The sequence below is a fragment of the Salvelinus namaycush genome, chromosome 18 (genome assembly GCF_016432855.1).
Source record: "Salvelinus namaycush isolate Seneca chromosome 18, SaNama_1.0, whole genome shotgun sequence".
NCBI classification, from domain to species: domain Eukaryota; kingdom Metazoa; phylum Chordata; class Actinopteri; order Salmoniformes; family Salmonidae; genus Salvelinus; species Salvelinus namaycush.
In genome coordinates, this window is record NC_052324.1 from 21,839,739 (window position 1) to 21,911,827 (window position 72,089).

At 42.0% G+C, this 72,089-nt stretch overlaps 3 protein-coding genes across 4 annotated transcripts; 1 reads left to right on the top strand and 2 right to left on the bottom strand.

Annotated features, from left to right (window-relative positions):
* Nucleotides 1–2,530: 2,530 nt before the first annotated feature.
* LOC120063238 (glycerol-3-phosphate acyltransferase 4-like) lies at nt 2,531–32,738 on the bottom strand. The gene is made up of 13 exons (XM_039013477.1): nt 32,624–32,738; nt 30,666–31,290; nt 25,004–25,073; nt 24,612–24,912; nt 16,817–16,891; nt 16,612–16,701; nt 9,633–9,726; nt 9,217–9,332; nt 7,637–7,692; nt 7,396–7,481; nt 7,188–7,316; nt 3,448–3,527; nt 2,531–3,281 (listed from the first exon to the last, which is right to left on the bottom strand). Exons 2-13 carry the CDS (start codon nt 30,837–30,839, stop codon nt 3,173–3,175), a joined length of 1,380 nt encoding a protein of 459 aa, XP_038869405.1. The 5' UTR covers nt 30,840–31,290; nt 32,624–32,738; the 3' UTR covers nt 2,531–3,172.
* An 836-nt stretch (nt 32,739–33,574) lies between these two features.
* Nucleotides 33,575–41,713, bottom strand: LOC120063239 (DNA-directed RNA polymerase III subunit RPC4-like). Of its 2 annotated transcripts, none has more exons than XM_039013478.1 (9): nt 41,556–41,713; nt 38,118–38,286; nt 37,972–38,015; nt 37,696–37,853; nt 37,461–37,585; nt 37,191–37,362; nt 36,825–37,075; nt 36,580–36,732; nt 33,575–34,463 (listed from the first exon to the last, which is right to left on the bottom strand). In XM_039013478.1, the coding sequence occupies exons 2-9, from the start codon at nt 38,283–38,285 to the stop codon at nt 34,344–34,346; spliced, it is 1,191 nt and encodes a 396-aa protein (XP_038869406.1). In that variant the 5' UTR covers nt 38,286; nt 41,556–41,713; the 3' UTR covers nt 33,575–34,343. The 2 variants fall into 2 exon arrangements, with proteins under 2 accessions (XP_038869406.1, XP_038869408.1); XM_039013480.1 differs by having other exon boundaries at nt 41,611–41,705.
* An 18,831-nt stretch (nt 41,714–60,544) lies between these two features.
* LOC120062746 (phytanoyl-CoA hydroxylase-interacting protein-like) lies at nt 60,545–67,042 on the top strand. Its single transcript, XM_039012810.1, has 4 exons — nt 60,545–60,712; nt 62,148–62,322; nt 66,282–66,399; nt 66,499–67,042. The coding sequence occupies exons 1-4, from the start codon at nt 60,545–60,547 to the stop codon at nt 67,040–67,042; spliced, it is 1,005 nt and encodes a 334-aa protein (XP_038868738.1).
* Nucleotides 67,043–72,089: the final 5,047 nt, after the last annotated feature.

Below are 72,089 nucleotides of genomic sequence, written 5' to 3' on the forward strand. Positions count from 1 at the left end.
ATAGCTTCCATCCCTCTCCTCGCCGCTACCTGGGCTCGAACCAGGAACACATCGACAACAGCCACCCTCGAAGCAGCGTTACCCATGCAGAGCAAGGGGAACAACTACTCCAAGTCTCAGAGAGAGTGACGTTTGAAACGCTATTAGCGCGCACCCCGCTAACTAGCTAGCCATTTCACATCGGTTACACCAGCCTAATCTCGGGAGTTGATAGGCTTGAAGTCATAAACAGAAGAGCTGCTGGCAAAACACACGAAAGTGCTGTTTGAATGAATGCTTACGAGCCTGCTGGTGCCCACCATCGCTCAGTCAGACTGCTCTATCAAATCATAGACTTAATTATAACAATAACACACAAATACGAGCCTTAGGTCATTAATATGGTTGAATCCGGAAACTATCATCTCGAAAACAAAACGTTTATTCTTTCAGTGAAATACGGAACCGTTCCGTATTTTATCTAACGGGTGGCATCCATAAGTCTAAATATTCCTGTTACATTGCACAACCTTCAATGTTATGTCATAATTACGTAAAATTCTGGCAAATTAGTTTGCAACGAGCCAGGTGGCCCAAACTGCTGCATATACCCTGACTCTGGTGCAAGAGAAGTGACACAATTTTCCTAGTTAAAATAAATTCATGTTAGCAGGCAATATTAACTAAATATGCAGGTCAAAAAATATATACTTGTGTATTGATTTTAAGAAAGGCATTGATGTTTATGGTTAGGTACACACGTTGGAGCAACGACAGTCCTTTTTCGCGAATGCGCACTGCATCGATTATATGCAACGCAGGACACGCTAGATAAACTAGTAATATCATCAACCATATGTAGTTATACCTAGTGATTATGATTGTTTTTTATAAGATAAGTTTAATGCTAGCTAGCAACTTACCTTGGCTTCTTACTGCATTCGCGTAACAGGCGGGCTCCTCGTGAGGCAGGTGGTTAGAGCATTGGACTAGTTAACCGTAAGGTTGCAAGATTGAATCCCTAAGCTGACAAGGTAAAAATCTGTCGTTCTGCCCCTGAACAAGGCAGTTAACCCACCGTTCCTAGGTCGTCATTGAAAATAAGAATGTGTTCTTAACTGACTGGCCTAGTTAAATAAAGGTGTAAAAAAAAATATTTAAAAAAATATTTAAAAAAATTCGGCCAAATCGGTGTCCAAAAATACCGATTGTTATGAAAACTTGAAATCAGCTCTAATTACCATTCCGATTAAATCGGTCGACCTCTACAAGAGAGGGCCGCCCACCAAAACTCAAAGACCAGGCAAGGAGGGCATTAATCAGAGAGTCAACAAAGAGACCAAAGATAACCCTGAAGGAGCTGCAAAGCTCCACAGCGGAGATTGGAGTATCTATCCATAGGACTACTTTAAGCTGTATACTCCACAGAGCTTGGCTTTACGGAAGAGTGGCCAGAAAACAATAAGCAAACATGTTTGGTGTTCGCCAAAAGGCATGTGGGAGACTCCCCAAACATATGGAAGAAGGTACTCTAGTTAGATGAGACAAAAATTTTGCTTTTTGGCCATCAAGGAAAGCACTATGTCTGACGCAAACCCAACACCTCATCACCCCGAGAACCTCGTCCCCGCAGTGAAGCATGGTAGCATCATGCTGTGGGGATGTTTTTCCATTGGCAGGGACTGGGAAACTGGTCAGAATTGAAGGAATGATGGATGGCGCTAAATACAGGGAAATTTTTGAGGGAAACCTGTTCGTCTTCCAGAGATTTGACACTGGGACGGCGGTTCACCTTCCAGCAGGACAATGACCCAAAGCATACTGCTAAAGTAACACTTGAGTGGTTTAAGGGGAAATATTTAAATGTCTTGGAATGTCCTAGTCAAAGCCCAGACCTCAATCCAATTGAGAATCTGTGGTATGACTAAAAGATTGCTGTACACCAGCGGAACTCATCCAACTTGGAGCTGGAGCAGTTTTGTCTTGAAGAATGGGCAAAAATCCCAGTGTCTAGATGTGCCAAGCTTATAGATACATACCCCAAGAGACTTGCAGCTGTAATTGCTGCAAAAGGTGGCTCTACAAAGTATTGACTTTGGGGGGGGTTGAATAGTTATGCATGCTCAAGTTTTCTTGTTTGTTTCACATAAAAAAATATTTTGCGTCTTCAAAGTGGAAGGCATGTTGGGTAAATTAAATCATACACCTTTTTTTTTTAAATTCCAGGTTGTAAGGCAACAAAATAGGAAAAATGCCAAGGGGGTGAATACTTTTGCAAGACACTCTAAGTAAGTAAAAGCACAGAATGCTGCTTAAACCACAGCTATTGTGAGCTGGCAGACAGCTCAGAAATAAGCTTCATGGTCGATTAGGACGGGAGGCAAAGTGAGTGTTTAGATTATGTAGGCTAGTTTAGATGAGACAACGGTGGAGTATCTACTACACTTCAACAACCCTCAGTCACTGAGAATGTATATTCTCCACATCATAATGTGAACAGTCTTCCACATTCCATGAAGACAAGAACAGAAACAAAAAACAAAACCCAAGCTCCACTTTAACATAACTCCTATATTTTACACGTGAATACAATGCTTAAAATAAAAGGTTTTCATTGAAAAAAACTATTTAAAAAAGTATTACAAACATTCACGTGGTACCTTGCCATATCAGTCTGTTGGGAACAACATGGTCACAGATTTCCCCTTCAGTACAAGCTCTCCAATACTTCTCTATGCTGCACTGCTACGTCCCCTGGCAGATCACTTGTAACTTAAAAAACAATTATGATAACTGTCATAATACTATTAACAATAAACAGAGAGACAGGATAAAAACAAAACATATACATTAACTCAATGAAGGTCATAAATATAGTCACTCAAAAGACAGTGTGTTATCTTCCCTGATGGTGAGAGAACTCTTAGTGTGCAGCATCATGACAGGCTGGTGCACTAGAGGCCAGTCCATTGTCAAATCATTAGATACAGAGGACAGTGCCCAGAATGGGCTGTAACAGCAATAAGAACTTAATATGCCAAGCTGAGGCACTGACCGAGGAAGCCAAGTGAAGAATTCCTGACATGAGGGTTGGAGTATTCCAGGTCAAAAAAATCCTTAAGGGTGCAGAAGGAAGTCCATTCTGTTGATCGGAGACCCACTTGTGGACATCTCATACTCTATACGTTTGACTTCAAGAACGACTGCGGTCCTCTTGGGTTCCCACTAGCATTTTGCTGTATAACTTTTGTTGCTCCTCTTTGAATGCATCTTTTACTTTCCCTCGCTTTAAACCGCCATCCCTACAAAGCAACATCATTCACAAATCCATTACACAGTACTCTGTGATGCTCACATAGGGATACAGCTGAGCAAAACTAAGCTGGGTTTAACAATGACACAGACCTGATATTATAAGCCTATAACCCATGTGTACATGTTTACAGATATTTGCTATGGGTTACTCACCATAGCAAGTCCACCAGCCCTCCTTGCCTGGCGATAGCTGCTTTGACCCGACTGGCAAACTGGACTGCATCCTCTCCTTCCTGTTCAGAAAGGAAAACAAAGATGAAGACCAGGTTGTCACACAAAGGGGACTGGGCCACCTGAGCATCAGACATGTGCTGGAAAGGGTCTCAGTGCACATAATGTATGAAGGACCTATCCTATTCAATGGCTACAGCCACTAACGGGCAAAATTGGCATATTGTAGTATAGTATCAAGTAAATTGACAAACTGGGATATCAAATCAAGCACAGTGCACTTTATGGGCCATGCATCAAGAGGACAGAAGAATCTCTAAATATGGAGTGTTCTGATTCTGTGTGACTATGATCTCTAGGTTACAAAGAGACTGGAGAAGATGGCTGCTCCAAATGTCTGCACCAAGTACTAGTTTCCCTTCAAGCAGCAAGTGGAAAATGTATTCAAAGGGCAGGACACCTCTGAGGACCAGTTGGATCCCAGCCCAAGTTCCTTCAACTCTGACATTTAAAGAAAAATGTCCCAATCTTCCCTCCCTCTGCTTTCTACATCAAAATGGGACCATCGTCGGTCAATGGCCAGGGCCACAAAGCTAGCCAACCCCTGCCTCTGAACATGTTGTTTTAGAAGTGGGTGGTAGTACTCGACCCTTTCCTGTTATTCATGAACGAGGTCTGACCAAGTTCACATCCACACCCGGCTCAAAATACAAAAATCATTATACCAAGTCACACACATTGGTCATCCACAATCCTGGTACAAATTGCTTTGTCAAGCTCTGGTTGCGCAATCAGCATTAAATGTACTGTGAAAGACAACCTAACATGAGACAGACGCGCTGCGCTGGCTTATGCACATGTTGGTTTAAAGGAGGCAGCCATATTAGCCTCTCAAAATACTGATTTGAATCATATTTCCTTAAAATCAGGGGTGGAAGCTGAGGCCATCAACCTTAAAATGTTCATGAGATGAATGCTGATTTGAAAATCCACTCAAACCAGGATTTATTTGCATCACCAAATGCCAACTCTGGGTAGCTTGAGCATAACCTAGGTAAATCATGCCAGGCTAATGTCAAAGGAAGGTGTGCATCATATGTATCCATTCAATATGACCTACTGGTGTATTTAAATGATAGATTGTGCAATGGCACTAATATCAGCCACATAAAACAGCCAACTTCAGGGAGTTTAGCTTGACTACACAAATGTTTGTTTATTTATTTATTTCACCCTAATTAAACCAGGTAGGCTAGTTGAGAACAAGTTCTCATTTACAACTGCGACCTGGCCAAGATAACGCAAAGCAGTGCGACAAACAGCACAGAGTTACACATGGAATAAACAAACATAGTCAATAATACAATACAAAAAGTCTATATACAATGTGTGCAAATGAGGTAGGACAAGGGAGGTAAGGCAATAAATAGGCCATAGTGGCGAAATAATTACAATATAGCAATTAAACACTGGAGTGATGGATGTGCAGAAGATGCATGGGCAAGTAGAGATACTGGGGTGCAAAGGAGCAAAATAAATAACAGAATGGGGATGAGGTAGTTGGATGGGCTATTTACAGATGAGCAATGTACAGGTGCAGTGATCTGTGAGCTGCTCTGACAGCTGGTGCTTAAAGCTAGTGAGGGAGGTAAGAGTCTCCAGCTTTAGTGATTTTTGCAATTCGTTCCATTCATTTGCAGCAGTGAACTGGAAGGAAAGGCGTCCGAAGGAGGAATTGGCTTTGGGGGTGACCAGTGAAATATACCTGCTGGAGCGCGTGCTACGGTGGGTGCTGCTATGGTGACCAGTGAGCTGAGATAAGGCGGGGCTTTACCTAGCAAAGACTCAGATGACCTGGAGCCAGTGGGTTTGGCGACGAATATGAAGCGAGGGCCAGCCAACGAGAGCATACAGGTCGCAGTGGTGGGTAGTATATGGGGCTTTGGTGACAAAACAGATGGCACTGTGATAGCAAATTGGATGCAGTCTGAGTAGAGTGTTGGAGGCTATTTTGTAAATGACATCGCCGAAGTCAAGAATCGGTAGGATAGTCAGTTTTACGAGGGTATGTTTGGCAGCATGAGTGAAGGATGCTTTGTTTGCGAAATAGATGCTTAATGAGAGTCTGGACAGAGAGTTTACAGTCTAACCAGACATCTAGGTATTTGTAGTTGTCCACATATTTTAAGTCAGAACCGTCCAGAGCAGTGATGCTGGAGGTGCGGGCAGCGATCAATTGAAGAACATGCATTTAGTTTTACTTACATTTAAGAGCAGTTGGAGGCCACAGAAGGAGAGTTGTATGGCATTGAAGCTCGTCTGGAGGTTAGTTAACACAGTGTCCAACGAAGGGCCAGAGGTATACAGAATGGTGTCGTCTGCGTAGAGGTGGATCAAAGAATCACCAGCAGCAAGAGCGACATCATTGATGTATACAGAGAAAAGAGTCGGCCCAAGGATTGAACCCTGTGGCAACAGGCCCTCCGATTTGACACACTGAACTCTGTCTAAGAAGTAGTTGGTGAACCAGGCGAGGCAGTCATTTGAGAAACCAAGGCTTTTGAGTCTGCCGATAAGAATGTGGTGATTGACAGAGTCGAAAGCCTTGGCCAGGTCGATGAATATAGCTGCACAGTATTGTCTCTTATCGATGGTGGTTATGATATCGTTTAGGACCTTGAGCGTGGCTGAGGTGCACCCATGACCAGCTCGGAAACCAGATTGCATAGCAGAGAAGGTAGGGTGGGATTCGAAATGGTCGATGATCTGTTTGTTAACTTGGCTTTCGAAGACCCTAGAAAGGCAGGGTAGGATAGATATAGGTCTGTAGCAGTTTGGGTCTAGAGTGTCTTCCCCCTTTGAAGAAGGGGATGACCGCAGCAGCTTTCCAATCTTTGGGGATCTCAGACGATACGAAAGAGAGGTTGAACAGGCTAGTAATAGGGGTTGCAACAATTTCGGCAGATCATTTTAGAAAGAGGGTCCAGATTGTCTAGCCCGGCTGATTTGTAGGGGTCCAGATTTTGCAGTTCTTTCAGAACATCAGCTATCTGGATTTGGGTGATGGAGAAATGGGGGAGGCTTGGGCAAGTTGCTGTGGGGGGCACAGGGCTGTTGACCGGGGTAGGGGTAGCCAGGTGGAAAGCATGGCCAGCTGTAGATTTGTTTAAATTTAAATTCTCAATTATCACGGATTTATCGGTGGTGACAGTGTTTCCTAGTGCAGTGGGCAGCTGGGAGGAGGTGCTCTTATTCTCCAAGGACTTTAGTGTCCCATAACTTTTTGGAGTTTGTGCTACAGGATGCAAATTTCTGTTTGAAAAAGCTAGCCTTTGCTTTCCTAACTGCCTGTGTGTATTGGTTCCTAACTTCCCAGAAAAGTTGCATATCGCGGGGGCTATTCGATACTAATGCAGTATGCCACAGGATGTTTTTGTGCTGGTCAAGGGCAGTCAGGTCTGGAGTGAACCAAGGGCTATATCTATTCCTGGTTCTACATTTTTTGAATGGGGCGTGCTTTCCAGTATTAATTTTACTGGGGCTAGTGTGCGCTAATCAAATATCATGTTCCTGCCATCATTAAACAACCCACAATAGCCAGTCAAAAACGCCACTGAGCTTAGGGTCTTGAATCAATGTCAAAGCAAACCTCAAGCCTTTTAGCGATATTTTCAAGAAGATGGATTTTAAAAAGAAGACGGTGAGGTTTTGCCCAGACTAACCTCTCTGGTCATGGGTGGCAGGTACCACACACTGCACACAATGGCCCAGCTGCTCATCATCCTCAGCAGGTAGTTGACCATCCCAAACTGGCTGCTGTTCCAGAAGGCATCTCCAAAGCGGGGGTCGTACTGTTGGGACAGGGACATCTGATTAATACTGGGAGACCGGTGAAAACATCACATGCAAGCGCTCGCGACACACACTCACCTTGATGGCCACAGGGTAGACTGTGGAGCCAATCTCAAAGCTGCCTTTTTTAAACATCATTACTGAAGTGTTGTTGATGCAGGTGCCTATGGGGAAAAATCAGTGTTCACAAATGGGGATAGGAAATTATATTAAAGCTAACTTATAATCACATTTCCAATGTAGAAATGCAGTAATCAACACTACTGTAACTTATGTTCAAAACAGTAACTAAAGAAAAACAAAAACAAAAACGACTTACCTTCGGGGAAAATGAGAATAGGAAGTTTAGTTGTGTCTTCTACATGATCACTCAATCTGCAACACAAGAGGTGTTGTAAGTGTACAGTAGAACTGGGCTATATGGACAAATCTATATCCCGATAAATTAACTGAATTCTCACGATAAATAAATAGAACAATAAGTCTAACAATGTGCACCAGTTACTTTTGTATACTTGTAATTGCTACTACTACTTTGAATGTTGTAGTTAGCAATTGCCCAAATTAAAGACTTATTTCAAACTTCACATTTCTCTAGTATAGGCTATCAGTAAAATGTCTTCGATGAGTGGTCGGTTTGGTTGGTGTCAAATTTTTGATTTATCGCCCCAGCTCTAGTGTACAGTATATTGATTAGATACAGCTTGACTAGTCTTTACCAATACACAAACACTAAACCCAAAATAGTCGTTAAATCAAAACATGGTCACAGTAAACCGTCAATGGATTTGTCAATTATCCATTTATACTTAACAAAAAAATGCAAAATGCAACTGAGTTACAGTTCATAAGGAAATCAGTCAATTTAAATAAATTCATTAGGCCCTAATCTATATATTTCACATGACTGGGAAAGAGCGCAGCCATGGGTGGGCCAGCCAATCGGAATGAGTTTTCCTCCACAAAAGGGCTTTATTACAGACAAATACTCAGTCCGGGTGGCTGGTCTCAGACGAATCCGCTGGGGAAGACGCTAGATGTGGAGTTCCTGGCCTGGTGTGGTTATATGTGATCTGTGGTTGTGAGGCCGGTTGGACGTACTGCCAAATTCTCTAAAATGACTTGAGGTGGCTTATGGTAGAGAAATGAACATTCAATTCTCTGGCAACAGCTCTGGTGGACATTCCTTCAGTCAGCATGCCAATCACATGCTCCCTTAAAACTTGAGACATCTGTAGCATTGTGTTGTATGGCAAAACTGAACATTTTAGAGTGGCCTTTTATTGTACCCAGCACAAGGTGCACTTACCTGTGCAATGATCATGCTGTTTAATCAGATTCTTGATATGCCACACCTGTCAGGTGGATGGATTATCTTGGCAAAGGAGAAATGCTCACAAACAGGGATGTAAACTAATTTGTGCACAAAATTTGAGAGAAATAAGTTTATACATTCTGAAAATTTCTGGGATCATTTATTTCAGCTCATGAAACTAACACTTTACATGTTGCGTTTATTTTTGTTCAGTATAAATTCTTTAAGTCTTTGCTAAGGTACAGCTGAGTTAGCCTGGCTGACACGACTAACGTGGTACACAGCGAGGGAGAGCTGTGCCCCACAGGTCTGCACAGGATTATTTTTTGTGCATATATATTTGCTTAGAAATAGAGCGAGCTTTGATTGGTTCTCTCAAACTTTTTTTTTTTTTACAAGGGAATAGGCTTTTTTTTTGTGGGAAAGACTGAACCAACCAGTAAATGCACAGCCCCCTTTAGAATTGACGCATCGTGCTGACAACATCAAGCAGCTTCCGAAGCTCTAGTCAGGAGGACAGTTTGGTACCTACCACACTCCAGCGGAGTGACTTCCAACCCAAAAGTGCAGATGTGCATTACTACCTTTTGGCCACTAGATGTCGGTCTTTGACTTCAGAGCGTTCAAACCAAATGTGTGGACAGGCTTTCACCATAGACTTCTGGATTACGCCCATCAAACCACCATGGATTTGCCCAACCTGGAACAGACACACACACACAGGTGTGGTTTAACAAACATCTGATGATACAGGTCAACAATCTCACACCTGCCTCTCTAAAATACAATTTTAATTCTACATTTTTTGGTAAATTCTCAGTAAGAAAATGTGAGTGCTTGCTTCTAAAATATTTTGTGTTATGGTAGTAAGTAGCACACCAGTAACTTTCTAAATTTGACACTAACTCAATGATTGACAGCAGTCATTCAGTACTGTGGTAGGTAGCATTGTGTCTGACTGCTGTGCTGTTCATCATGGGCTGTTCATCATGGGCCTTACCATTGCATAGCAGCCATCACTGGCCAAGATGATGACGTCGATGGGTGAGGTGTGGTTGGCCACACAGATCCCTCCATTCTTGGGCTTGTTTTCACTGGGAGGATAGATAGAGAGAGAGAGAGGACAGGATGAGTATCAGGAAACAAGACATTATCAGGAAATGACCATTCCAGTGTAAACTAGATCCTAAGAAACCAGTGGATGATGGAAAATGGGTTTGAGGGAGAAGCCAGGCTCCCTCTCCCCTCCCTAATTAACATGAACGTGAGAGAAGACAAATGATGTTGGCATTCAAAGCCTGACCCCCTGAGCATGTTGGACTGGAATAGGAGGTTACATTCAGGAGATAAATGTTGCTGATCATGTTATATTGTTACCAAAACAGAGCCCCTCTTACACCACTTCAGCATTTTCTGCCCCCAGACTAGGCAGGGGAACATGCTGTAACAGGCCCAGGGCTATATGTAGATTCCCTCAGGGGACATAACCCATACTGAATACACCACATTCTTAGACAGTTTGGCCTATTAGAAACATGTTTATGAGCAGTTATTTTCATACCGATGGATAAGTCTTTGAAAACATTTGCACTTAGGGCCAATTTCATGGACAAAGACAAACCTCCTGGTCTTGGGAATAATGATTTGAATGAGTAGGCCTACGGGTTAAATACAGTCCCTGACTATGGCGGCTCATGCAAAAAATGTTTTTACTGCAAAACAAAGGCTATATTGACACATTCATATGACAAGTTCCCTCTGACCTAGAGTTGGTGATAAGGACTATTTCTTAATCTGATTAAGACAAGTCTTTTGCAACATTTCCCCTCATTTTCTTCTTTAAGATGACTCATTTGAATCAGCATTTGGCTAGTAAGGGCTTTGTCAAATACATGTGACTAATGGTTTTGTAGAGTGTTGCTCTCTAGCATGTATTAAAATCAACACATCAAGCCAAGGCTTTGGGCACTGTCTGGCATTGCCTCACACCACAGAAAATGTGTCAATAAAATCAAATCAGAGGACATTTGAACTGTGCAAACTGCCTGCATCATGTCAAAGGGAATGTCCACTTTGTGCTTTTCAAATTTAGCCTAATCAAACACAAACTGTAGCATAAACTGACTGGGGTAGTGTAGAGTCAGGTAAATATAAATAATCTGATTAACTTCCTGCACTACTTCCTGCTGAGCTGTGCCAGCCAGCCCGAACAGTAGGTCTCACCATGGGTCTCTTGACAAACAGTTCCCCCAGAGCACAGGCTATAACACTGTGGGTGTTAAACCCATAAGAGTCTAAGCCCTGTCTAAGCAGGCGGGGGGGAGTTCTACTAAGTTACATGGAATTGTTTTAAGCAGGTCATACCAAGGATCATTCAGCTATTTGATTTTAATTTAAAGACCCCTTGAAAGTATTTTTTTTAAAGTATGATAAATGAATTTTGGGTCCTACTGCTATTAGCCCATACAAACATTGAATAATATATTCACTACACGGCACCGAAATCTAAAGGAAGTCTGTTCTAAAGTGTCTGTCCTATATCTGAAAGATGTTTAGAAAATATATACATTTTTACATGTATTTTGGCACTAAACAGTCTCCATATTCGGAAAGTACAGTCTTGGCCATAAAGACCATCAAGGACAACAACCACCCGAGCCACTGCCTGTTCACCCCGCTATCATCCAGAAGGCGGTCAGTACAGGTGCATCAAAGCGGGGACCGAGAGACTGAAAAACAGCTTCTATCTCAAGGCCATCAGACTGTTAAACAGCCACCACTAACATTTAGTGGCCGCTGCCAACATACTGACTCAACTCCAGCCACTTTAATGAATGGGAATTGATGGAAATTATGTAAAAATGTATCACTGGCCACTTTAAACAATGCCACTTGAGTAATGTAGGATATGTAAACATTATATTATCTCATATGTATATGTATATACTGTACTCTATATCATCTACTGCATCTTGCCATCTTTATGTAATACATGTATCACTAGCCACTTTAAACTATGCCACTTTATGTTTACATACCCTACATTACTCATCTCATATGTATATGTATAGACTGTACACTATACCATCTACTGCATCTTGCCTATGCCGTTCTGTACCATCACTCATTCATATATCTTTATGTACATATTATTTATCCCTTTACACTTGTGTGTATAAGGTAGTAGTTGTGGAATTGTTAGGTTAGATTACTTGTTGGTTATTACTGCATTGTCGGAACTAGAAGCACAAGCATTTCGCTACACTCGCATTAACATCTGCTAACCATGTGTAAGTGACAATTTTTTTTTTTTTTGATTTGATCTCCAGCCTTGTCCTCGTCAACACTCACACCTGTGTTAACGAGAGAATCACTGACGATGTCAGCTGGTCCTTTTGTGGCAGGGCTGAAATGCAGTGGAAATGTTTTTGGAGGATTCAGTTCATTTGCATGGCAAAGAGGGACTTTGCAATTAATTGCAATTCATTTGATCACTCTTCATAACATTCTGGAGTATATGCAAATTGCTATCATACAAACTGAGGCAGCAGACTTTGTGAAAATTGATGTGTCATTCAAAACTTTTGGCCACGACTATTTCCACATTGTTAAGTTATAGCCTTATTCTAAAATTGATTGAGAAAATATTTAATCTACAAACAATACTCCATAACGACGACGCAAAAACAGGTTTAGAATTTGGCAAATTTGATAAAAAATAACAGAAATACCTTATTTACTTAAGTATTAGTCCCTTTGCTATGAGACTCGAAATTGAGATCAGGCGCATCCTGTTTCCATTGATCATCCTTGAGATGTTTCTACAACTTGATTGGAGTCCCTTGGTGGAGATGGGAGAACCTTCTAGAATGACAACCATCTCTGCAGCACTTCATCAAATCAGGCCTTTATGGTAGTGGCCAGACAGATTGCACTCCTCAGTAAAAGGCACATGACAGCCCACTTGGAGTTTGCAAAAAGGCACCTAAACAAGATTTTCTGGTCTGATGAAACCAAGATTGAACTCTGAGCTAAATGCCAGGTGTCACGTCTGGAGGAAACCTGGCACCATCCCTACAGTGAAGCATGTATCATGCTGTGGGGATGTTTTTCAGCGACAGGGACTGGGAAACTACTCAGGATCAAGGGAAAGATGAACGACGCAAAGAGATCCTTAGCGAAGTCCTGAGCGCTATGGAGCAGACTGGGGCGAAGGTTCTCAGACTGGGGCGAAGGTTCACCTTCCAACAGAACAATGACCCGAAGCACACAGCCAAGACAAAACAGGAGTGGCTTCGAGACAAGTCTATGAATGTCCTCGAGTGGCCCAGCCAGAGCCCGGACTTGAACTCGATCACACATCTCTGGAGAGACCTGAACATAGCTGTGCAGCAACGCTCGCCATCCAACCTGATAGCTTGAGAGGATCTGCAGAGAAGAATGGGAGAAACTCCCCAAATACAGGTGTGTCAAGCTTGCAGGCTGTAATCGCTGCCAAATGTGCTTTAACAAAGTACTAAGTAAAAGGTCTGAATACTTAATTGTTTTATATAAATGAGCAAAAATGTCAACCTGTTCTTGTTTTGTCATTATGAGGTATTGTGTGTAGATGAAATATTCCCCCCCCCCCCACATCAATCAATTTCAGAATAAGGCTCTAACAAAATGTGGGGGGGGAAATCAAGGGGTCTGAATGCTTTCTGAATGCACTGTACTTCAATTATTTGTTTTGACCGTTCGTGAGTCTTTCCATAGAGGGGTCATAATAGTTTATAGGCCAAACTGTTCGGACGTCACAGACAATTTTGTGAGAAGACAGATTGTCGGGATGTCTCGTGGTCTGACAAACACTGCTCTCTGTCACCTTTCACAGCAGATGTGGAAGTGCGACTGATTTTCATGGGGATTTATTTAATTATGCTAAAACAGATTTCCGCCGGGTGCGAACATCGACTCTAGGGTTTTTTAGTGACTGAACAATGATGGATTTGCTGATATTTCTCTGCCGCTAGTGCCTTTAGTGACACCTAGCCTGGTAAAGTCCGTGGCAGCAGTTTGTGCTGGGTTCCTCTCAGGGTAGTCTACCCCAATGTGATCGCCTTGTTTAAACTACCAAACAGGCAAAGCATCAATACAGGCCTATGATCAAATCCTACTACTCCGGCTCTGACGCTTGTTGGATGTGGCAGGGCTTGCAAACTATCACGGATTACAAAAAGGGAAACCCAGCCGCGAGCTGCCCAGTGACTCAAGCCTACCAGAAGAGCTAAATGCCTTCTATGCTCGCTTTGAGGCAAGCAATACTGAACCATGCATGAGAGCACCAGCTGTTCTGGATGACTGTGTGATCACGCTCGCCGTAGCGGATGTGAGTAAGAACTTTAAACAGGTATAATTCACAAGGCTGCAAGGCCAGACGGATTACCAGGACGCCTACTCAGAGCATGCGCTGACCAGCTGGCAAGTGTCTTCACTGACATTTTCTACCGCTCCCTGACCTAGTCTGTAATACCAACATGTTCCAAGCAGACAACCATAGTCCCTGTGCCAAAGAACGCCAAGGTAACCTGTCTAAATGACTATTGCCCTGGAGCACTCACATCTGTAACATCTGAAATTCATTGAAAGGCTGGTCATGGCTCACATCAACACCATCATCCTAGCCACCCTGAACCCACGTCAATATCAACCCAACAGATCCACAGATGACACTCGATTGCACTCCATACTGCTCTTTGCCACCTATGTGAGAATGCCGTTTTTTGACTACAGTTCAGCATTCAACACTATAGTGATGAGCTTGGAGGGCACTAAGCTAAGGACCCTGGGACTGAACACCTCCCTCCACAACTGGACCCTGGACTTCCTGACATGCCACGCTGGACCCTCGGGGGTACGTGCCTAGTCCCATCCTGTACTCCCTGTTCACCCACGATTGTGTGGCCGCGCACGACTTCAACACCATCATTAAATTTGCCAACAACACAGGCCTGATCACCGACGACAACGAGACAGCCTATAGGGAGGAGATCAGAGATCTGGCAGTGTGCTGCCAGAACAATGACCTCTCCCTCAACATCAGCAAGACAAAGGAGATGATCGTGGACTACAGGAAATGGAGGGCTGAGCATGCACCCATTCACATTGACAGTGGTTATAGCGGAGCGGGTCGAGAGCTTCAAGTTCCTCGGTGTCCACATCACTCAGGATCTATCATGGTCCACACACACCAACAGTCGTGAAGAGGGCACAACAATGCCTCTTCCTCCTCAGGAGGCTGAAAAGATTTGGCATGGGCCCTTAGATCCTCAAAGTTCTACAGCTGCACCATTGAGAGCATCTTGACTGGCTGCATCACCGCTTGGTATGGCAACTGCTGCTTGGCATCCAACCACGCTACAGAGTGTAGTGCATACAGCCCAGTAAATCACTAGGGCCGAGCTCCCTGCCACCCAGGACTTCTATATATATCAGGCAGTGTCAGAGGAAGGCCCTAAAAATTGTCAAAGACTCCAGCCACACAAGTCATAGACTTCTCTCTGCTACCGCACAGAAAGTGTTATCGATGCACCAGGTCTGGAACCAATAGGACCCTGAACAGCTGCTACCCCCAAGCCATAAGACGGCTAAATAGTTAGTCCGGTTAACTATTTGCATTTACCCTTTTTGCACAAACTAGGGATGCATGATATATCGGTGAACATATCGGAATCAGCCGATATTAGCTTAAAATGCCAACATCGGTATCGGCCCGATGTGTAGTTTACCGTCGATGTTAAAAACCGATGTCAAAGCTACCGTGCATACCTACATGACGTAATGATGCCACGTAAAATTTTGCACTACACGTGCAACACAGCATTCCTAACCTAGCCCACACAGTGTCTGCTGTGTGGATCAAGCAGTCAACAAGTCGAGCAGTCATTTGAAAGAGTAAGAACATTTCAGCGAGACAACTCAAAAGGCGAAAACATTAAAAACACCAAGATAATGGAATGAATTACCCTTGACAATCAACCGTTCTTTATCGTGGGTGATGTTGGCTTTCGCCGACTGGTCGAGCACCGGTACACACTACCAAGTGCACTATTTTTTAAATGTTGCCCTACCGGAGTTACACAGTAATAGCGTCACTGCTATTAGCTTCACGACATACATACTCTGGAACGCCGTTTGGGTCTTCACGCGTAAAATAAGATACAGTAGCAATGTCAAAGCTGTACAAAAAAGTCTGCAAACACCGGCCACTAACGATGTGTTTACAATACCGCGTTGGTAATAAAGCATCATTTGTTCAACCGCAATTTCTGGGGTAGCTAGCTTTAGCTTGGTACCTAGCTGGCACCAATACAACCAGCCTGATAACAATGACCAGTAGAAACTGAGTCATTTTCATTATTCTTAGCAATGATTTAGGAATCATTGTGTGTAAGTATTAGCTAGGTTGGCACCTGTTGTTCGCCTATTGAAATTGATCTTCAGTTCATAAAAATAAATAGCTAGCCAGCTACTTAACCCTGTTGCCCAAAGCTAACGTTATAAGCAGCCAGCTAGCTTCATCTGTCTAGTGAGGCTTGACCGGACTATGTGTTGTGAAGCTAGCCACCGTAAGGTTTAGGCACAATAGTGGAATAGTGTTATTTGACACGCATCTTTTTTGACACGCCAAGACCCAAACGGCGTTCCATAGAAATCCTGGTTGAGAATGAAACGACTTAACGGAACAGCAAGTAAGTGAAAGAAATAGGTTTTGATTATGTTTTACTGGTAATGGGGACATACGTAAATGCCAACAAAATAACTTTTTGGTCAGTGTGGTGTGTGTGTAACCTTTATTTAACTAGGCAAGTCAGTTCTTATTTACAATGACGGCCCGGACAATGCTGGACCAAATTGTGCGCCGCCCTATGGGACTCCCAATCACGGCCGGATGCATTAACATGCTTTCTATGTGTATGCCTAGTGGTGTTGCTGCTTACCTGTCGTGGTAGGTGATGATGGCAGTGAGCGCTCTGACACAGATACGGTAACACATCAGATGCACCTGCTCACTGAGGAAGTTCTTCATCCTTCAGGAAGAACACAGAAAACAGCTTGGTACCTAGCAACACCAATGTTACTACCGTAATTACTATGTTACGACTCAGGTAAAAGGAAAGTGTTACAATGATGAGAAATCCTTACCTCCCATTTGGAAGAAACCCGATGATGGATGTGAGAACGACGAGAAGACCCACCCCGGTGAAGGCAAGAGTTACTCTGTCAGAGAACACACAGAGCTCCAGTCAAACACAGCTCAGTACAGCCCATTCAGCCAATTCTAATCATAGGACTTCTGTGTTTGAGCTCATCATGTGCATATCACACAACATAAGACATTTTCAAAGTGTCTTTAACAGACAGTTGCGGCAATGCTTTCACTCCCACTAATGCTAGCTGCCAAGTGGACATGGATTACTCTGGATACGAAATGACGTTGCGGTTATCTGACTGAAACTTTCATGAGGTAGTCACTTGGAATGCTTCTCCAACAGTCTTGAAGGAGTTCCCACATATGCACTTGTTGGCTGCTTTTCCTTCACTCCGCGGTCCAACTCAACCCAAACCATCTCAATTGGGTTGAGGCCGGATGATTGTGCAGGCCAGGTCACCTGATGCGGCACTCCATCACTCTCCTTCTTGGTCAAATAGCCCTAACACCGCCTGGAGGTGTGTTTTTGGGTCATTGTCCTGTTGAAAAACAAATGATAATCCCAAACCAGATTAGGATGGCGTATCCCTGCAGAATGCTGTGGTAGCCATGCTGGTTAAGTGTGGCTTGAATTCTAAATAAAATCACTGAGTGTCACCAGCAAAGCACACCCACACCTCCTCAATGCTTCACGGTGTGAACCACACATGCGGAAATCACCTGCATCTCACAAAGACACAGCGGTTAGAACCAAAAATCTCCAATTTGGACTCAGACCAAAGGACGGATCTGCACCAGTCTAAAGTCCATCGCTCTTCTTCTTATTGGTGTCCTTTAGTAGTGGTTTCTTTGCAGCAATTCGACCATGAAGGCCTGATTCACAGTCTCCTCTGAACAGTTGATGTGTCTGTTACTTGAACTCCGTGAAGCATTTATTTGGGATGCAATTTCTGAGGCTAGTAACTCTAATGAACTTATCCTCTGCTGCAGAGTTAACTCTTGGTCTTACTTTCCTGTGGCGGTCCTCCTGAGTAGGGATGGGTACAGAAACCCTGTATTAAATGGGCCTGTGGCTAAATTATGAAAGACTGTAGTATCGATAAGCTCCGACGGTATCGGTTCTGCTTTCGGTACTGGAGAAATAAAGAAAATACATTCCTATATATTATTGCTACATAAACGTTATCTTGCACATTCTCACTAACCGTTTCTAATTTGCAATAAGATTAAGACATTTGTCTATGATGCATTTTCGCTATTCCCAATCCAGACGAGAGATCTCTCGGGCGGAGCCTGTGTCTCTCACACGCTGCAACACACACAAGAAAGACCCTGCTCTCAATTGTAGACGATGGCGGAGAGAACTAAACATTCAAAAGTGTGGTTACACTTCAGAGTCGATGCTGATAATGCTCGTTGCCACAAGTGTAACAAGACTTTTGCTTGTAAGGGTGGAAACACGAGAAATCTGTCCAAACATCTATCGAAAGTGCATCATGTACAGGCAGAGAAATGCAGTTTGACTGCCTGCTCGTAGTTCATCTCTCGTTGTCCAATCTACGTTATGCTAGCAGCCTAGAGCCCACACCTAAATTATGCAAACATGGGTTCATGATCAAAAGTAAACATTAGGTAGCTCATTGTTTAGCTATGAATAAATTAAAATCCCCCATTTAAAGATTGAAACTTTTTGGGTCAAGTTGCAGCTACAATGAACCAACCCTCTAATACCGCTGGTCCAAGCCAAAGACAAGCCCAAAGCCCCTTCACACTGGCAGCTAGTGGGAGGATGACCGAGTAGAGGGTGAATGAGTGCCACCTAGCAGTGACCAAGTTCATAGTGAAAGGCCTACACCCCTTTGCAACAGTGGTGTCCAAGGGCTTTAGGTAACAGTCTGTCAGTATATACTGAGTTGTACAAATTTGTAGGCTATTGTAGTATAAAAGGGTTATGTTAATCCCATCACAATAACACAATTATAATTCAACACAAATTCTTTTTTGTTTTTTTTACACTGTAGGGAGATGAGCAAGGCACTCAACCCCAAATATACCCCTCCCTCCTGGAGTTACCTCAGTGACACATTGATTCCTACCTGGTATGGTGTAGAAAAGGCCAATGTGATCGCTGAGCTGAAGGACGTGCCAAAGCTGGCCATCACATCAGACGGGTGCACCGGCCTCTGTCAGGACCACTCTCTCACGGTTACAGTGCACTACACAAGCCAAGGCAGTGTAAAACAGAAGGTCCTCCACACCAGGGCAGTGTACAAATCGCAAACAGGCGAAGTAGTGGCAGAGGAGATCTCAGACATTCTGGAAGAGTTTGAGATAGAGCCGAGCAAGATTGTAACTGTGAGTGTTGATAATGCTGGCAATATGGATGTTGCCATCAAGAGGCTACACATCCTACAAATAGGATGCTTGGCAAACACATTGAATCTGGCAGCACAGAAAATCTACAGAATGACTTAAACGGGCAGCCCGAATCAGAGCAGTGGTCGTGTGGTTCAAGAGATCCTCGATGTCCAAAACAGTATTGAAGGAAAAGCAGAAGCTCATTGGTAAGAAGCCAGTTCAATCTATTAAAGTATTATTTTGAAATTCCCACATTTAACAATTTAATTCAATATTCAAGTGTGTGGTAATTAAATGTCTGTTGTTGTTTCAGGCCTTCCGCAACACTTAATCATCCTTGATGTCAAGACCAGATGGAACCCGCACTATCTAATGATAGAAGATTCATGGAGCAGTATCCAGCGACCCACGACTGCGAAAAGCAATGACCAAGGACAACCTGGACCATCTGAAGGAGGAGGACTTCCATAAGGCTGAGGAGTTTGTCCAGCTCATGGGAATCCTCTATACATCCACACTGTGTGTCATGTGAAAAGAATGCCACGTGGACAGAACATACCCGTCCTCCAAAAACTGGAAGAGCACTTCACTGTGAACATGAAGACAGGTTTGTGGCAACCATCAAAGAGAAGGTGTGGGAGAACCTCTCCGAGCACTATCAGGATGAGGACATTCAAGCCTTCCTGCATGAGGTCACAGCAATGGACCCCAGATTTAAAGGGAGGCCGGTGAGTGACGCCACCTGGGACAGGCTGAGGAAGGCAACTGTTGAGGCCAATGTGACTAGAGCAACACCAGGGCTGTCAGAGGAGCCGGAGCAGACAGACAGAGCACCAGGAGGAGTCTGAAGGAGGATGAGAGGAAATGGAGGAAACAGTCCCTCCATTGTACAAAACAAGGAGTGCCTTGGAGGAGCTGTTCTCAGAAGAGGACAGGGAGTTGTGAGGTTGACGATCCAACAGGACACCTCGTCCCTCATCGAGCATGTTGACCTAGAGGTCGAGCTCTACAAAGGCCTGCCTCCCATCCCCATGGCTAAAGATCCTGTGATGTGGAGGTGGGAGAAGAGAGCTACTCTGCCCCTCACACACATTGAAACAAGCTACCTCTGTGCTCAAGCCTCCTCCACCCCTAGCGAGAGGGTATTTTCGACTGCAGGGAACACAATAAGCCAGGAGAGGTCCCGACTTCTAGAGAAAGACCAACATATTCGCCTTCTCTGGAAGAAGAACTGCTAGTCCTTTTGCAGCCTACCTGCATGCCCCAACCGTGTTGCTCTACACCACTGTATTTTCTTTTGCAGGAAAATAGTTTATTTCATTTGTTTTACATTTCCATCACCACAACATGAGTCTATAATAGTGATTTGTTCAAAACATTACTGTTTATTTTGCTGTAAATAGTTTATTTAAAATTTCAGAAAATAAGTAATGTTAATTCTGTCCTTAATTTGTTGTTTTTTTCTGTACATTTTTTTTTTAAACGATAAGAATACCGTTAAAGTACCGGATCGATAAGCAGTATCGGTAAGAGTAGGAATACAGTTAAAATCTTAAGGATACCTATCCCTACTCCTGAGAGCCATCATGGCACTTGATGGTTATTACGACTGCATTTGAAGAAATGTTCAAAGTCCTTGAAATGTTCTGCATGTCTTAAAGTAATGGACTGTTGTTTCTCTTTGCTTATTTGAGTTCTTCTTGCTATAATCTGGATTTGGTCTTTTACCAAATAGGACGATCTTCTGTATACCCCCTACCTTGTCACAACACAACTGATTGGCTCAAACACAAGAAGTAAAGAAATTCCACAAATTAACAACGCACCCCTGTTAATTGAAATGCATTCCAGGTGACTGCCTCATGAAGCTAGATGAGAGAATGCCAAGAGTGTGCAAAGCTGTCGTCAAGGCAAAGGGTGGATAACTTTGTAGAATAATATATTTGAGATTCTTCAATGTATAACTTTTGACTGGTACTGTACGTTCCCTCAATTCTCTAGAATGTAGAGAAAGGGGCAATTCCAGAGGATGCTATGAAATGAATCTAAAAACAGTTATTTTCCCTGTCTTTATAAAACAAGAAATTAATCATTGTTCTCTACAATATTGTAACTTAATATACTTGTACTTGACAGTGTTGACGAAATAAGAAATGTAAATTGCTTTGACCGTTGCTAGTTTAGACTTCCGTCGCATCTCTTCCATATTTGGCATTGGGAGGTGCTCTCATGAAGGTCCACTGACCGAAAGCTCAGCAACAATTAAATATTTTTTTTACTGTTTATCCAGCATTTGGAGATGGAACCATTTGGATAAGTTACCAATGGTTGGACCAATCAAAATCAACTTGATACCCTCATTATTTTCATGTCCAGATCCATAGCTTTCATTGGCGATCAATCTACATTGAGAGTGTCTATGGCGATTTAAAGGGAAAGATTCAGAAATACACTATGAAAACAGGAACACTGTCTTCGGAGGGTGGATATTGAAATTTAGTCTGTTAGCTTTGTAAATAAATATATATTTAGTCCTTATTTTGCATTCCGCAGATTTCATTTAGAAAAAGCCCATGTCAATCACAAACCGGCCGCCGCTAGTTAGCTTGACAGTTGATGTTCAAAGTCAGTCCCGTTGTCACGGAGCAGCGCCACAGAGTTGTTAATGCCAAATTCTAAGTAAATAGTCTAACTTTTAAACCATATACAGTAGAGGTTGACCGATTAAATCGGAATGGCCGATTAATTAGTGCCGATTTCACGGTTTCATAACAATCGGAAATTTTGGATGCCGATTTGGCCGTTTTCTGTTTTTTTTTTAACACTTTTATTTAACTAGGCAAGTCAGTTAAGAACACATTCTTATTTTCAATGACGACCTAGGAACGGTGGGTTAACTGCCTTGTTCAGGGGCAGAACGACAGATTTTTACCTTGTCAGCTCAGGGATTCAATCTTGCAACCTTACGGTTAACTAGTCCAATGCTCTAACCACCTGCCTCACGAGGAGCCCGCCTGTTACGCAAATGCAGTAAGAAGCCAAGGTAAGTTGCTAGCTAGCATTAAACTTATCTTATAAAAAACAATCATAATCACTAGTTATAACTACACATGGTTGATGATATTACTAGTTTATCTAGCGTGTCCTTCGTTGCATATAATCGATGCAGTGCGCATTCGCGAAAAAGGACTGTCGTTGCTCCAACGTGTACCTAACCATAAACATCAATGCCTTTCTTAAAATCAATACACAGAAGTATATATTTTAAACCTGCAAATTTAGCTAAAAGAAATCCAGGTTAGCAGGCAATATTAACCAGTTGAAATTGTGTCACTTCTCTTGCGTTCATTGCACGCAGAGTCAGGGTATATGCAACAGTTTGGACCGCCTGGCTCGTTGCGAACTAATTTTCCAGAATTTTACGTAATTATGACATAACATTGAAGGTTGTCCAATGTAACAGGAATATTTAGACTTATGGATGCCACCCATTAGATAAAATTCTGAACGGTTCCGTATTTCACTGAAAGAATAAACGTTTTGTTTTCGAGATGATAGTTTCCGGATTCAACCATATTAATGACCTAAGGCTCGTATTTCTGTGTGTTATTATGTTATAATTAAGTCTATGATTTGATAGAGCAGTCTGACTGAGCGATGGTGGGCACCAGCAGGCTCGTAAGCATTCATTCAAACAGCACTTTCGTGTGTTTTGCCAGCAGCTCTTCTGTTTATGACTTCAAGCCTATCAACTCCCGAGATTAGGCTGGTGTAACCGATGTGAAATGGCTAGCTAGTTAGCGGGGTGCGCGCTAATAGCGTTTCAAACGTCTCTCTGAGACTTGGAGTAGTTGTTCCCCTTGCTCTGCATGGGTAACGCTGCTTCGAGGGTGGCTGTTGTCGATGTGTTCCTGGTTCGAGCTCAGGTAGCGGCGAGGAGAGGGATAGAAGCTATACTGTTACACTGGCAATAGTAAAGTGCCTATAAGAACATCCAATAGTCAAAGGTATATGAAATACAAATCGTAGAGAGAAAAATAGTCCTATAATTCCTATAATAACTACAACCTAAAACTTCTTACCTGGGAATATTGAAGACTCATGTTAAAAGGAACCACCAGCTTTCATATGTTCATGTTCTGAGCAAGGAACTTAAACGTTAGCTTTAAGGTACCCTTTCTTACATGGCACATATTGCACTTTTACTTCTTCAACAGTTTGTTTTTGCATTTTTTAAACCAAATTGAACATGTTTCATTATTTATTTGAGGCTAAATTGATTTTATTGATGTATTATATTAAGTTAAAATAAGTGTTCATTCAGTATTGTTGTAACTGTCATTATTACAAATACATTTATATACACTGCTCAAAAAAATAAAGGGAACACTTAAACAACACAATGTAACTCCAAGTCAATCACACTTCTGTGAAATCAAACTGTCCACTTAGGAAGCAACACTGATTGACAATAAATTTCACATGCTGTTGTGCAAATGGAATAGACAAAAGGTGGAAATTATAGGCAATTAGCAAGACACCCCCAAAAAAGGAGTGATTCTGCAGGTGGTGACCACAGACCACTTCTCAGTTCCTATGCTTCCTGGCTGATGTTTTGGTCACTTTTGAATGCTGGCGGTGCTCTCACTCTAGTGGTAGCATGAGACGGAGTCTACAACCCACACAAGTGGCTCAGGTAGTGCAGTTCATCCAGGATGGCACATCAATGCGAGCTGTGGCAAAAAGGTTTGCTGTGTCTGTCAGCGTAGTGTCCAGAGCATGGAGGCGCTACCAGGAGACAGGCCAGTACATCAGGAGACGTGGAGGCGGCCGTAGGAGGGCAACAACCCAGCAGCAGGACCGCTACCTCCGCCTTTGTGCGAGGTGCACTGCCAGAGCCCTGCAAAATGACCTCCAGCAGGCCACAAAATTTTGCTTTTTATGGGGTATTGTGTGTAGATTGATGGGGGGGGGGGAAACTATTCAATACATTTTAGAATAAGGCTGAAACAACAACAAAAAAGTCAAGCTGTCTGAATACTTTCCGAATGTACTGCATGGTATAGACATGGGGTTTGGAGTATTGTTTTTCTGACGCAATTACCTATTGAATGGACATTTTTATAAACTTTGAAATAATTATTCATTTTATGGGTGAACACAATAGAGGTTACTGTATAGCTCAATTGATTAAAAAAAAAATTCTGGTGTTCTTAAGTTCTATGTTGTGTTCCTTACTTTTATTAGTTAGAGCCCTGCCTATGGCCAAATGTTTGTTTGTTTATATGTTCTCAGGAAGAAACATGGAGAAGTGTTTGATGTTAGCCTGTCAAACACCTTTGTTTCCACATGTCAGAAAACAGAGAGCACTATTATTGAACCAACCAGCACCCCATCTGATCCCTTGAGCTAACCTTGACCCTGTCTTACCTGAGAGGCAGCAGGAAGCCGTAGCGGATCACCACCCCCAGCCCCCACAGGACCGTCAGCCTCAGGCTGATGTGCTGGAAGTTATAGTTGCTACGGGTCAGCAGGTTCCATGACTCCAGCTCCTCAGCAGAAAACCTCTTGGTCACCTCGTCGTCCATGATACTCTCCACTCCTCGCCGGCAGAAGTAGAAGATGTCAGACATCTCAAACGCAGAAGCGGAGTCCAGGTCCCGGTTACTGCCGCGGCGCCGGATCTCATTAATCTCCTCCTCCAGGGAGGTGGGCTCTTTGGCAATGATGGCTGCAATGCCCCAGGGAGACATGGGAAATGGTTAACACCTATAAACCAGACAAACTCATCAACAACACAGAACACACAGCCTATCACTCACCATTCGAGTAGTGCTTGTACAAGAGATGGTTGTTGTCCTTGGCTCCTCTTTCAATTCTATGCGTGGCCCACTACAAGAAAAGTAAAGTAGACAGGTCAGGGATTTGTCTGTCATTGAAATCCTTGGTCGGGCCACCTAAGTGTTTTTTTTGGGTTGCCTAAGTCCAAACTGTAGTTAAAAATATATACACTACCAGTCAAAAGTTTGGACACACTCATTCAAGGGTTTTTCTTTATTTTTACATTGTAGAATAATAGTGAAAACATCAAAACGATGAAATAACACATGGAATCATGCAGTAACCCAAAACGTGTTGAACAAATCAAAATATTTGAGATTCTTAATAGTCGTCATCTTTTGCCTTGACAGCTTTGCACACTCCTCGCATTCTCTCAACCAGCTTAACCTGGAATGCTTTTCCAACAGCCTTGAGGGAGTTCCCACAAATTCTGAGCACTTGTAGGCTGCTTTTCCTTCACTCTGTGGTCCAACTCATCCCAAACCCTCTCAATTGGGTTGAGGTCAGGTGATTGTGGAGGCCAAGTCAACTGATGCAGCACTCTCCTTCTTGGTCAAATAGCCCTTACACAGCCTGGAGGTGTGTTGGGTCATTGTCCTGTTGAAAAATAAATGATATAGTGGGACTGAGCGCAAACCAGATGGGATGTAGAATGCGGTGGTAGCCATGCTTGTTAAGTGTGCCTTGAATTCTAAATAAAAATCGCAGACAGTGTCACCAGCAAAGCACCCCCACACAATCCCACCTCCTCCATGCTTCACGGTGGAAACCACACATGCAGAGATCATCCGTTCACAAACTCTGCATCTCACAAAGACACAGCTGTTGGAACCAAAAATATCACAATTTGGAAACGTCGGGCCCAAGGTCCATTGTTCGTGTTTCTTGGCCCAAGCAAGTCTCTTCTTCTTATTGGTGTCCTTTAGTAGTAGTGGTTTCCTTTGCAGCAATTCAACCATGAAGGCCTGATTCACGCAGTCTCCCCTGAACAGTTGATGTTGAGATGTCTGTTACTTGAACTCTGAAGCATTTATTTGTGCTGCAATTTGAGGCTGGTAACTAATGAACTTATCCTCTGCAGCAGCGGTAACTCTTGGTCTTCCATTCCTGTGGCGGTCCTCATGAGAGCCAGTTTCATCACAGCACTTGATGGTTTTTGCAACTGCACTTGAAGAAACATTCAATGTTCTTGACATTTTCCAGATTAAGAAATGAAGGTCAGTCAAAGTAATGATGGACAGTTGTTTCTTTTTGCTTATTTGAGCTGTTCTTGCCATAATATGGACTTGGTCTTTTACCAAACAGGGCTCTCTTCTGTATACCAACCCTATTTTGTCACAAATCAACTGATTGGCTCAAACGCGTTAAGGAAAGAAATTCCAAATTAACAAGGCACACCTGTTAATTGAAATGCATTCCAGGTGACTACCTCATGAACCTGGTTGAGAGAACGTGAAGTGCGCAAAGCTGCCATCAAGGCAATAGGTGGCCACTTTGAAGAATCTCAAATATTTTGATTTGTTTAACACTTTTTTGCTTACTACGTGTTTCCATGTGTGTTATTTCATAGTTTTGATGTCTTCACTATTATTATACAGACGTAGAAAATAGTAAAAATAAAGAAAAACCCTTGAATGAGTAGGCGTGTCCAAACTTTTGACTGGTACTGTATATAATATTGGAAACATTTAAATAAAAGCTAGAAAGTCAGGGAGAATTTAAAATTCCAAAAACAATGAATTCAGCAGTATTGATTTTGTTATGTTTGAGCAAAAGAACAGCATTAGCCAAGGCAAAAATGCCTTGAATTTCAGGAAATTAGCTTTAAACGGCAACATTCTCTCTAAGCTCCATGACAGAACGTGTACAATTGCAGGAAATTACCTTAAAAATTGCTAAAATGTCTCAGCTACATGGAGAAATGTTTTGAATAGCAAGCAGGAAATGAACACATTTCTCTACACCGCCAAAAAAAATTAAAAAGCATTTCCACAGCGGCAATTTCTACACCCTGCCACGCCCACCTAAACCCCTTTTTGATCCAGAAAAGATCCTGCAGGTGTTAGCCCGTTACTTCCTAGAGAAACATTCTGCCTCAATCTCATTCAGACAATAATCAAATTCTAAATAGACTTTCCATTTTTACTTTATTTCACATAAAATGACCAAAACAGCTTCATGCTTTATTACGGGAATTATGTGGCAGTTTGACAGGTCAGATAATACAATTACAGATAGGCCTACATTGATATGTCCATTATATTTTATCTACAACACTTGAGTTCATAAAGACGTGCAGTAAATTGCGGACATGTTATCAACAAGTGCCATTTCCAATAGGCCAATATTGCACAAGACAAACACAGTATAACATAAAGCAGTTAATTCTACTAGGTTGATAAGGTATTTTGCTATTAGTTTGATATTACTATTCCAGGGCAGCTAGCGATTATGAGGGGAGTCTGTCACCATGGAAATCATTGGAATGATTTGTTCTCTATTTTTTTATTAAATGCATTCACATAGTAATTTTCCGTTTTATGTAGGCCTAAAGGAAAATGCTCACCTAAGCTGAATGAAGTGCAGATGTCCATACTGTATCTGCACACCTAGACAAACACTAAAGTATGAGGCTGGAAATGGACAGTGTTGCCCATACCTTAGCAACAACAGGCAGAGCAGGGAGGAGGAAGTGGGAGGGGATCCGCTGTTCTCAAACTTTTACTTCAACCTTTGGCACTGAGCTGGGAGCAAGTTCACACAACACATCACATCTTTATGGGATCCTGATGTTCACAGACAGGGCGAAGAGCAGCAGAATTCTGCTGCCAGAACATTCCAATCTGCTCAAGCATCTATCTTACACATACATGACACTCCAATACAGTTCTTTGAGCCAAATGGCTAATGGAAGTAGCTCACGGCACCTAGTTAGAAAAATGTAATGTATAGACTGTGTTCACATTCTAAAAGGCTTTACTAGGCAACAGGCCTTGACAGCAGTTAAGGTTCACCTGATCAACTTCACAACATTCCTCTGACAGGACAGGAAAACTGGACATTTACAAGACTGACCACTTGTGGACAGGATCACAACAACATAGTAAGAGGCAAAGCATCTTTGCTACTAAGCGGTGCCAGGCCAATGTCAACAACACTACAGGACAAAGGACACAGTTCTCTTTAGAAACTGAAATTGACCATCCCAGCTTTTGAAAGGATAACACTGCTCACCGAGGGGAGATTTTACAGTTGGTTGGCCGCAACAAAATCCTTACTGACATGACAATACCATGACATGTGAATCATAAGACTAAAGTGCAGCTTATAGGGACACAAATGTGTTTGCTTTGGTATAGGCTAGTAGATGAACATAGCAATCCTGTTGAGTCTGAACTGGAACAGGGCAAATCAAGGCCAGCACATGGCTTAGGACAAAGGGGTGTGGCAGCACAGGATTACATATTACTAACCAAAAAAAAGAGCTGTTGTGTGATACCTCTACACTCACTTCATAGCCTAGACTGAGTAGGAGTTACGGGGTCCTCCTTGTTCATTCTCTCCTTCCCATTCTCTAACACTGCAGTTGATGCAATATTGTTGAACAGAAAGTGCTTTGTCACCAATCTGGTATAAAAGCCAGCAGGTATTCCTTGTGAGACTGACCTTCTCTGCATGAGATCTGGTGTACTAACCATGAAGAGAACATTCAGGTTCATACCCTAGATAGCAAGACAATTCCCATAGCCCAGCTCACACATATCAAGATTATGGGGTTACATTTGTGAAATGTTACCAGCAGCAAAGGACGTGATTTTCACATTGGAGACTTGACTCATCCAAGCAATACCAAGGTCTGTCTTCGCACAAACCAAGAAGGAAAATAAATCGGTCATACTACCAATCACCTATCTTTACCCTTTACACGGAACCCAAACCGGCCGCGTGCGCCATCGTGCATCAATTTATTTTGTCCCCCTACACCAAACGCGATCACGACACGCAGGTTAAATTATCAAAACAAACTCTGAACCAATGACATTAATTTTGGGACAGGTCAAAAAGCATTAAACATTTATGGCAATTTAGCTAGTTAGCTTGCACTTGCTAGCTAATTTGTCGTATTTAGCTAGCTTGCTGTTGCTAGCTAATTTGTCCTGGGATATAAACATTGAGTTGTTATTTTACCTGAAATGCACAAGGTCCTCTACTCTGACAATTAATCCACACATAAAACGGTCAACCGAATCGTTTCTAGTCATCTCTCCTCCTTGCAGGCTTTTTCCTCTTTGAACTTATATGGTGATTGTCATCTAAACTTTCATAGTATTACTACACCGACAGGCAACACAGTTCGTCTTTCAATCACCCACGTGGGTATAACCAATGAGGAGATGGGAGAGACAGGACTTGCAGGGCATCAGAAATAGGAATGACTTCAATTTTAGCCCTTGGCAACGCAGACGCTTGTTGACGCACACGAGCAGTGTGGGTGCAATAATTGAATAACATATATTCCTAAATTGATTTTGCGACGCGAGCGGTGTGGTCAGCCTGTAAGCTTACTTCTCTCATAAAAATGCTGGTAGACTAGGCTTGGCACTACTGCGAGCTGAGAATATCTCCAGCTATCTCCCTTCAGCCCATTTATTTCTGCCACTATAACTTTCTCTCAAAGGGTTTGACTGGAAACTGCTCACAGGCTTACTGTCAACACATACAGCAGAGGATGACAGAGGGAGATAACCTTCTCTGGTTTGATCTCACTAGTGATAGGTGAACAGACAGCTAGGCTAACTCCCAACAACCATTGAAACTTTTGATTAATCATATTGAGAGACACATGATCCCATCAACAGGCTAAACAAGAAAGTGAATGTTGATAATGTAGGGTCAGAAGCACAGATCCCACAAAGTCATGTTCATACCATAAACATGTAGCCAGAAGAAGATTTTTAGTACCCAGGTCTGTACTGTTCTCTCCATAGTTACATAATGAGGAGGAGGCAGGGCCCCTGGTCATCATGTAATCTCCACCCACTGAATGCACGGCTGTCTGGGTACTAGTGGTAAAAGGTCACTGTGAAGCCAGAGTTTTTAATGACTCTCTTGGCAGTGACCCATTATATTGTTGAGTCATTGATTAGAGTGGTGCTAACTTTATGCTTGTGTGCTATTGCTATTACACACTCATTATACCCATCTTATATTACATGTCCTGCTTCGGGCTCTCTGTGACAACAAAGGTGTTTGTCATGACTTCATGTGAAGCAAATGAAGCACATTGTAAATATGGACCTGAACTGAACTCCCGCAATAGAGAGTTGATGTCGGAGGTGAGGGATTGAAGGTGGGGAGGTGCACATGACCTACACTAATCTAAATTCCCATTGCTAAATCCCAGTTTGGGTCAGGTGCACTGTCAAACAAGGAAGTGCCACCACTGCACACAGTGAGTATAATAATCCATGCACTCCACTCAAGTCTACGTCAGTCATAAATGTTGTGTGACATATGCCTACCATCTATTCTTGATCATTCAACTTAATTATGCATGTGCAAATGTCTGATGTGACATCCTATCTGACCACAAACTGATAACATCTGTGAACCCCTGCAAACAGTCAAGTGGTTCCCACTCACCTCAAAGATCTTCAGTAAGGTTTTCATGTAGAGCCGGCGAATGCCAAAGGACACTCCAAAGATGGCAGGCACGATGATGAAGACGAGCAGTAGGGTGAACCACACAGTGAAGGAGATGCCCAAGAGAATGCACAGCAGGTTATCAAAAGGGTTGAAGTCTAAAAATGGGCCCATCTTGAGGCTTTAGGGGGCAATGGGGAGATCCTACTACACAGAATATAAAGGCTACCCAACAGCAGGAGGAGACAGTGCCGCACTTGTCCGCCTTTTAGGACTCAGTCTCAGTTCTCAGCCAGAGCAGTGCCTTCATTAAGACGTCTGAGGGACCAGACTCCTCCTCACACTGGTCAGTGAATCAATGTCTGTAGAGGACAGCATCTTGCTGCTGTCTCCCAGCTTTATAGATATGTTATAGCAACTGGGCCTTCCAGTCTATCAGTTCAGTTGTTTTCTTTAGCTTCTTATCATTCAAACTTATTGTGGGGCTACAATGAATTTGTGTTTAACTCAAAATTAAAATTCCACTACTACCAAACATTTTTTTATGGACCCTGAAAGGGTTTGAGAATATTGTGCATTGAAAGAATCCAAAAGTTGCAACTGTTTAGTTGAGTATCACATGTACCTGAAAGAGATGTAAACAAAAACACAAGGTCAGGCCTAAGAGCTGGTCGATACTAAGAAATTCGGAGAGTTCCGACTTGCTAACTCGTTGTAGAATGTGTGTCCCACTTGGGAAGTAGCAGAATCAACCAATATGAAGCTTTACGCAAATAATGTCAATTAAAATGAATTGCGCATGGTGGACACGACCATGATGCTAGCGTGGCGTCTCTCTCCTTCAGATTATGATGACTCAAATGTTAGGATGGTCAGGCCAGCCAAGTATGTTCTTCGTAACATTAGTTAGCTAACGTTAGTTCTTTGTAGCTAGTTACAAGTTCTTGCAATTACTAACAGCACTATATATATATATATGTTTAAAAAACTCTACTATTTCCACTAAACATCACTCCTCGCTCCAGTCACGACATGTTATTATAACATCGGAAGCCGGCAAGTTAGCTATGTAACGTTAGCTGGCTGGCTGATAACATTTTGGTGAGGGGCTTGCTATTGCACAGTATGAGAGTCGAGAAAATTATGTACGTACATTTGACTGTTGCAATAATTTAACACCATCTCCAGCAGACCAGGAAGGGAGAAATTACACGGATTCTAGCTAATAATGTGTCACGATTCATGCATCCAATCCGTATCACACTTTTAGGCTAGCCAATTAAACTAAACTCCACGAATTACAATGGAGTTGAGCAACTCAACAAATTACGACGGAGTTGAGCAGCCACTGGTGTAGGCGGACTTGATTTCAGCAGCCAAATAAGGCTAATTGCGGGCTATTCTTAAATCATAGAGTTGAGTCGGCATGGCAAGCTAGGCTACTAGCTAGGCTAGTATTATGAGTACTCTGACTAGGTGGAATGCAGCTACGACCAGAAGTGACTTTTTCTTAGCAGGTTAGAAATTACACATCAGTTTAGAAGTAACATAGCAGTTTAGGATAATTATGTTAAGAAAAGGGTTATGGTTAACTAAAATGCTCTTAGTTCTAACCTGCTGTACTCTCTCACTATTTACCACAGCCACAAAGTAAAAATTGGCTAGCTATATAGTACAAATTCATTAAACGAAACTTTGCTTGTGTGTCTTAATTTAAGATTAGGCATAAGGTTAGCAGTGTGGTCAACGTTATGTTAAAAATCACATTAGGACAATTGTAGAAATAGGCGGGGTTTAGACGTGATCACTTTGTGGCTGTGGTAACCATTGACGCTGTACACCATCTATTCACAAACAATATCAAGCAGTCGATTTTTTGTGCTACGTTAGCTTTCTATCGTGGATGATGAGATACAATTTCCTGAAACGTGGGTAGATAGCTACATTAATGTACTAACCTCACATTGTTGTCTCCACCCGTGGCCAACGGACAGCGGCATAGACGTAAAGTGATGAACGATGATGGTGCGCATCAGATGTTCCTGCGAGAATCTCGTCGGCTTTGTGGTCTCGTTGTTCAGCAAGAACAAAAACATCCTTCCTCGTCTCTAAACTGACATCTGGTGGTAGGACGTGGAAACACCGGCGCATTACTTAATGCTGAACACAAAATACATGTATATAAAATACATAACAGTAGGCCCAGTGAGGGAAATCACACATATGATTTAGTTGCGTAAATGCATTGGTGGAAAAAGTACCCAATAGTCATACTTGAGTAAAAGTAAAATACACCTTCAAATAAAATGACTCAATTAAAAGTCACTCAGTAAAATACTACTTGAGTAAAAGTCTAAAAGTATTTGGTTTTAAATGTACTTAAGTATCAAAAGTAAAAGTATAAATAACACGATTTATTTTTTATTTTTTAAATGTACAGATAGCCAGGGTCACAGTTCAACACTAAGACATAATTTACAAACGAAGCATGTGTTTAGTGAGTCTGCCAGATCAGAGGCAGTAGGGATGACAAGGGATGTTCTCTTGATCAGCGTGAATTAGACATTTCCTGTCCTGCTAAGCATTCAAAATGTAACGAGTACTTTTGGGTGTCAGGGAAAATGTAAGGAGTAAAAAGTACATTCTTTTCTTTAGGATTGTAGTGGAGTAAAAGTTGTCAGAAATATAAATAGTAAAGTACATATACCCCAAAAAACTACTTAAGTAAAAATACTTAAGTTCTTCAAAATACTTATGCAATCCACACTAGACCCTGATAAATCCTCATCTCGCATCATGTAAAGTTGAAAAGATATATATCACAATGAAAATGTTTGAAGCATAACAAGTGACCTAGACCTTAGAGCTTCAGTGCTAATATAAGTATATGAATACATAAAGCACACAGGAACTTTTGTTATTTTTATTCATCTTACATCCAGTCATTTAGGTATGCGTTTTACAGGATACCACATGGGAAATATTACTGCTCTACTCATCCCTCCCAAGCTTAGACCTGAGTGTGATCTGCTTACAAAACTGGAATAGGACCGGTGATGTAGTGGAGGGTAAACACAAGTAAATGCAGTTTACCCACCGTTTTTGTGACAGTTTACCGACCTTTTGTGTGACAGTAAAAAAAAATAAAAAAAAATAAAAATGGAAGCAGAGCACGTTCATTTTTACAGCGCGACCGGCAATCAGTTTACCCACCTATTTTCTTTACCACTACATCACTAAATAGAACATTTGGAATTTGGCACATTCATGTAGGCTAATCATTTTTAATGAGAGAATACTGTACCATCCCTTTATTAGAGTCATTTAGCACACATCTCAAACAAGGTAATCTTTCTCCATCGCTTTCAGCAGAGAAAAATAAATAAAATGTTCTGTAAACAAGCCAACTTTTCTTACAAACTAGTGGTAGGAAATCTGTGTTACAAGACTTTCTATTTCGCATTCTGAAACTATCCAGGGACAAGTTACAACAATGGACACCTGAAAAAACATGTATAGGTTTTAGGTGCCATGTTTGCTTGTGGTACTACTGTCCTTATAGACCTTATACAGCACTGCACGGTCTGTGTTATTCTGTATGTGGTCCCCACTGTACTGTAGAAACCCTGGCCTAATGGTGGGTGCTTATATTTGTCCTGGTCATCCTGTCCTGGTTCGTCATACTCTGTTCTCCAGCAGGGCTTCGAAGTCTGGCGAGCAGACCAATTTGTGTTTGATGTGACCCAGCACTGACAAGTCACCAGTCCGGCCCTCTCCTGTTCCAACTGACACCAGCTCCTAAGGGGGTGGGGGGGAGAGGCAATTATATTGGCACACTTGCTTTAATAATTCCTCATTTGTCTAAAATAAGTTTAATTTGAAAAAAAGGCATCATGAAATCAGCAGTGTCAGGTGTCTTGTGGTCCAATGTTCAACCCAGTGTCCAAATATTGAGTCTCCATTGAAGGTTGTGGGTCTTTCCAGCATGACAATGACCCCAAACACACATCAAAAAGCACACAGGAATTGTTAAGAGGATATGCTGGACTGTTCTTGAGTGGCCAGCGAAGATTCCAGATCTGAATCACATCCAAAACCTATGGCGAGATCTGAATACAGTAGTTGATGGAGGGGCCCCTTCAAAAATTGAAGAATTAGAGCAGTTTGCTGTTGAAAAGTGGGCCAAATTGTCAGTAGAAAGGTGAAGCAAGCTTATTGATGGCTACGATAAGTGTATTTCTGCAGATATTTTGGCCAAAGGCTGAGCAACCAAGTACTAGCTCCGGGGTGGCAATCATTTTGTCCATTCCCTTTGTCTTTATATTTTTTTATTCAAATTGTAAACTTAAGTTAAAAAAATTAATTGTTTCTGCAATGTTGAAAATCCGATAAGGTGTGGTGACCAAAAGTGTTTTTCAATTTCAACTTATTTTAGAATAGGGAATTATTTAAGAAAAGTGCAAAGGGGCCAATATTAATTGGCCACACCTGTATGTTTACATACAACTACAGGGAAGTGAAGATTTGAAGGGAAATTCCACCCTTTTTCCAACATCAAATTCATCACCAACATCAACATACACTACATGACTAAAAGTATGTGGACACCTGCTTATTGAACATATAATTCCAAAATCATGGACATTAATATGGAGTTGGTCCCCGCTTTGCTGCTATAACAGCCTCCACTCTTCTGGGAAGAATTTCCATAAGATGTTGGAATATTTCTGCAGGGACTTGCTTCTATTTCAGCCACAAGAGCACTAGTGAGGTCGGGCACTGATTAGGCCTGGCTCGCAGTAAGCGTTCCAATTCATCCCAAATGTGTAAGATGGGATTCAGGTCAGGGCTCTGTGCAGGCCAGTCAAGTTCTTCCACACCAACCGTGACAAACCACTTCTGTATGGACCTCGCTTTGTGCACAGGGGCATTGTCATGCTGAAACAGGAAAAGGCCTTAGCCAAACTGTTGCCACAACATTGTAAGCACATAATCTAGAATGTCATTGTATGCTGTTGCGTTAATGGGGCCTAGCCCGAACCATGAAAAACAGCCCCAGACCATTATTCCTCCTCCACCAAACTTTACAGTTGCACTATGCATTGGGGCAGGTAGCATTCTCCTGGCATCCGCCAAACCCTGATTAGTCCGTCGGGCTGCCAGATGGTAAAGCTTGATTCATCACTCCAAAGAACGCGTTTCCACTGCTCCAGAGTCCAATGGCGGCGAGCTTTACACCACACCAGCCGACACTTGGCATTGTGCATGGTGATGTTAGGCTTGTGTGTGGCTGCTCTGCCATGGAAACCCATTTCATGAAGCTCCCGACGAACAGTTCTTGTGCTGACGTTGCTTCCAGAGGCAGTTGGGAACTAGGTAGTGAGTGTTGCAACCAAAGACAGATTTTTTTTTTTTTTTTTACACACTACGTGCTTCAGCACTCAGTGGTCCCATTCTGTGAGCTAGTGTAGCCTACCACTTCGCGGCTGAGCCGTTGCTGCACCTAGGCGTTTCCACTTTACAATACCAGCACTTACAGTTGACTGGGGCAGCTCTAGCAGGGCAGAAATTTTAAGAACTGACATGTTGGAAAGGTGCCATCCTTTGACGGTGCAACGTTGAAAGTTACTGAGCTGTTCGGTAAGGCCATTTTACTGCCAATGTTTGTCTATGGAGATTGCATGGCTGTGTGCTCTATTTTATACACCTGTCAGCAACGGGTGTGGCTGAAATAGCCGAATCCACTATTTTAAGGGGTGTCCACATACTTTTGTACATATAGTGTATATGAAAACATCAGATTTCCATGTTTTGTAGTAAAAAAAATAGAAAAAGATAAGTGTTTCTGGTGACATCATCCGTAGACACTAATTTTAACCAACTATGAGCAGCCAAAGGTTGTGTTTTCTCTGACCTGGAGGAAAGCGCATGAGGTTCCTAGAGCCACATCTAGTGTGACATGCCCCAGTATGAGCTGCACCCGACCAGACTTCCGAACCAACAGTCGTCCCACCAGACCCTCCTGCAGGTCTCTCAGATGGCAACTGTTCTCCTCCTGCTGCTCCTCCTATTCCACAGAGGACAAACAAACTGATCGTATACAGAGTACACAGAAGCCTTGCTCTCTGAACCACATATTTAATACACCTGAATACCTACTTGAGATTCACTTTTCAATAGCATGGACTGTCCATCCTCTGACTGCATCTCTGTCTTCACTGGCCTGACCTCTTGGGTGGGCGGCTGCCCTGGTAGAGAGTCAGGGAGCTGGATGAAGAACAGCTCCTCCACTTTGCTCTGACTCCAGGTCTCCAGCAGCTCAGGTAAAACTTCAGGCTCAGGGAGTGGAGGTCGTCTGAAAGTGGGTTCCATCTTCTTGACCTCTGGAGCATCTTCTGGCTCCTGCTTCACTGAAGAGAGGGAGGGAGACAAATGGCCTAGACAGTTATAGTAGATTGTTTTGCCATTCTGTTTCATTTGAACTGACATGAATGTTGGCGATGTAAGAGCTGTGATTATAGTTACCTTTGACTGCATTTGTTCCCTCCATGGCCTCAATGTCCTCCTCAGACTTGTCTGGTTTGAAGGCTATATCAGTGACATCACTTTCTTCCTTGAATCCCCACCCTGACACAGCCAGGGGCAGCTGAACAGGGCAGCTCCTTACATCACTCCTTAGGTGAGGGTCATCCAGGAACTGGTGTAAATTAGTTGTAAATTACTCATAAGTGGACAAGAAACTAGAGAATTATTGTACAGACAGTATGATGAGACATAGGTACATGGAGGACTCACATTGTCTCGTTCCAGATTGCGCAAAATTTCTTTGGTCTCTTCCTCTGTCTCCCTCTTCTCCTTCTTAATGTTGATGATGGGTGAGGGACCCACACTTGGTGCATCTCTCTCACCTTCATAGCCGCCTGAAACGAGCACAGGAAGAAAGTTCAAACGAAATGATACATCATTATGGTAATGATACCATATAACAAATGTTATGGAATTCCAGCTGAATGAATGACCCTGATCCTACCTCTTTTCTTCATCATCATCTCTGCAGGCCCTTGCTCAAAGATAGAGTGGGACTGGATGACTTCTGGACGTCCCCGGCCCCGACCACCCCTACCACCTCGCTCACGACCCCGATCATTCTCTCTCCTTTCCCTCCTTTGCCCAGCCTCAACCTTCTGCCTATAGTAGAAGAAAGTAAAACAACTCTGTTAACAACATATGGTCCTTTAGTATGTGCTGGAAAACATTTTCAGTATCATGCAATCACACATATTGTCACAGACAGAACTGAACTTACTCTTCCTTAGCTTTTCTGCCAATAATGTTAGGGGTGAAGGTTTTCTGAAATATAAAACATTGAGGTCAAGATGGACCTAGTTAAATAAATACACAAGTGCTGGTGATAGACCATTAAAAACACTCCATACAATTCACTGAGCCTACCTTCTTCACCCCTCCTAAGGTGAGGTCTTTGGTGCGCATGGAAGGGAAGCGGCCGGTGGAGAGGGTAGCTGGAAGCCGGCGTCCCATCACCAATCCCCTGCCACTCCCTCCAGGCGTTGCTGGAGTGCTAGAGGGGCCACCAGGGTCGCTTGAGCCTGGCTCCGCCATCCTGGACAAAGCAATTAGGGAGAAAATGGTATAGGAAAGCTAAATGGATAACTATCCACACGGCTTCATTCAATAAGTCTTCACAAGAACACCTACAGTATATCTGCATGTAGCACTTATGACTACAATTCCATTGGGTCATTCCACATATCTATATGCTGCCTGAGGTAAATGCCCTGATGTGACACTGCCCGATATCATGTAAAAATGTTCACAGCATGAAATACCTCACAACATAGCCGCAGGAAGTAGGGGTGCAGAAGCACTCCCTGAAAAATCAGGATTATTATTATATTTTTTTTACAAAAGTAGTGCACTAGGCCTTTACTAGTCCTGTATCAATTGGATGATATAGCCGCCTGTTGCGGGGGAAAAAATACGTTAATAAATCGCAGCACCCCGACCCCCGAACTACTTCCCGCGGCTATGGCTCACAATTAATGATTCGCTTTTTTTTTTTACGCTTGTGATTGGCAGTGAATGATAAAGCTCACAGATTGCAAATTCTCACTGGTCCTTTGCTTGTGCCAGATTCTCTTTTAGCCATTGATGTATTAAAATAACGCTCTTTGCGCAAGTTTCCACTAGATAACACAGCCACAAGGTGCAAACTGCCTACAAAATGTGTATTTATTATTTGTGTATCTGTGACATTTACTTCTTTGTTAGGAGCTAGTAACATAAGCATTTCACTGCACCTGCTATAACCGCTGCTAAACTGTGTATGCGAGCAATAAACATAAAGTTCCAAAAGGTTTCCAAAACCGTATCGCATGCAAGGATTAATAACGTTTCTAAACGTTAAAACAGAGCGTCAGGATTGTAGTTCACATGGAGCCAGCTGTGGTCCATACCTTCAGCTGAGAACCCAAGAGGGGGACCCGCTGGCCTTCAAATCAAGTTGTATTTGTCATATGCACCGTATACACCTGGTGTAAACTTTACTGTGAAATACTTGCTTATGAGCCCTGCCCAACGATGCAGAGTTTAAAAATAATAATAAAAATACTAACACAAGAGGAATAAAATACACAAGAATGGAGCTATATAGAGGGAGTATCAGTACCAGATCAATGTGCAGGGGTACGAGGTATTTGAGGTAAATATGTACATAAAGGCAGGGTAAATTGACTAGGCATCAGGATAGATAAGAGTAAAATAAAGAACAGAGTAGCAGCAGCTACTGATGAGTAAAAGTGTGAATGTGTGTGCAGAATTTGTATGTTTGTGTTGCGTTGGTATGCGTGTGTGTATGCGTATTAAATGGCACCAAAACTATCTGCGCTGACTATCTTGCACTGACCCTACGCACACTCACTAGACTATATATACACACCATATTAACACACTACATTGACACTCACACACACATTCCCCACACACTAGGTACCATTAATTGACTATTTAGCAGTCTTATGGCTTGGGGGGGGTCGAAGCTGTTTCTGAGCTCGTTGGTCCGAGAGCCGATGCTCCGGTACTGTTTTCCAGACGGTAGCAGAGTGAATAGTCTATGGCTTGGGTGACTAGAGTCATTGGCAATTGTTCAGGCATTCCTCAGACACCACCTGATATATAGGTCCTGGATGGGAGGGAGCTTGGCGATGTACTGGGCTGTCAGCACCACCCTCTGTAGCACTTTGCAGTTGAAGGCGGTGCATTTGCCATACCATGCAGTGATACAGCGCTCGACCCGCTCCACAACAGCCCTGTCGATGTGGTTGGGGGAGAGCTCTCCCCTTTCACCTATAGTCCACGATCAGCTCCTTGGTCTTACTGACGATGAGGTTGTTGTCCTGGTACCACACTAACATGCTGAGCCATCGCGCGCATGTTGATTTTGTCCCCCCACACCAGACACGATCAAGACAAGCAATTTGAAATATCAAAATAAACTCTGAACCACCTATATTAATTTGGGGACTGGTCAAAAAGCATTAAACACTTGCTTGCTGTTGCTAGCTAATTTGTCCTGGGATAGAAACATTGGGTTGTTATTTTACCTGAAATGCACAAGGTCCTCTACTCTGACAATTAATCTACAGATGAAAGGGTAAAAGTTTGTTTTCTAGTAATCTCTCCTCCTTCAGGCTTCTTCTTTGGACTTTATATGGCAGTTGGCAACCAACTTTAAGGTGCATTAACACTACCAACTGGAGCGTGGACCTCAGTTCATCTTTCAATCACCCACGTAGGTATATGCTCCTAAAAACAAATGAGGAGGTGGGATTTGCAGAGCATTAAGCGTCACAAATAGAACCAAGCTCTATTTTAGCACCTGGCTACGCAGACACTCGCGAGCAGTGTGGGTGCAATGACTGAATAACATGTGTATATTTATTTTGCAACACTCGCCCACACGACGCGAGCCGGTGTGGTCAGCATGTAAGTCTCTGACATCCTCCCTGTAGGCTGTCTCATTGCCGAAGGTGATCAGGCCTACCACGTCTTGTCGTCAACAAACTTGATGGTGTTGGAGTCGTGCGTGGCCACGCAGTTGTGGGTGAACAGGGAGGGGACTAAGCACACACCCTTGAGGGGTCCCCGTGTTGAAAGTCCCCCTTGGGTTCTCAATAACACTCCCCAGTAGGAGCAGTCCTCCATAGGAATTAATGGAATTCTACAGTATTTCTACTAAATATTAAAGCAAAATTTACATATATCTTTTTTTTGTAGTGGGGACAGTATCATTAGTCATCTCTAAAAATTATACTTTAAGGAAAATGTTATAGATTTTTTGTTTAGCTCACATAATGTATACTTTTTAAATTACATTAAGACAGAGGTGTCAAACTCATTCCACGGAGGGCCGAGTGTCTGCAGGTTGTTTTTTCCTTTCAATTAAGACCTAGAAAACCTGGTGAGGGGAGTTCTAATTAGTGACCTTAATTCATCAATCATGTACAAGGGTGGAGCGAAAACCCACAGACATTCGGCCATCTGTGGAATTAGTTTGACACATGTACATTATGGTGTCCGCAATAGAATAAACGTTCCAAAAACTATAATGGTAGGGGAGTGCCAAGATGGAGGCTTCAACGTAGCGTCATCTATTGTATATATAAATAATTGGAAGGAATGCGCATAGCTTTATATTTGTCTTTGATACCACATTCTTCAAGTTTTAGAGCCTATGCTATTGGTAGTTAGACAACGTTATAGCTACCACAACTGAGAATCAAGAAGTTGTCAACACATGGCAACAATGCATGCTGGTTACATTAGTTAGCAAGGACTCTGACTGCGTTTAGATAGTTGTCTTATTACAATTACCTGATTACTTCTACAGATGTTCACCAAACCAAGATTGCGTTTAAATGTACTGTACCCCTTCTATAAGTAAAACCGTGTCAATTTCTTCAGCCAGTCGTCTACTCAAAAAGTCAACATTGACTGCTGTACAGCGCCATGACAGATAGACGTGACGTTGCATCTCGTGTTTTTTGAGGATCAAACATGCGCATGATTTCTTCTTCTTCTATGGTATAAAGGTGCTATACAAACAACCGTTTCATGTGCATGCTGCCTCCTACTGTGCTGGATTGTGCGATCAATCATGGGTACTAATTCTGTACTACAAAGAAAATACACTGAACAAAAGTCTATACGCAATATGCAACAATTTCAAAGATTTTACAGTTCAGATAAGGAAATCATTAAATTGAAATAAATAAATTAGGACCTAATCTATGGATTTCACATGACTGGCAATACAGATATGCAACTGTTGGTCAAAAAAAAGGTAGGGACGTGGATCAGAAAACTAGTCAGTATCTGGTATGACCACCATTTGCCACAAGCAGCGCTACACATCTTCTTCGCATAGAGTTGATCATGATGTTGATTGTGGACTGTGGAATGTTGTCCCACTCCTCTTCAATGGCTATGCAGGGTTGCTGGAATTTGGCGGGAACTGGAACACGCTGTCGTAAACGTCGATCCAGCACATCCCAAACATGCTCAGTGGGTAACATGACTGGTGAGCATGCAGGCCATGGAAGAATTGGGACATTTTCAGTTTCCAGGAATTGTGTTTGCAACATAGGGCTGTGCATTATCATGCTGAAACAAGAGGTGATGGAGGCGGATGAATGGCACGACAATTGGCCTCAGGATCTCGTCACGGTATCTCTGTGCATTCAAATTGCCATCGATAAACTGCAATTGTGTTCATTGTCTGTTGTGTTATGCCAGCCCATACCATAACCCCACAGCCACCATGGGGCACTCTGTTCATAATGTTTACATCAGCAAGTGCTCGCCCACACGACGCTATACACATTGTCTGCCATCTGCTCCGGTACAGTTGAAACCGGGAATCATCCATGAAGAGCACACTTCTCCAGCATGCCAATGGCCATCAAAGGTGAGCATTTCCCCACTGAAGTTGGTTACGACGCCGAACTGCAGTCAGGTCAAGACCCTGGTGAGGATGACGAGCCCGCAGATGAGCTTCCCTGAGACAGTTTCTGACAGTTTGTGCAGAAATTATTTGGTTGTGCAAACCAACAGTTTCATTAGCTTTCCAGGTGGCTGGTCTCAGACGATCCCACAGGTGAAGAAACCTGTTGTAGAGGTCTGCTGTTGTGAGGCCAGTTGGACGTACAGCCAAATTCTCTGAAATGACATTGGAGGTGGCTTATGGTAGATAAATGAACAATAAATTCTCTGGCAACAGCTCTGGTGGACATTCATGAAGTCAGCATGCCAATTGCACGCTCCCTCAAAACTTGCGACATCTGTGGCGTTGTGTGACAAAACAACGCATTTTAGAGTGGCCTTGTATTGTCCCCAGCACAAGGTGCACCTGTGTAATAATCATGCTGTTTAATTAGCTTCTTGATATGCCACACCTGTCAGGTGGCTGGATTATCTTGGCAAAGGAGAGATGCTCACTAACAGGAATGTAAATAAATGTGTGCACAACTTTTGAGAGAAATAAGCTTTTTGTACTTATGGAACATTTCTAGGATCTTTTATTTCAGCTCATGAAACATGGGACCAACAATTTACATGTTGCGTTTATTTATTTTTCTTCAGTATAAATAAATAAACAAATCCTTAATAACTTCTAACAAACCTTCCCCCTCCACAAAACCCTCCCAACCTCATCAAACATTATCTCTATCATGCTGAGACTCACCCTTAGGATTATTCAGCATTTCAAAAATCATGTCAACCATGACATCTGTTACCCTAATAACGCCTTTGACGTATCTACAATCATCTTTAACCTGGCATTTCTGCTTTCCACAATCCAAGTTGTGTTGATAACCTTTCCAATGATTGCTATTAAGTAAATTTTATTTACAATCAGTGTCCTTTGACACAGCACAAATATGTGAGCAAGATTTCTGAACAGGCCTTAGTAGAAGCATGAGTTCTGACAGAAGGTCCATTTACTACGAGAGCAGCAATGGTAGCTCCATTGTCCACCTAGTAGTTCCACCAATCTGTCTTACAGCTTCTGCATATGAGACATGATTGTTTCTATATCTCTGGGACTCTCTAGCCTCTCTCTGCACCTGGCATCCACCAAATGTAAATCAAAACTAGTAGTTGAATTGACCTCTGTACCCAGTGGGTTGGCACATTTTTCCCTCAACTTAGCATAAGCTCCAGGGACATGGCTTTTGATCTTCTTCCCATTGAGAGTTTCCATTTGAAGAATCTTCCCTTGTTGAGCATGACTAACACAGAATGTCAGCAGTCTACCATTTCCAATGAACCGGGCTAGTTTTACATCACCTATCTCTTCCTTTACGTAATTTGTTAATCAGATAGTGTGTAGATGCGGCCCTGTGGTGACAAACACCATCACAACTTTCCACTCTAATACATATATCATTACTCTTGTTCCCTACCATCCGTCTTCACGCTCTCTGTACTAGAAGCACCAGTACTTTCAATAGCATGGTGTAATGAATACTCAGGAAGAAAAAGGTGTAGATTCACACGCAGAGCGCGGCAGGTGTTTATTTCGCCTTCGCAGAAGGCAGGAATTTTGGTCACAGGCAGGCAATGGTCATACACAGGTAGGCAAATAGGCAGGTGACTCAAAACTGGGACTGAAGTCTATAACTGGTTCTTACAAATGGGCTAGGAAAAGGCTTAGCAAAGTCAAAATGAACAATACCTCACAAAGCTACAAACAGAATGAATTGAACTAAATAAGGAGCTGATGAGACCAGGTGAGTAACTAACACAGGTGAAAGCAGGTGAAATCAACAAAAATGAAAGACAGGGCTACGTTCAAGAACACAACGAAACAGAACACAAGTGTCACGCCCTGACCGTAGAGAGCTTTTTATGTCTCTATTTTGGTTTGGTCAGGGTGTGATTTGGGTGGGCATTCTATGTTCATTTTCTATGTTTTGTATTTCTTTGTTGTTTGGCCGTGTGGTTCTCAATCAGAGGCAGCTGTCTATCGTTATCTGATTGAGAACCATACTTAGGTAGCTTTTTCGCACATGGTTTTTGTGGGTAGTTGTTTTCTGTTTTGTGTCTGTACCTGACAGAACTGTTTCGTGTTGTTCAATTTTGTTATTTTGTCTCAGTGTTCAGTTTTAATTAAAAAAGCATGAACACTTACCACGCTGCGCTTTGGTCCACACCTTCTTCAACAGACGATCGTTACAACAAGGTTGACTAAGAAAATAAATACAGAACCTTACACATGGTCTCTCTTTTTGTGCGCAGGATTTGAGTTTGGTAAGCCTATTTGAATACAGAAAACATATGTACATTTACAAAGCCATAGTTCAACATATTATTTATAAACAAACAATTTTATATAGTTCAGGAATTGCATGAAAACATAATTGCCTAACAAGCCTGCAATATTTGCAGTAGGTGTCACGCTCTGACCATAGAGAGCCCTCGGGGTTCTCTATGGTGTAATAGGTCAGAGCTTGACTAGGGGGGTTTCTAGGAATTTTTGTTCTATGTTGATGTGTGAGTATGGTTCCCAATTGGAGGCAGCTGAATATCATTGCCTCTAATTGGGGATCATACTTAGGTTGTCATTTTTCCCACCTACGATGTGGGATATTGTTTTGTTTAGTGCCTATGTGCGCTACGTACTGCACGTTCGTTAATTCTTTGTTGTTTTGAAGTTTCACTAATAAATATGTGGAACTCTACTCACGCTGCGCCTTGGTCCGATTATTTATATAATGATCGTGACAGTAGGCCTATGCTTCAGTTCGGCTGGGCTTGGCGAACCGAACAAGTGTGCTTGCATACTCCCTTTAAAACCTTTGCTTAGAAAAACTAGAAAGGTGCAATAGTAGGCCTACTGTTTGTCCATTTTGAGAAGCCGTAGCCAGTATACACTTCCTCAAAATAGTCAGAATTAATCTAAGAACTCAAGAAATCTGTATTCATTTTGACGTGCAAAATGTGCATGAAAATGAGTCAACAAAGACTTTATTGAATAATCTCTAAAGTTGACCAATCACGGACTTTGGCTCCCGAACTTCGGCTAGCCCCACATGTCGTTATAATATATGCACAAACAGTTTCGGCTGGGAAGCGTTCAAACGCCTTAATGCTGTGTCCATGTCCTAGTGGAATCTAGGAAACTCCGACTTGCTAACTGGTTGTACTATACGTGCTGTGTTATGTTCAAGCAGTTAGCAAGTTGAAAATGTCAGAGTTTCCTTGTTACGTCCGTTGTTGGAATGAGACTAAGGTGCAGCGTGGTAGGCGTACATTTTCCTTTTATTTTAAATGACACCAAAAAACAACAAAATACAAAACGAACGTAAAGCTCAGAAAGCAACTACACACAAACAAGATCCCACAAACTAAGGTGGGAAAAAAGGCTGCCTAAGTATGATCCCCAATCAGAGACAACGATAGACAGCTGCCTCTGATTGGGAACCATACCCGGCCAACAAAGAAATAGACAAACTAGAATGCCCACCCAAATCACACCCTGACCTAACCAAATAGAGAAATAAAAAGGCTCTCTAAGGTCAGGGCGTGACATTCCTAGTTCCGACTAGCATGTAAATGCGGCATAAGTTGTTGTGACTCTGCTGCTCCAGCCACCTCCATCTTGCCCTTGCATGGCTGGAATGTCTAATGATGAATGATTGCATTTTGATGGAATCAGTAAGCTGTGGCTGGCAAGCCTGGGTGCTGGGTGATAACTCACACAGTCCAGTACTGGGAAATCACAGAGAGTATCTTTAAATAAAGACAATGCTCCAGCAAACAGACTATTTAGTCACCAATGTCCTAGAGAGAATGAACAGCTTTTATGAATGTCCAATATGCCTCTAATCACCTCACCTCACCTGATTTTTTTGTCCTACGCTGTCTTTATGATTCAATGATCATATGTGTTATTTCAGCCTCAAACGGCCACATAATATAGGCCTGTGGCAATATCAGCCTTTTCATTTTATTTCTTCAAATAATTAGGTTGCTCTTTCCACTTACAGCAGGACCAACAAAAATGTTTAGAATATGCAAGCACATCTCTATCTTCAATAATATTTTTCTTTGCAGGCATCCAGTACCAGTCTCTTGTCCCATGGATTGCCACGGGTGGAGGTACTGTGGACGATTCCCATATGGTGTAACTCTATGAGCTTAAGCACTGGACTACAAGCATCCTCAGCTCCCCCTCCATCCCCTCCTGGCATCATCTGATATACAGTATGAGTCTGTGTAGTCAGATGTAGGATGATTTCTCTGTCAGCTACTGTCAGATACGTAAAGCTGCTGTCCCTGTCCCATTAGAGGCATGCTCGTCAGTGATGTGTAATTGCGTTGCCATTTGTCAGCAAGTTGGTGCTGATGTCGGTGAATGGCTTATCCCAATTGCTCATGCACCTCAGTTGTAAATCTCTTGTTTGTGTTCTCAGCATCAGCAGTTGTTTCGCATTAGGCGATGCAGCTGTACAGCAGACCAGTAAATATCCTTATCAGAGCCCAGCTAGAGGAGGAGAGAGAGGGAGGGAGCGTGTGTGATAGAGGGAGAGTAGAGGAAGATCAAGTGAGAGTAAGAGAAAAGGAGTGTTCATTTTACTTCCTAGTCGGTTTTCCTGGGGGAATCTATCAACGACTGCAGAAGAAAATAAAGGGGTAAAATAGAATAGATTTCTGCAGTCATCTTCTCTGGTTTAGGACCTATTGCATTTTTTTGCATAGACACTCACCTACCGCACGGAGGTAAGGCTATATTTCCATCTGATTTCTCTTCAAGTCGGTCTCTTAATGCATCAAGTGTTCAGAAGGTTAACAACACCTATTGTAGAGCCACAGTAAACAGGATTACAGTTTGTTCATTTATATGCTGGAAATTGCATGCTCTTTTTTCCATGCTTATTACCAGGGCATTCTCCATTTACTGTTTGACACTATGTACTGTAGATACATTGATCCACTGATAATGTGAGTGTGCTTAGTGTTAGAATGCCTGTTTACATGTCTTATTATTGAGGTAGAAAGAATGCTTATATTATGCTATAAGGCAGTCAGTGTTTTTGCGGTTAGTGCATTATGTCACGCCAATGATCTTGTAATAAACTGTTTTGAGTCTCAGCTGTGTTACAGGCATTTAGAATTTGCCCCAATGCAGGTGTGATTATCATCAGCCCATGTGTAGAGATCTGTCTATGACTGACAGTCATTAATAACCTGGCTGAATATGTATTAAACAGTCACAATCACAACCAAGCTTTGAGAGATTACAAGAACCACTGTGCAAATAGAATCCTTTTAGTTGATAGCATAATGATTACCACAATTATCACACAATGATTACCACACAGTAATTACCACACAGTGATTACCACACAGTGATTACCACACAGTGATTACCACACAGTGATTCAGTGTAGAGTACACCATATGGTGTAGACAGAGGATACAATTAATTTGAGATCACACTACCATGACCTGATCTGGAGCAGAAGGCACGTTAAACTTGCCTCTGTCGCTTAATTTCCTCAACCTCAGTCAACTGACTGTCACATATGTATGACCCTCCACCTTATAGGACACATCCCATGACTTGTATCTTATATGCACCTGATACCCACTACTCTAGTAGAAAAATGTCAAAGGCTATGTTTACACAGGCAGAACAATTCTGATATTTTCTCCACTAACTGATCTTTTCACCAATCACGTCAGATCTTTTCACAGCAGATCTTTTTCAGAGCTGATCTGATTGGTCAAAAGACCAATTAGTGAAAAAAATATCAGAATTGGGCTGCCTGTATAAATGCAGTGTATGCAGCAGCATTCTTCACCACACTGTCACAGCACAGTGATAATGTATGCATCAGGGTTCTAGATCACTGGAGAATGAGTAATATGCCCTTCACAGTTCCCACATCACATATTTACATAACAAACACATATATGAGTCAAACTGTAAAATGTGTTACTATCAAAGGCCAGAGGCAAGAATAAGAATGTTTATATTCAATTGCTTTACCCCATAGTGCAATTGATCTATGTAGCTCAATGGTCTGTTTTCTTGCAGATCTAATAAGCTGATTATGGGCAATTAGATAGGGAAAAGACAGTGGAATGAAATCTCTCTCTATTTAGCATACTGATATATAATTAAGATCTTAGGGAGGACTATTTAAATGATGTGGGGGACTTTCGTTTGAACTGTGTTCAGACATATTCAGTCAGAAAGTGGAGCAAGCACAACTGGAAATTAGGAGGCTTTGATGGTTTTCTCTATGAGAATCTCCTCTTGCCCTAAATTCTGTGTGTGTGAAGAGAGGGAGAGGAGCAGACAGGCAGGCAGCAGCTGTAACACAGCAGACCCAGGGAGGGAATGTGTTTGGTGCCACAGCCAGCTCCCTCATCCCTGGTGTGAACAAGCTAGCTCACACATTTCACAGCTCTGTGGCTTTAATGAGCTGCCGCCATCATGAGGTGGACCAGAACACAACGGCTCTTCAGGCCACATACAGTGCATAGTAGAGGGGGCTGGTGGGAGGCGCTATAGGAGGACAGGCACATTGTAAATACGGGAATGGAATAAAAGGAACGGTATCAAACACATCAAACATATGGAAATCACATTTGACTCAGTTCTATTTATTCCTTTCCAGCCATAACAATGAGTCCGTCCTCTTATAGCTCCTCCCACCAGCTCCCTCTGGTACACATAGGGCTGTTGCGGTGACCACATTACCGCCACACCGGCAGTCATGAGTCATAGTGGTCTACGTGACCATTGAGTCATGGTAATCTCTTATTCACTCTGGACATGTGTAAGTTGTACACAACTCACTAATGATAGTCAGGGCGCTAATGGTCTGGTACTAAGGGCTCTATTGTCCCTCTAACCACACTGACATCAATGCAAATACAATCTAAAATCACATCAAACACTTATCATCAAAATAGTAGGTGCTTTTAAAACATACCTCACCGTGATTGATCAATTTTAAAAGAGGTTGAAACTGAGTGGAAAACATGGAACTTGTGGATGTTGTTTCAAAGCCTAACACAACTAAATGGACAGTGCTTTCTAACGTGATGATTAATTAAAAACAACCATATGCATATTAGAGCTTATGCAAAAGCATAGGCCAAACAGTTGAAGTCGGAAGTTTACATGCACTTAATGTAGGTTGGAGTCATTAAAACTCGTTTTTCAACCACTCCACAAATTTCTTGCTAACAAACTATAGTCTACTTAGTGCAGGACACAAGTAATTTTTCCAACAATTGTTTACAGACAGATTATTTCACTTATAATTCACTGTATCACAATTCCAGTGGGTCAGAAGTTTACATACACTAAGTTGACTGGGCCTTTAAACAGCTTGGAAAATTCCAGAAAATGATGTCATGGCTTTAGAAGCTTCTGATAGGCTAACTGACATAATTTGAGTCAATTGGAGGTGTACATGTGGATATATTTCAAGGCCTACCTTCAAACTCAGTGCCTCTTTCCTTGACATCATGGGAAAATCAAAAGAAATCAGCCAAGATCTCAGAAAAAAAATTGTAGACCTCCACAAGTCTGGTTCATCCTTGGGAGCAATTTCCAAACGCCTGAAGGTACCACGTTCATCTGTACAAACAATAGTACGCAAGTATAAACACCATGGGACCACACAGCCGTCATACCGCTCAGGAAGGAGACGCGGTCTGTCTCCTAGAGATGAACGTGCTTTGGTGCAAAAAGTGCAAATCAGTCCCAGAACAACAGCAAAGGACCTTGTGAAGATGCTGGAGGAAACAGTTACAAAAGTATCTATATCCACAGAAAAACAAGTCCTATATCGACATAACCTGAAAGGCCGCTCAGCAAGGAAGAAGCCACTGCTCCAAAACCGCCATAAAAAAGCCGGGCTATGGTTTGCAACTGCACATGGGACAAAGATCGTACTTTTTGGAGAAATGTCCTCTGGTCTGATGAAACAAAAAAAGAACTGTTTGGCCATAATGACCATTGTTATGTTTGGAGAGAAAAGGGGGACGCTTGCAAGCCGAAGAACACCATCCCAACCGTGAAGCACGGGGATGGCAGCATCATATTGTGGGGGTGCTTTGCTGCAGGAGGGACTGGTGCACTTCACAAAATAGATGGCATCATGAGGATTTAAAATTATGTGGATATATTGAAGCAACATCTCAAGACATCAGTCAGGAAGTTAAAGCTTGGTCGCAAATGGGTCTTACAAATGGACAATGACCCCAAGCATACTTCCAAAGTTGTGGCAAAATGGCTTAAGGACAACACAGTCAAGATATTGGAGTGGCCATCACAAAGCCCTGACTTCAATCCTTTTGAACATTTGTGGGCAGAACTGAAAAAGTGTCTGCGATCAAGGAGGTCTACAAACCTGACTCATTTATATCAGCTCTGTTAGGAGGAATGGGCAAAAATTCACCCAACTTATTGAGGGAAGCTTGTGGAAGTCTACACAAAACATTTGATCCAAATTTAACAATTCAAAGGCAATGCTACCAAATACTAATTGAGTGTATGTCAACTTCTGACCCACTGGGAATGTGATGAAAGAAATAAAAGCTGAAATAAATCATTCTCTCTACTATTATTCTGACATTTAACATTCTTCAAATGAAGTGGTGATCCTAACTGACCTAAGGCAGGGAGATTTTACTAGGATTAAATGTCAGGAACTGTGAAAAACTGAGTTTAAATGTATTTGGCTAAGGTGTATGTAAACTTCCGACTTCAACTCTATATAAATGAGCCCAAGCCTCAAAACAAACAGAAAAAAATATACTGATTAAGATATCTTTGGTACATAATTGGTCTAGCCTAAATTAAACAAATTCAGAGAGAGCCTACAATTATAGTGCATTTGATTTAGAATAATAGGGCATAGTAACAAGGCATTTTTTATACTAGGCTGACACATTACCTTTAGCTACAGAATATCTCACCACTGTGCGTTTCCATCTCCTCCTCGCTCCTTCATTCCGTCATTCCAGCACGCAGTGTGAGGGGCTGTCAACAGTTTAATGAAATATGTTTCGTTGTGAAAACATGTTACTATTGATGTTCCCGGAGAGATTTCACTTGGTTTCCCAAATTAAGCACTGGGTATCTGCAGGAACAGGGTTAGAGAGTCCATGGCATACAGAGTGTAGGAGAAATATCACCTATCACGCAACAAAATAACTGGAGTAGCTTACCTGACATGAGTGAAATGAACCGGTGGGAAAGTGGCCTCTATTCGCTAATCGAGTGCATAAGGATGATATGTATTTTTTTCTCTTGCCCCTGTTCCTGCACATTTCATAATGGGCCATTCTGAATCTAAACTAATTTTACAAACAGTACCAGTCAAAAGTTTGGACACACCTACTCATTCCAGGGTTTTTCTTAATTTTTACTATTTTCTACATTGTAGAATAATAGTGAAGACATCAAAACGATGAAATAACGCATATGGAATCATGTAGTAACCAAAAAAGTGTTAAACAAATCAAAATGTATTTTATATTTGAGATTCTTCAAAGTAGCCATCTTTTGCCTTGATGATAGCTTTGCACACTCTTGGCATTCTCTCAACCAGCTTCATGAGGTAGTCACCTGGAATGCATTTCAATTAACAGGTGTGCCTTGTTAAAAGTTAATTTGTGGAATTCCTTTCCTTCTTAATGCATTTGAGCCAATCAGTTTTGTTGTGACAAGGTAGGGGTGGAATACAGACATTTATTTTTTAATTTCACCTTTATTTAACCAGGTAGGCTAGTTGAGAACAAGTTCTCATTTGCAACTGCGACCTGGCCAAGATAAAGCATAGCAATTCGACACATACAACAACACAGAGTTACACATGGAATAAACAAAACATACAGTCAATAATACAGTAGAACAAAGAAAACAAAAAGTCTATATGCAGTTAGTGCAAATGAGGTAAGATAAGGGAGTTAAGGCAATAAATAGGCCATGGTGGCAAAGTAATTACAATATAGCAATTAAACACTGGAATGGTAGATGTGCAGAAGATGAATGTGCAAGTAGAGATACTGGGGTGCAAAGGAGCAAGATAAATAAATAAATACAGTATGGGGATGAGGTACATTTACATTTAAGTCATTTAGCAGACGCTCTTATCCAGAGCGACTTACAAATTGGGTAGGTAGATAGATGGGCTGTTTACAGATGGGCTATGTACAGGTGCAGTGATCTATGAGCTGCTCTGACAGCTGGTGCTTAAAGCTAGTGAGGGAGAAATGAGTCTCCAGCTTCAGAGATTTTTGCAGTTCGTTCCAGTCATTGGCAGCAGAGAACTGGAAGGAAAGACAACCAAAGGAGGAATTGGCTTTGGGGGTGACCAGTGAGATATACCTGCTGGAAGGCGTGCTACGAGTGGGTGCTGCTATGGTGACCAGTGAGCTGAGGCGGGGCTTTACCTAGCATTTGGTAGAAGACCAAGTTCATATTATGGCAAGAACAGCTCAAATAAGCAAAGAGAAAGAACAGTTCATCATTACTTTAATAATATCCTCTCTGGGATAGCGGGACGCTTGCGTCCCACCTGGCCAATAGCCAGGGAAAATGTAGAGCGCCAGATTCAAAAAAATTATATAAAATCAAACTTTCATCAAATTACACATATAAGATACCAAATTAAAGCTACACTCGTTGTGAATCCAGCCAACATGTCAGATTTCAAAAAGGCTTTTCGGCGAAAGCATAAGATGCTATTATCTGATGATAGCACAATGTCAACAAAGAGAGTGTAGCCTATTTCAACCATGCCGGCGCTACTCAAAACGCAGATATAAAATATAAAACATGCATTACCTTTGACGAGATTCTTTTGTTGGCACTCCAATATGTCCCATAAACATCACAAATGGTCCTTTTGTTCGATTAATTCCGTCCATATATGTCCAAATTGTCCATTTATTTGTCCCGTTTGATCCAGAAAAAACAGCTTCCACTTTGAAGAACGTCACTACAAAATATCTAAAATAATGACCTCTAAACTTTGCCAAAACATTTCAAACTACTTTTGTAGTACAACTTAAGGTATTTGTAAACGTTAATAATCGATCAAATTGAAGACGGGTCTATCTGTTTTCAATACAGGAGGACAACAAACTAATGCTACTTTTTAAGTCTTGCGCAACTCTCAAACATTACGCATGACGTTACTCTACTTCCTGATGGCCTTCTTCTTCATTGCACAAATGAATATCCTCAACCTATTTCCTAAGACTGGTGACATCCAGTGGAAGCAGTAGGAACTCAGAACAGGGTGATCAGAAATGTTGTATTCCAATGAAAACTCATTGAACAGACAGTGACATAAAAAAATAAATGGTTAGTCCTCAGGGTTTTGATTGCTACATAAGTTCTGTTATACTTACAGACATGATTCAAACAGTTTTAGAAACTTCAGAGTGTTTTCTATCCAAATCTACTAATAATATGCATATCTTATATTCTGGGGATGAGTAGAAGGAAGTTGAAATTGGGCACGCTATTTTTCCCAAAGTGAAAACTCTGCCCCCTATCCTAGAGAAGTTTTAAGACATGAAGTTCAGTCAATACGGAATATGTTAAAATTTTCGAACGTTTTTTCAAGTGCAGTCGCAAAAACCATCAAGCGCTATGATGAAACTGGCTCTCATGAGGACCGCCACAAGAAAGGAAGACCAAGAGTTACCTCTGCTGTAAAGGATACATTCATTAGAGTTACCAGCCTAAGAAATCTGAAATTAACTGCACCTCAGATTGCATCCAAATAAATGCTTCACAGAGTTCAAGTAACAGACACATCTCAACATCAACTATTCAGAGGAGACTGCATGGAATCAGGCCTTCATGGTCGAATTGCTGCAAAGAAACCATTACTAAAGAACACCAATAATAAGAAGAGACTAGCTTGGGCCAAGAAACACGAGCAATGGACATTAGACCGGTGGAGATCTGTCCTTTGGTCTGATGAATCCAAAGTTGAGATTTTTGGTTCTAACCGCAGTGTCTTTCTGAGACGCAGAGTAGGTGAACGGATGATCTCCGCATGTGTGGTTCCCACTGTGAAGCATGGAGGATGAGGTGTGATGGTGTGGGAGTGCTTTGCTGGTGACACTGTCAGTGATTTATTTAGAATTCAAGGCACACTTAACCAGCATGGCTACCACAGCATTCTGCAGCAATACGCCATCCCTTCTGATTTGTGCTTAGTGGGACTATCATTTGTTTTTCAACAGGACAATGACCCAACACACCTCCAGGCTGTGTAAGGGCAATTTGACCTAGAAGAAGAGTGATGGAGTGCTGCATCAGATGACCTGGCCTCCACAATCACCCAACCTCAACCCAATTGAAATGGTTTGGGATGAGTTGGACCGCAGAGTGAAGGAAAAGCAGCCAACACGTGCTCAGCATATGTGGGAACTCCTTCAAGACTGCTGGAAAATCATTCCAGGTGAAGCTGGTTGAGAGAATGCCAAGAGTGTGCAAAGCTGTCATCAAGGCAAAAGTTGGCTACTTTGAAGAATCTCAAATATAAAATGCACTTTTTTGGTTACGACATGTTTTCATGTGTTATTTCAATATTATTCGACAATGTAGAAAATTGTAAAAATAAAGAAAAACCCTTGAATGAGTAAGTGTGTCCAAACTTTTGAATTGTACTGTATTAGTAAAGACAAGATTAAATTGACCATAGTCTGATGGGTGAAAATATCATCACTTGATCAGAGAATAGCATGTGAACCCTGAGGCAAGGAACAGATGACAAGCTTTTTTTGCGACTTTCTCAAATCATCAATAGCCTAGTCGCATCACGCAGGCCATTTATTTTTTGATTTCTGAAGCGTTCTATGGTTTGTATCATTCACAACTAAAGTTACCAAATAACTCTAAATCTAGTTTATAGGTCCTGTTTCAAATGATCAGGTTTAATAGCGGCTTCATATTAGCACTCGCTCCAGAATGGGAAAAATATCCTTTCTATTTTATTCAGCTAAGTTCAACTATATTCTTCTTACTATAAAATCATATAATATACAGTATAATAATGGTACAGGACCTATAATGATATATTGTATGCTAAATGAACAAGCCTACGGCCTATGGCATGGCAGAATAACATTCAGTAGTCCAACTCATATTCTGTTCTTCTGAAATAGACTTATTGTGATGGTGTATATGCAATTGATTTATTAGACTATTTTCAAATGTAGCTGTTCCAAAGGCGCACGACAGAGGCTTGTATGCGTGGAGGCCTGGAGACGCTATAGGTGTTTATGTTAATTAACAGTAAATTACCGTGAAACCAGCAGTCTTTTGCATGACAATAACCGGCTGGCAATATTTAATGACCGCCACAGCCCTAGGTGAGCAGATGCACTACAGAACCAGGCAGTATATACACCCATGTGTGACACAGTGAACCTCACATACTGTAAACCACACACGCAGTCTCTCCACCATCCACTCACTGTAACATCCACTCTCACTAATAAACAAATATCACACAATATAACAGAGATGCTGTCTGTACTACTACTGTTTATTGCTAGCCGCATACTGCTGAGCATCTTACTGTTACAACACATGTTATATGTGTCTGTTCTTATAATCAGGGAAATGGACCATATGTCGTTGTAACGGGTGTCTAGATCTTCCTCCTCCTCGGACAAGGAGAGGAGAGAAGGATCGGAGGACCAAAATGCAGCGGGTTGTGAATACATAATGATTTATTTACAGACGAAGACGAAACACGAAGAACACTTGAAAAGATTACAAAATAACAAAACGAAAACGTAGACAGACCTGAACTCTGAGAACTTACATGAAACACGAAGAACGCACGAACAGGTACAGACTACAACAAAACGAACGAACGAACAAACCGAAACAGTCCCGTGTGGTGCGCAGACACAGACACGGAAGACAATCACCCACAAACAAACAGTGTGAACAGCCAACCTATATATGATTCTCAATCAGAGGAAAAGTCAAACACCTGTCTCTGATTGAGAACCATATAAGGCTAATTACCAACCACCTAAACATAGAAACACAAAACATAGAATGCCCACCCCAACTCACGCCCTGACCAACTAAACACATACAAAAATAACATAAAACAGGTCAGGAACGTGACAGTCGTGTTGTACCAAGCTATTGGCATTATGAGATGGGAGAAAAATAGGACATGGAAGGTAAAGAAGGATGACAGAGATACAAAAAAGATACATTATATTCTAAGTGTAAGGCATGGATAGAAAGATGAGCCGAACAACTTCTCATTTCGATGATTAATATTTAATCCAACTGCTAGGTCTGCATAAAACTTAATTACATCAAAGGCTAGTTCAAAGACAACTCGGGAACATACATGAAACCCAATAACCTTTCCCCAGGTCAAGGATCCTGGTGAGGAGACATTAACATTTATATAATTATACAATGATAATTCCTCTCAGGAATTACTGAGGGTGAAAACATGCAACTGAAAAGAAGCCAGTAGAGTGGAGTACACAAGTTGATGCCTTCCCTGCCTGTCTTTCATACTCACAGCAGCCAGGACCGGAGAGGGAGATAATTGTTTTTACCCTGGAAGGCACATCAATGGCATCATCAATTCAGGAGAGGGAATGTGACAGCTAATCAAAAACAATAGGCTAACCCACAGATTACACACACTCCAGTCTTCAAGGCTATGTTCACCAGCCTGAATCCCCTGGCTGTTATGGACAAATAAATAAGACCATAGATAACCTTATCCTGTCAATTCACGTTTTTTCTATTTCTTCCAACACGTCAGATGCCATATCCCCTGAGTTGCACTCGTTCTGCTTGCTCAGCTTTCATAGTGCTCTGAGCACCATAGGAAATACATTCAATCAGAGATGACATCCAACTTAAGAAAAGTTTGATTCAATTTTACTCAGAAGTTCTGTTAAAGGCCCAGTGCAGTCGAAAAACGTGATTTTCTTGTTTAATGCAGTGCATTCGGAAAGTATTCACACCCCTTGCCTTTTTCCACATTTTGTTACATTACAGCCTTATTCTAAAATGGATTAAATAAAAAAATGTCATCATGAACCTACACACAATACCCCATAATCACAAAGTGAAAACAGGTTTATAGAAATGTTTGCAAATTTATGAAAATAAATAACAAAAATACCTTATTTACGTAAGTATTCAGAGCCTTTGGTATAAGACTCGAAATTAAGCTCAGGTGCATCCTGTTTCCATTGATCATCCTTCAGATGTTTCTACAACTTGGAGCCACCTATGGTAAATTCAATTGATTGGACATGATTTGGAAAGGCACACACCAGTCTATATAAGGTCCCACAGTTGACATGGCATGTCAGAGCAAAAACCAAGCCATGAGGTCTAAGAAATTGTCCGTAGAGCTCCGAGAGAGGATTGTGTCGGGGCAGAGATAGGGGGAAGGGTAACAACACATTTCTGCAGCACTGAAGGTCCCCAAGAATACAGTGGCATCCATCATTCTTAAATGGAAGAAGTTTGGAACACCAATTGTCCGTAGAGCTCCGAGAGAGGATTGTGTCGGGGCAGAGATAGGGGGAAGGGTAACAACACATTTCTGCAGCACTGAAGGTCCCCAAGAATACAGTGGCATCCATCATTCTTAAATGGAAGAAGTTTGGAACACCAAGACTCTTCCCCAGAGCTGGCCACCCAGCCAAACTGAGAAACCGGGGGAGAAGGGCCTTGGTCAGGGAGGAGAACAAGAACCCGATGGTCACTCTGACAGAGCTCTAGAGTTCTTCTGTGGAGATGGGAGACCCTTCCCGAAGGACAACCATCTCTGCAGCACTCCACCAATCAGGCCTTTATAGTAGAGTGGCCAGACGGAAGCCACTCCTCAGTAAAAGGCACATGCTCGCTTGGAGATTGACAAAAGGCACCTAAAGAACTCAAAGACCATGATAAACAAGATTCTCTGGTCTGATGAAACCAAGATGGAACTCTTTGGCCTGAATGCCAACGGTCACGTCAGGAGGAAACCTGGCACCATCCCTACGCTGGAGCATGGTGGTGGCAGCATCATGCTGTAGGGATGTTTTTCAGCGGCAGGGACTGGGAGACTAGTCAGGATCGAGGGAAAGATGAGTGGAGCAAAGTACAGAGAGATCCTTGATGAAAATCTGTTCCAGAGTGCTCAGGACCTCAGAGTGTGGCGAAGGTTCACCTTCCAACAGGAAAACGACCCTAAGCACACAGCCAAGTTAATGCAGGAGTGGCTTCAGGACAAGTCTCTGAATGTCCTTGAGTGGCCCAGACAGAACATCTCTGGAGAGACTTTTAAAATAGCTGTGCAGCAACGCTCCCATCCAACCTGACAGAGCTCGAGAGGATCTGTAGAGAAGAATGGGAGAAACTCCCTAAATACAGGTGTCAAGCTTGTGGCGTCATACCCAAGAACACTCGAGGCTATAATTGCTGCCAAAGGTGCTTCAACAAAGTATTGAGTAAAGGGTCTGAATACTTATGTAAATGTGATATTTCCGTTTTTTATTTTGAATAAATTAGCAAAAAAATGTAATAAAAGTAACTGTTTTTGCTTTGTCATTATGGGGTATTGTGTGTAGATTGATTAGAGGAAAAATCTATTTGATCCATTTTAGAATAATAGCTGTAACCTAACAAAATGTGAAAAAGTCAAGGGGTCTGAATACTTTCTGAATGCACAGTATATATTTCCACACTATGAGGTTGGAATAATATTATGAAATTGTGAAAATTATGATAATGTCCTATTAGTGTAAGAGCTGTTTGAAAAGACCACCTGAAATGTCAGCCTGTTTTGGTGGGATGGAGTTTTGGGCTGCCTGGTGACATCACCAGGAGGTAAATTAGTTAATTTAATAAGAAAGAGAGTTTCAAACCTCTCTGCCAATAACAGCTAGTTTTCAGATTTCCCCTCCCCAGACCACTCCCAGACAGTCCTTGCAAAATCCTTGCTTGAGAAATTGCTCTTTACTAAGATGTTTTTTTGTTTTTTTTTACCATTTTGATTGAAAACAATCACAGGAGGGCACTTAATTGTTACCCAGAAATAATTTGATATTGGACCTTTAAGCATTGGACCTTTAAGCTCTGACTGTAGGATCCTTTCCTTAGATTTGCAGATGAGGTAAATGAGGTAATGTAGAGCTAGAGGATTGAACATGGTGGCCAATGCTGCCTGGTTGCCAGGCGACTGCTGTTGGTGGATTATGAAGTAAGGAGAACCTGCAGAGACCAGTCAATTGGCTGTGGGCGTAATATAGGGTTGTATATTGTGATGAAGGAAAAGCCAGTGGAGGGCGAAAGAGGGAGGGTGGGAGGAGAGAGAGAAGGGCAGCAAATACGGCAGAGGAGTGGAGATGTGGCCACAGACAGGTCCCCTGACTAAAGGTTAATTGAATTTGGTCTGAGGCATGTTCCGTAGCTGGCAGTGTCATTGTTGTCTAATCTTTTCCCATCTTGGTGTTTTAGCACAGTATTTGTCCCAGCCCTCTATGCATGATGAGGAAGTTGAGAAAGTGAAACTAATCTAACAGTCGATACATCCAATCGTGTTTCATTGATTAGTATTAAAAGTCACAATGGATTTAGAATGATCAAAAATAGCTTCAAAGGAAGGAATTGAGTTTGGACATGGGAAAATATTGCAACGTAGCTATTTCACTGGAGGTTTTTTTATTCTATAAAATGTTCTCAGTCCTGTACCTATAAGTCTTTATTACAATGTTACAATCTGATCCCATCTGATCTCCTTTTTCTTCTTGTTCAGCGGCTAACAACCATGGAGACAGCCCTTTCCACCCCCCATAATATCCAGATCTGTGAGGTGACCTGCGACTCCTTCCGCATCGGCTGGGACATGACCCCTGAGGATACTGCCAAGGCCACACACTTCTTCATCGACCTCAGCCGCAAGGAGGGCGGGGATCCCAACCGCTTCAAGCACAGGGTCTGTCTGACAGACTGTCACTGCTTTTCTCCCTCATAAAACCTCCCCAGGCCCCCCATCCTTCCCCCTTAACTGAATGACCATTACCGTCATGACTCTGTCTAGAGCCATGTTTTTTTACATCATTCCATCCTGTTCTCCAATAAAATACATTTCACTACAACATGGGATGTGATATGTTTTGATGTAACCCGAGATGGCCTTGCATGAGACAGTGTCTATGCAGAGCTATAGTTCTTATAGATACTGTGTAGTTCAGCACATAAAAGTCTGGTACTGCACTGCAGCATTTACAACCCAGAGATCAGTGGTAGTGCTGTTTCAGTAACTTCCAGTACACGAGAATGAGAATTGTGTGCTGCAAAACAGCTTCGGGCAAGCAGCTCATTGTCACATTTCTTTCCTCTTCAATGGCTAAAAACTGACAAAGCCTAAAAACTGCAGCTCTGTTCTCTTCGCTATGAACTGTGATTTTATTCCAGACCAATCGCTGAACTGTGTTACACTACACTACCCATAATTTCTTCCTTTTATTTTCCAACATAATGGGGGTAAAAAATATATAGGCTTAGCTAATTGCAATCATTATATAAAATACAAGAATGATTGAAATAGAAAATGAAGTGACCGTTATTTACAATGGGATCCTTCCTAACAGACAGAAATTATGCATTGCAGCAGATTCAATTGCCTTACTGTTGGAAGGACCTAGGTCTATTATTTGAGGTAATCTCTTATCTTGTGACAGAGGGAGAATTTGAATGATTGAAATTAAAGATGTCATGCTCAGTCATCCCTAATGGGTGCTTCTGAGCTTTACTTACCTCTACACCTACTGTATCCACACGTTAGATACTTGATTACCTACTTTGGTAAGGTTCTCTATTTATTGTAATTTCTATCTCATAAGTCCTTTCCATATTTCACACATTTGAGTCAGCAATGCAAGATATTCCTTTTTCTTCGTTTCTGATCAGTTAGTGTCCTGGAGTTGTTCTGTGCTGAATATACTTTTGTCTTATTCTCCCCTCAGCCTTTACAAAATCTCCTGACTTCCGTTGTCCAGAGCTGTGCCGAGTACTTGATTGGAAGCGTGTTTCTATCACTCAGGAATCAAAGTGACACAAACAAATTTGCACCAGGGTGGTTGCCATGGATATGTGGCCCCTCTGAGCTTGATGCAATTAGTTCTGAGCTTGTTGCGTCTTAGAGCCCCTGGCCAAAACAAAGCCACTAATTTGGTTAGATATACAGCAGCTTAGCTAGACCAGTTTGTACCACAATATGTGGCAGAAATGTAAAATTCACGAGTATGATTACATAATAAGCATTTAGAAACTACCGAAAATTGCCTTTTTATCAATGAATTGCTGTACTCTAGTAATTCAACTAATGAGTTACTTGAATTAACATGTATCCTTGTTTCACCCATTAGGATGTGCCCACCAAATTGGTGGCCAAGGCGGTACCCTTACCCATGGCAGTGAGAGGCCATTGGTTCCTGAGCCCGCGGACAGAGTACTGTGTTGCTGTGCAGACAGCAGTAAGACAGGCAGATGGAGAGTACCTGGTGTCTGAATGGAGCAGGGTGGTCGAGTTCTGCACAGGGGGTATGTCTGCCAGATCCCTACATTTGTTTCCGTTACATTTTTTTGTTTTTAAAGTGGCTTTGAGATTGTACTTGGTATGAAAAGCACTATATAAAATAAATCTATTATTATTTTTATAGAAGTACAAAGGGCCGGCTCCAGCCTTTAAGCAAGATTTAGTTGGGGGGCACCCCACCTCGCGATAAAACATTTTAGTGGCCCCCCTCTTGACAGTGAATAGAAAAAACTCAGTTTTAAAAGTACATTTCCTGCAATGCTAAACATTTTGCCATGGGGCATAGAGAAAATGTTGCAGATTTACAGAAAGTTTTCTGCAATTCCACACATTTTGCCATGGGACGGAGAGAGAACTTTAGCTATTTTAAAGTAATGACTTTTGCCATGTTTATCCAGCAGCACACCACCGTACATCCCACTGCTGGATTGCTTCTGAAGCTAAGCAGGGATGGTCCTGGATGGGAGACCAGATACTGCTGAAATTTATGTTCGAGGGCCAGTAGGAGGCACTCTATCTCAATGATTGGGGACATTGCCCTGTGTAGAGTGCCGTCTTTTCAATAAGATGTTAAACGGGTGTTCTGACTCTCTGTGGTCACTAAAGATCCAATGGCACTTATTGTAGACTAGGGGTGTTAACCCTGGTATCCTGGCTAAATTCCCAATGTGTCAATCATACCATCATGGTCACCTAATCATCCCCAGCATCCAATTGGCTCATTAATCTCCCCTCCTCTGCCCTGTAACTATTCCCCAAGTTGTTGCTGTAAATGAAAATGTGTTCTCAGTCAACTTACCTGGTAAAATAAGGGTTAAACAAATAAAAATATGATCTGAGTGAGAATGACTAACGAAATCAATGGGGGCCCCATGGAGGTCAGGGCCCGTGGACACTTGCCCTGCGTGACTAGTCGATATTTGGCCATGATTACTACAAGTTTATTACTACAAGTCAAAACATTGTTAGCTGACATGGCTAATTGAGTGACTGTCAGTGACTGACATAACAAGAGAAAAACTGCTGATCCACAACCAAATTTAGAAAATGCACCTGGTGTATTCTACTATTCTTACTCTCAATAATAAGTTGAGACCCCAACTGGGGTCCATATACACTACCATACAAAAGTTTGGGGTCACTTAGAAATGTCCTTGTTTTTGAAAGAAAAGCACATTTTTCGTCCATTAAAATAACATCAAATTGATCAGAAATACAATGTAGACATTGTTAATAATGTTGTAAATGACTATTGTAGCCAGAAACAGCTGATATTTAATGGAATATCTACATAGGCGTACAGAGGCCCATTATCAGCAACCATCACTCCTGTGTTCCAATGGCACGTTGTGTTAGCTAATCCAAGTTTATCATTTTAAAAGGCTAATTGGTCATTAGAAAACCCTTTTGCAATTATGTTAGCATAGCTGAAAACTGCAGTTCTAATTAAAGGAGCAATAAAACTGGCCTTCTTTAGACTAGTTGAGTATTCGGAGCATCAGCATTTGTAGATTCGATTACAGGCTCAAAATGGCCAGAAACAAAGAACTTTCTTCTGAAACTGGTCAGTCTATTCTTATTCTGAGAAATGAAGGCTATTCCATGCGAGAAATTGCCAAGAATCTGAAGATCTGGTACAACGCTGTGGACTACTCCCTTCACAGAACAGTGCAAACTGGCTCTAACCAGAATAGAAACAGGAGTGGAAGGCCCCGGTGCACAACTGAGCAAGAGGACAAGTACATTATATTGTCTAGTTTGAGAATGAATGAAGAGAATGAATGAGAATGAATGAAGCTGCCAGTTGATGACTTGTGAGGCGTCTGTGTATATATATACCAGTTGAAGCTGGTTGAGAGAATGCCAAGTGTGTGCAAAGCTTTCATCAAGGCAAAGGGTGGCTACTTTGAAGAATCTCAAATATAAAATATATTTTGATTTGTTTAACACTTTTTTGGTTACTACATGATTCGATATGTGTTATTTCATAGTTTTGATGTCTTCACTATTATTCTACAATGTAGAAAAACCCTTGAATGAGTAGGTGTGTCCAATTTTTGACCGGTACTGTGTATATACAATTGAAGCCGGAAGTTTACAAACACCTTAGCCAAATACATTTAAACTCAGTTTTTCACAATTCCTGACATTTAATCCGAGTAAACATTCCCTGTCTTAGGTCAGTTAGGATCATCACTTTATTTTAAGAATGTGAAATGTCAGAATAATAGTGGAGAGAATGATTTATTTCCGCTTTTACTTCTTTCATCACATTCCCAGTGGGTCAGACATTTACATCCACTCAATTAGTATTTGGTAGCATTGCCTTTAAATTGTTAAACTTGGGTCAAACGTTTTGGGTTGCCTTCAACAAGCTTCCCACAATTAGTTGGGGGAATTTTGTCCCATTCCTCCTGACAAAGCTGGTGTAACTGAGTCAGGTTTGTAGGCCTCCTTGCTCACACACACTTTTTCAGTTCTGCCCACAAATTTTCTATGGAATTGAGGTCAGGGCTTGTGATGGCCACTCCAATATGTTGACTTTGTTGTCAATAAGCCATTTTGCCACAACTTTGGAAGTATGCTTGGGGTCATTGTCCATTTGGAAGACCAATTTGCGACCAAGCTTTAGCTTCCTGACTGATGTCTTGAGATGTTGCTTCAATATATCCACATAATTTTAATTCCCCATGATGCCATCTATTTTGTGAAGTGCACCAGTCCCTCCTGCAGCAAAGCACCCCCACAACATGATGCTGCCACCACCGTCCCTGTTGGGATGGTGTTCTTCGGCTTGCAAGCATCCCCCTTTCTCTCCAAACATAACGATGGTAATTATGGCAAAAGTTCTATTTTTGTTTCATCAGACCAGAGGACATTTCTCTAAAAAGTACGATCTTTGTCCACATGTACAGTTGCAAAGCATAGTCTGGCTTTTTTATGGTGGTTTTGGAGCAGTGGCTTCTTCCTTGCTGAGCGGCCTTTCAGGTTATGTCGATATAAGACTCGTTTTACTGTGGATATAGATACTTTGTACCTGTTCCCTCCAGCATCTTCACAAGGTCCTTTGCTGTTGTTCTGGGATTGATTTGCACTTTTCGCACCAAAGTACGTTCATCTCTAGGAGACAGAACGCGTCTCCTTCCTGAGCGGTATGATGGCTGTGTGGTCCCATGGTGTTTATACTTGCGTACTATTGTTTGTACAGACGAACGTGGTACCTTTAGGTATTTGGAAATTGCTCCCAAAATTATGTATTGAAGCAACATCTCAAGACATCAGTCAGGAAGCTAAAGCTTGGTCGCAAATGGGTCTTTCAAATGGACAATGACCCCAAGCATACTTCCAAAGTTGTGGGAAAATGACTTAAGGACAACAAAGTCAACGTATTGGAGTTGCCATGACAAAGCCCTAACCTCAATCCTACAGAAAATTTGTGGGCAGAACTGAAAAAGAGTGTGCGAGCAAGGAGGCCTACAAACCTGACCCAGTTACACCAGCTCTGTCATGAGGAATGGGACAAAATTCCCCCAACTTATTGTGGGAAGCTTGTGGAAGGCTACCTGAAACGTTTGACCCAGTTAAACAATTTAAAGGCAATGCTACCAAATACTAATTGAGTGTATGTAAACTTCTGACCCACTGGGAATATGATGAAAGAAACAAAATCTGAAATAAATCTTTCTCTCTACTGTTATTCTGACATTTCACATTCTTAAAATGAAGTGGTGATCCTTACTGACCTAAAACTTGGAATTATTACTAGGATTAAATGTCAGGAATTGTGAAAAACTGAGTTTATATGTATTTGGCTAAGGTGTATGTAAACTTCCGACTTCAACTGTATATACAGTATTTACACACACACAGTATAACCAGCTCTAGAGTATAGATTCAATTGAATATGCCCAAAAAAAGGATTTGAAGCAGGAACTTCATAACTGACAGTTGTTATATGACACAGATTATGCCATGGACCACCTCAAACAGCTCCTTGGCAAAGCGAAGGGTTCTGCTGGAAGATTGCTAAGGTTCTCTGTATTCTATCGTAACCAGCACCCTGATTATTTTCAATATGTCAGGTCAGTGCCACACGATTCTCTGTAAATACACACAGGTATATATGGATGTGCTGTGAAGTTCAATAACAAAACTTACAAATGTTTCTCCTCTTCTGTCAGAACTGAGTGTGGGGGACTGATGCGCCCAGCCATGAAAGACAATAGTGGAAGCCATGGCTCTCCTATCAACAGCAAACTGCAGGGAGTCTTCCTCAGCTGCAACACTGAGTTTGACACAGGTCTTCCTCCAAACGACTCCCCCTATGGCCCCCTGCGTTTCCAGATCCCGGCCGGGAACCTGCTGAATCGCAACACTAATCTTTACTTTGCTGACTTCTACTGTATGTACACAGCCTATCACTACGTGGTGTTGGTACTGGCCCCTTCTGGCTCAGAGGGGGATAACTTCTGCCGTAGTAGTCTCCCCCTGCTGGACCTGACTGCCAACCCCTTCCTGACATACATCCCCTCCCAGAGGCAAGGGGAAGAGACCTTGTTCTGCCACGCCAGTGATGTCATCCTGGAGGTGCTGTACACAGAGCCGATACATCTGGAGCAGGGCAGTGTGGTGAAGATCAGTGGCCACCACCAGATGAGCCAGACCACGGCCAACGCCAAGAAGGACCCCAGCTGCAAGGTGTGCAACATCAGTGTGGGCCGCTGAGAGAACGGGCTGGACTGACAGGCTTTAGAGAACAGTGAGGATGTGTTTAGGCATAGCTGCAGATGTAGAGAAATGGGCAGAGCAATTTCATCTGTCTCGTAGTGTAAGGTAAAGTACCACAACTGGGACTTGTTGGCATGCTGGCTGCCCCATCCCTCTCCGTCGCTACTAGTATTCCAAATCTCCAAAATCATCAATCATCATGTGGACCCAAAGAAAGGCACTATAGATTATGGGTTTACAGTTTGATACAGAGGACCATATGTTTGAGATCCTCCATTGCTCGAGGAAGCTGTGATGTACACATTGTGTAACACTGTATTTGTCAAATAACATTTCGTATGATATGCATTTCCATCTTTTCCTTACAGTACCTGTTGGTCTTAGATGATTCCAATATTTATTGTACTTTAAAACACACTGTCAATTGAATTACTATTTGAAAATGTTCAAACATTATGTTATTTAGTCAATGCTTATGATAAGTGAATAATAAAGATTTGAATTGACTGTAGGATGTAATTTGGTCAAAAAGAGAATGCCCCAAACCAATGCCCACAACAGATGTGTCATGATTCCTGTGATCAGACATTGCTAAACCATTTTCAGAGTGACACAATAGCTGTGAATGGTGCAGTGGTGCAAACAGTGGTGCAAACAGTGGTGCAAACAGTGGTGCAAACAGTGGTGCAAACAGTGGTGCAAAAAGTACTCAACACTCATAGTTGAGTAAAAGTAAAGATACTTTAATAGAAAATGACTCAAGTAAAAGTGAAAGTCCCCAAGTAAAATACTAATTGAGTAAAAGTCTTAAAGTATTTTGTTGAAATATACTGTACTTAAGTACCAAGAGTAAATGTAGTTGTTAAAATATACTTAAGTATCAAAAGTAATAGTAACAATAATTAAAAATTCCTTATATTAAGCAAACCAGACGGCACAATTTTCTTTATTTTTTACGGATAGCCAGGGTCACACTCCAACACTCAGACATATTTTTAAAAACTAAGGATTTGTGTTTAGTGAGTCCGCCAGATCAGAGGCCGTAGGGATGACCTGGGATGTTCACTTGATAAGTGTGCAAATTGGAACATTTTCTGTCCTGCTAAGCATTCAAAATGTAACGAGTACTTTGGATGTCAGGGAAAATGTATGGAGTAAAAATTACATAATTTTCTTTAGGAATGTACTGAAGTAAAAGTGAAAGTTGTCAAAAATATAAATATTTAAGTAAAGTACCGATACCCCAAAAAATGACTTAAGTAGTTCTTTAAAGTATTTTTACATAAGTACTTTAGAACACTGATCATGTACACAGGGACTCATTCTGAGTGGGCAGGATGTCCAGTCACAGCTTGCCTCTGCCATCATTCCTTTTGTCTTTTAGTCGATAAGTAATGATATTGTGTCTCTGGCTGTTGAGATCTATGGAAGGATAATACCACAGGAACAATACCTGATCCCTATAGCGTCTGATACCAAGCTTTATCATGTGGGCATTAGAGAGTACAATACCGGGATAAGATTATCTCACTCTCTCCTTTGAGGGATCCAATTGTTCCAAGTTTAAAGTTTTATTAGTAGTATGTACACATGGTATACACCGTCCAACTAAATGCTTACTTGCTGGTTCCTTGTCGACAAAGCAACAACAATAAGAAATAATAAAATATAAGAATACAAACACATGGCTCAGTAGAATAGAATTAACATCTGAGCTTAAGTATAATACAAGAACGCACAATTTATAGTCCAATATTCACAAGTGTTTTGGGGAAGGGGGGATTGAATTGCATTGCACACTGACACAGAAGTATAGAAGACTAGAAAATATCAGGCTTTCCCTCCAGCCATGTTGGAAATATTGCAAATATAAACGTTTTCAATGATTATGTTTAAAACGGAATAACCACAGAGCCATCTCCAATACTATTCTATTCAAATTACTTTTATTCCAGAAAACAATTTACAGAGCAAGCAGCACACGCTGTGAAAAATATGAAAATCCACATAATTCAAATATAAATAGTTTATTTAATAAGCTGCTAAGATGTAGTGCAGTAGCCAGGTCTTTTTCACATTTTAGCATATTAAAGTTCACCTCGGGGTCTAAACAGAAATATTACTGTGAGGTTCAGAGTAACCTAGTGCAGTCTTTCTGTTGTCCAGATTATGCCCCAGGGTGCCTTAGACTTGTCAGAGACAAAGATGCTGTAATTCTGTCCATTGTTATTTTCCCAGAATGGGGTACTGTACCTATCAGGTAGATAAGACACACATCATTCTATATTTTCATCTAGGAGCTTGGGCAGGGTGATGTCAAATTCAAATGTCTGTGTCAGGTACACCATAGCTTCCCTTCAGGAAATCACAGGGCACTTCTTGGTGGCTGTGCCAAGAGTCAAAGGTGATTGGGATGCACACAGCACTCTGAAAGCTCAGGTTCTTCAAACGGACTGTTCCGTGTAGGGCCAGTGCAGTCACACTGCAGTTCTCCAGGAGAACCATGCCCTCCTTCAGCCTGGCAGGAAACACAGGAAGTCTGCAGAGGGCTGTGGGAAGCCTATATGAAGCCTGCTCTCTTCACTGAAATTCCTGACGGTGCAGTTCGAACCACCCTCTGTCGTTTCCTGGTGCCTCTCTGGGCGTGATGGCTGTGGGTACATCCAGTGCTGCATCTCAGAGAAGACGTTGAATGCTGTTAGGGACAACCCTTTTGAGTCTTAGCCTTGACTTCATCCTCACCAGTCTCCTTCAGAGTCACAGGTGTGTAGGGCTTAGGCTGCTCTGGGAGAGTTGCTCTGGCACAGGGGCTCTGATGCAGGGTCTCAGGTGGTTCAGAGAGGATGCACAAAACAGCTGACACAGGGGTGGACACTGGCTCCAGCACAGCCTTACGGCAATGTCCAGAGGTCCCATAGCCTTACGGCAATGTCCAGAGGTCCCACAGCCTTACGGCAATGTCCAGAGGTCCCATAGCCTTACGGCAATGTCCAGAGGTCCCACAGCCTTACGGCAATGTCCAGAGGTCCCACAGCCTTACGGCAATGTCCAGAGGTCCCACAGCCTTACGGCAATGTCCAGAGGTCCCACAGCCTTACGGCAATGTCCAGAGGTCCCACAGCCTTACAGCAATGTCCAGAGGTTCCACAGCCTTACGGCAATATCCAGAGGTCCCACAGCCTTACAGCAATGTCCAGAGGTCCCACAGCCTTACAGCAATGTCCAGAGGTCCCACAGCCAAACAGCAATGTCCAGAGGTCCCACAGCCTTACAGCAATGTCCAGAGGTCCCACAGCCTTACAGCAATGTCCAGAGGTCCCACAGCCTTACAGCAATGTCCAGAGGTCCCACAGCCTTACAGCAATATCCAGAGGTCCCACAGCCTTACAGCAATATCCAGAGGTCCCACAGCCTTACAGCAATGTCCAGAGGTCCCACAGCCTTACAGCAATGTCCAGAGGTCCCACAGACTGAGCCATGGACTGATCACCAAACATTCATAATTAATACCCTATGAAGGATAAAGATGAAGGTCAATACGAAAGAACAATCTTCTACAGATTCCTGATAAATCATTAACATCAAGATAATATAATAATTATTCTGTACAGGCCATCTTCTGTTTTGGGATATATTCTGTAGTAAGAAGGTCATAAAGGTATAGATGTCAGTTAGAATGACACTATAAAACACAGCAATTAGTCATGGACATTCCGATTCTAGAATTTGCAAAAATATATTTTTGAAGACTTTTAATTAGAAAAACATCACACGTTTCATGAAGCAGCCTTGGACCTATATATGGTGAGTTAAAAACAGTAATTGCAACAGTCAATCTAAAAACGCTGTAACTTAAGGTTTATTCAAAAAAGTCCAATCATCCAGTTATTGTGTCTCTCACTTCACTCCTTCCTGGTCCTGCACTGTGAACCTAGTTTCAGTAGTGCCTGCCACTATATACCTCCTTAATCAGCATGACATCTCATGTATCCAATGTTCCCGACTCTCCTGACCAATGAAATTAACTTCCTTATCATTCTTAGCCAATAGTGATGAGTTTTATGACTAATTTACAGAACAGTAGCTTGGTTTCCAATTAGTGGCAGATTTTCACATGAATATTCTAGAATCTGCATAAAGAAAATATGCAAATGTTCCCACCAGTGGTGTGTTTTCACCAAATTGACATATCGTGGATAAAAATCAGTGTGTGACAACATAGTGCACACAAAATGTACTTTTTCTCTTAAGTTTTCATGTACCGACTAAAAATCTAAAGTTCAATGTGTTTCCATCGCATCAATTCCAACGATAGTTTTGTCCCAAAACCTGTTGCGTTAAATAACAAATATGACTACTCTGGACTTGGCATTTTGCGTTCTAGCCAACAGTTTGCAGATACTGTGCGAGTAGGCTAGTGTACATGAGATTATTATCGATAAGAGCGAGAATATTTTTATTTGTCAAATGCAGTCAAGCATCCAAGTCACCAGAATAAGACCTTTGATATTTATTGGAAAGGAGTATCAAGACCACTGTTCACTTTCACCACCCTGTGAAGTTCATCCTCATTTATTTCATCCACAGCCTAATGAACTGCATGGTTTCCCAAGTTGTAGTGGGAAGACCACGCACCATATCAAATCAAATCAAATGTTATTTGTCACATGTGTCGAATACAACAGGTGTAGACATTACAGTGAAATGCTTACTTACAAGCCCTTAACCAACAATGCAGTTTTAAGAAAAATAAGTGTTAAGTAAAAAATTGATAAGTAAAACATAAAAAATTTAAGTAACAAATAATTAAAGAACAGCAGTAAAATAACAGTAGCGAGGCTATATACAGAGGGTACCGGTACAGAGTCAATGTGCGGGGGCACCGGTTAGTCGAGGTAATTGAGGTAACATGTACACTACCGTTCAAACGTTTGGGGTCACTTAGAAATGTTCTTGTTTTTGAAAGAAAAGCTATTTTTTTGTCCGTCAAAATAACATAAAATTGATCAGAAATACAGAGAAGACAGCAGCGTAGCCTGGTGGA

Coding starts and splice junctions, on each gene's coding strand:
- LOC120063238 (XM_039013477.1), bottom strand. CDS start 30,839: ATGGGCCCATTTTTAGACTTCAACCCTTTTGATAACCTGCTGTGCATT. Junction 25,074..30,665: donor CCTTACTGAAGATCTTTGAG/GTGAGTGGGAAC, acceptor CTTTTCTTGTAG/TGGGCCACGCATAGAATTGA. Junction 16,892..24,611: donor GGCTTCCTGCTGCCTCTCAG/GTAAGACAGGGT, acceptor GTTCTCTGACAG/AGTAACTCTTGCCTTCACCG.
- LOC120063239 (XM_039013478.1), bottom strand. CDS start 38,285: ATGGCGGAGCCAGGCTCAAGCGACCCTGGTGGCCCCTCTAGCACTCCA. Junction 37,854..37,971: donor GGCAGAAAAGCTAAGGAAGA/GTAAGTTCAGTT, acceptor CTTCTACTATAG/GCAGAAGGTTGAGGCTGGGC. Junction 37,363..37,460: donor GCAATCTGGAACGAGACAAT/GTGAGTCCTCCA, acceptor AATTTACACCAG/TTCCTGGATGACCCTCACCT.
- LOC120062746 (XM_039012810.1), top strand. CDS start 60,545: ATGGAGACAGCCCTTTCCACCCCCCATAATATCCAGATCTGTGAGGTG. Junction 60,713..62,147: donor CCAACCGCTTCAAGCACAGG/GTCTGTCTGACA, acceptor TTCACCCATTAG/GATGTGCCCACCAAATTGGT. Junction 66,400..66,498: donor GATTATTTTCAATATGTCAG/GTCAGTGCCACA, acceptor CTCTTCTGTCAG/AACTGAGTGTGGGGGACTGA.